Here is a 72,089-nt window from a genome sequence, read left to right on the forward strand (position 1 = left end):
GGCAGAAGAGCTGAAAGGTTTGAAACTGGTTCTGGAGGTGAAGGCTGCATCAGAGAGGGATTCCTGGCCATGATGGTCATGAACTTTGCCCTATAGGACTGGGAGCACTGACAATGGAAATGGATTACATATGTGTGCATGTAGAAGCCAGAGACTGATGGTAGATGCCTTGGTCAATCATTCTTCATTTAAATGTTTTCTTCTGAGACAGAGTATCTCACTGAGCTCAGAACTCACAGATTCAGCTAGCCTGGTTAGCCAGCAAACCACAGGGGTCCTTCTGTCTCCCAACACTGCAATTATAGGTGCAGTCTCTCGAGCCTGACTTTCTATATACACTCTAGGAACCCAAACCCAGTTTACATGTTTGTGCAACAAGCAAGTTACCCACTGAGAAATCTCTTTAACCCCAGTGGAAATCCTAGCAGACAAAGAGAAACATGAAGAGGCACACAGAGATATTCACATCTCTCAAATGGGGCAAAGAATTCTCTTTTGGCAGTTGTACTTCTCTTTTTCCTTTTTTTATTTAAATTAGAAACAAGTTTCTTTTACATGTCAATCCCAGTTCCCTCTCCCTTCGCTCCTCTCCTACACCCCACCAATGCCTATTCCAACCCCTTTCTGCTCCCCAGGGAGGGTGAGGCCTTTGATGGGGGAATCTTAAAAGTCTATCATATCATTTGGAGCAGGGCCTAGGACCTTCCCCCGTGTGTCTAGACTGAAAGAGTATCCCTCTATGTGGAATGGACTCCCAAAATCCATTCGTATACTAGGGATAAATACTGATCCACTGCCAGAGGCCCCATAGATTGCCTTGGCCTCCTAACTGACAACCACGTTCAGAGGGTCTGGATCAGTCCTATGCTGCTTTTCCAGCTATCTGTCTGGGGTCCATGAGCACCCCCTTATTCAGGTCAGCTGTTTCTGTGGGTTTCTCCAGCCTGGCCTTGACCCCTTTGCTCATCACTCCTTATTCTCTGTGACTAGATTCCAGTAGTTCAGCTCAGTGTTTCTGTGGGTGTCTGCTTCTGCTTCCATCAGCTACTGGATGAAGGCTCTAGGATGGCATATAAGGGAGTCAATAATTTCATTATCAGAGAAGGGCATTTAATGTAACCTCTCCACTGTTGCTTAGATTGTTAGTTGGTGTCATCCTTGTAGATGTCTAGACATTTTCCTAGTGCCTGATTTCTGTATAAACCTATAATGGCTAAATCTATTATGTTATCTCTTTTCTTGCTCTCCTCTATTCTTCTCTCGACTCAACCTTCCTGCTCCCTCATGTCCTTCTCTCCCCTCCGCTTCTCCCCTTCTCTTTCTCCTAACTCCCTTTTCCCTTCCCCAGGCTCCCAATTAGTTCAGGAGATCTTGTCCCTTTCCCCTTCTCTGGGGGACCATGTATATCTCTCTTAGGGTCCTACTTTTTCCCTAGCTTCTCTGGAGGTGTGGATTATAGGCTGGTAATCCTTTGCTCTATGTCTAAAATCTATATGTGAGTGAGTCCATACCATGCTTGTCTTTTTGTGACTGGGTTACCTCACTCAGGATGGTTTCTTCTAGTTCCATCCATTTGCCTGCGAATTTCAAGATTCCAAGATTCCATTTTTTTCCCTCTGAGTAGTACTCCATTGTGTAAATGCATCACATTTTCTTTATCCATTCTTCATTTGAGGGGCATCTAGGTTGCTTCCAGGTTCTGGCTATTACAAAAAAAAGTAGCTGAACATAGCTGAACAGATGTCCTTATTGTATGAATGTGTATCTTTTGGGTATGTGCCTAACAGTGGAATTGCTGGATCTTGTGGTAGATTGATTCCCATTTTTCTGAGAAAGATTTCTAAAGGACAGCCAGATAGGAGGAACAGAGAACTCAGATGGGTGTTGTTCTGTGCCACTGAGGCCAAAAAATAGTCACTCCAGCTAGAGCAAGGGTTACATGTTTTAGTTTCAGGGAGGGAGCCTAGGTCTTTGTGGTTGAATGGGGTGGAGTTAGAATAGTACTCATGGCTGGAGACCTGCCTCTCTCCCTCTCTTCTGCCACTCTCCTTTTTTTCCTCGAGATTAAATGCATGCCAAGCAAACACTCTATCAAAAACTTACCCCTCCCAGCCCAATATTTATGTCTTAAATGACTAGGCACAGCTGAGTCTATCAAACAGGAGTGAATTATCTGATGATCCTGGTCAGGTCTAGGAGGAAAGAGCAACTGTGTTGGGCATGGAGCCATTCTGAACCAGGGTAACTGGTTCATAGGTTGGAACTTGAGCTGGACACCCTGCACACCCAGCAGAAGGTTAACTGAGTTTTCTCTCACATCTGCTACAAGAATATTGATTCTTAAATACAAAGTTGTGGGGTTTCTGCAAGAAGATGAAAGAAGGAATCTGGATACAAGGAGTCAGACATTGCTTAATTAGAAGCCACTGACATGGAAGCATCAGAAAATACAGGCTCTTGTTGCAAATGCTCATGCATTTTGATCTTCAAAGTAAATAATTTCCCTCCTGTATTCTAGTTTTTAAGTTTGCTGGAAAGAAGAATTAAGTATATAGTCCTTAGCAAAGCACACCTATTAATTATTCTCTCCTTACTGATATCTAAGCCACTCTTCTACCTCGTATCTGTGATATCACACACCTGATCTTTCTCATTTATGTGCCTTTAATAAATGCAGGCCCTTTATCTAGAATTAGAATTGTCCATGGGGCTAGAGAAATGGTTCAGTGGGTGAAGTGCTTGTTTCATAAGAAGACTGGAGTTAAGATCACCAGCACCCACTTAAAAAGCCAGGCATGGGAGCTTGAACCTGTAATTCTAGTGTGCAGTTACAGACAGATGGATCACTGGGGCTTGCTGGCTAGCCAGTCTGACTGAATCTATGAGCTCCAGGTTCAATAAGATACCCTGTCTCAACCACACACACACACACACACACACACACACACACACACACACACACACACACACACACACCAGAATTATGATGATCAGATTTAACAAGTAAAAATACAGGATTATTTATTATGTTTTTTATTTCGGGTAAACAAGTAAATTTGTGTATATAAGTATGTTTCATGTATTACCTGGGTTAGGTATGTTTCACTGTTTGCATGAAATTCAGACTTGTCTATGCCATCTTTAGCACCCAACCACCTGCTATAGTTCGCATGTGACCTGCACCTGACCACCTGAGGCAATTTGTTTGTGTTCATCAAATATCATATATTGCAAACATGATCCAAAATTCATCTGTTGATTGCAGATGGGGCCTTTGAAAGGTGATTGGGCTTAGTTAAACTCTTCAAGGTGAGACTCCTATAATGGAACTGGTGGCTTTATAAGAAGAAAAAGTAACCCAGCCTAACATGTTTGCTGTCTTTCATCATTTGATACCCTGATCATGTTAGAATGCAGCAATAAGACCCTCACTGGATGCTGGACCTATGCTCTGGGACCTGTTGGCCTCTAGACTGTGTCAACTGCCTGTCTATTTTTTTAATTCTATAAACTATCTGGTACTATGTATTTTGTATAGCAATATAAAACAGCCTAAGACACCCTCTTTACTAGAGTGCTTCATTTTCAGAAAGCTTCCTAGGAAGTCCTATTTTGACCTTGATGTCCTCTTCTTAACATCCCTGTCCTTATGGATGCTATGCTTCTGCAAAATTATCTTTGGAGGCACTATTGAGCACCATTAGCCATTAAGTGTTTCCACAGCCTGATGAACACAGCCTTTGTATTTCCAGCACGAAGGCTGTTCAGTAAATAGTGGCTGATCAGAATTAATATCTGTAGGTGTATACAGTCAGCCTCACCTCTGCCTATACCTAAGTTACATATCCATGGATGCAAACAGCTGTGAAACAAAAATATTTGAGAAAACAATGTGTATGTACCTAGTAAATACAGTTTTTCTTGTCCTTTTCCCTTAAACAATGGCAATATAACAGTCATTTACATAGTGTTTGTCTTGCAGTAGATACTATAAGCAATCTAGAGAAGATTTAAACTTTACTATGGGGATGTGTCTTAGTATGGTATTTTATATAGGAACCTGAACATGGGGATTTTGATGTCCAAGGGGATCCTCAAAGTAATTTCCCATGAACACTGAAGGACAACTATATGTGTAGCCAAATAAATGCTACAACGACCAGCCTCAAAAAACAAATTTGTCAATCATCTTTCTTTTTCTCAGGTAATAACAAAAGCCTTTCTAAGAACTGAGTCTGCACAATATGCTGGCACTGTGGTATGTACAAGGCTGTTTGTAAAGAGTCTTAAGAAATCGTATTACCCTCTGCACAAAGCACCAAAGTTCAGAGGAACAAGTTTGAACTTTGAGTGTAAAGATAGGCTTGTTATGTGACTTTAGGAGAAAAATACATTACACATTGCTCAATACTGTGGGGCTGTTGAAACAATGATAAACTGAAATAGTGCCTTGGAGAAAAACCACTATTGCTAGGCATTAAATATTCTAACAAGGACTGAAAGCACTCGCCTTCTTGTCTTGCATCTTAGCGAACAAGTATCCAGCCAAGAACCAAGAGTGTCCTATATTTGTTCAAAGCTGCTACTTTAAAAAGTAATTTGGACCCAGAGAGCTTGTGTTTCCCAAAGCCATTGAGCTGATGAGTAACCAAGGACTAAAGGTCTCTCATGCCTCAGCCCAGAGCCCTTGCAGTTGTTTACAGAAAGTTCTCAGGGAAGACTCCAAAGTCATTTAAAATCTGTGCAAGTGGTTATCAGAGAATTCTTATTATCCCAAATAAAAGTCCCCCCTTTCTTTCATCTAAACTAAGGTTCTCATTCTGTTAGTGTCCCTGCAATGAAAAGGATTAAAATAACCCTCACTCTCACCAACCTAAACTTAATGTGAAAAATATTACCAAGTTGGAGCCTGGATCTTCTCATTTGCAGATGAAAACTAAAATAAACAATTTCATGCAGTTTATTTTCCTGGATAAGTATAAGTGTATCCTTTAAATTATATCTCCCAAAATGATTAAATGAGCAAACAACTAATTTGGTTTTTAGTTCCTCTATTAGGGAGGTAAGAATAAATATGACATTTTGATATGGACCTTCCCAGTTTGGGAATAAAGGAAGGCCTACTTTATCTCTTCATTTTTATACATTCCCATTAGCCTTATGACTACATGGCCTTATAAAATAAGGTGACTAAAACAGCCTTTTGATACCTAGTCATCATGATCATGCCATTTGTCTCAAATTATGACAACTTCATTATTGTTAATAGCAATATCTCAGTGAGCTCTCAAGACCTTTGTCCTGTAACCAGGCACTGGTGTTTCTTGAGTTCTGCTCCTCAAAGGGCTTCCTTCCCCGTAAGTTGGATTTAAATGCATTCTCTTTGCTGTACTTGTATTTTGCCCTGGTTGTATTTTACTATGATCTCAAAAACTACAAGCATACAGGCCATAGCTCTTACCTGGGTTAAAGTGTATTATATATCAAGGGGTTTAGGTCTAGTGTTCTTTCCTGGACAATTGTCACTGGTTTCTAATATCCATTTTACTTAATCTCCTTCTCAAATATTTATCATGTGTTATCCTTATTTATAATCTACAAAGTCTTTGATTGCCCTATAATAACATAGGCTTATCAACTTTCCTTATAAATTTATTTCACAATTTTAAAGGTATACAATGCCTTTTTGTTTTGCTTTGCTTTTTTTTTTTTTTAGAAATAAGGTCTCACTTTGTAATTCCAGCTGGCCTCGAATTCACTATGTAGACCAGGATGGCCTTGAATTCACAGAGGTCTACTTCAATGACTATTTTCAATTTAAAAAGGGAAGGCAAAAGTATTATTTATAATTTACAAAATTGTGAACTAATATTAAAAATTGATTATAGTCTAATGTGAACCTTTTCTAATGAGCAAAGTGCAATATGTATGCATGGAAATGTCATAATTAAGCATATTTTGTATGCTAACTAATATTCTCATTAAAAATAAACTAAACTTCTGATCATAATAAGAAAGAACAAAGAATATTTTCTATTGATCTCACAGTTCTGTCCACAAAGAAATAGTGAAAAGCTTTGCAAAACACCTTACTCGTGAGTCATTAGCACTATCAAGAAAGGAAACAAAACTTGCCTTGTTTCTTTGGTGAACTCATTCTGTTTCTCAGTGGTTATAACATCCTGAGCCATGTCTCAGATCATGCCTGTTTTATTTACATGAGAATTTGGTTGAGCATTTTCATCAAGCACTTTCTTCTCTGGGTTTCAGAAATTATCATCTTCCATTTTAGAAAGAAAGTGAGAACATTTTTCGAAATCCAAACTAGGTTTTTTCAATTTTATATTCTCTTCACTGAGTGTTTCATAGAAATTCCTTGCTCAATTGACTTTTGCAATTTGCTTAATTTAATGTGGAATTCTTCCAGTGTCTTTGGACTTGATTAGAGCATATTCAGAGCCTTAGTACTCAAATGATCCATTTGCCAAATAATTGAATAACTATCCTGTATTGCGTGCCAATGAATGTGTTAGGTCTTTTACAAGCTTCATTTCCTTTAAGCTATACAAGATTACATTGAGTTGCTTAATGTTCTTATCTCATTTACCGCTGGATAAATAGGGATTTAGAATTACGTGTATTTCATGTTCCGTGGTGACTAAAATAAACAGGAAGAATAATTGCAAAGAGGAAGTAGGGGAGTTAGAGAATGAGAAGCAAGAAGCTACTGGGAGTCATAGAAGCTTTAGTGGGTTTTCCAACTCCTACTTTCAGTCCATTTTGTACACTGATCTTTTTAAACTTCCCACTTAATCAGGTTTTAAATTTTATTGGCTATTTAAAACTAAAGTCCTTGAATCTGAGCATGGTGACATATATCTGTTGTTTTTATGTCATACCAGCTACTCAAGAGGCTGAAGCAGGAACCCCATAGTTCAAGATCAGTTGAGGCCACTGTACTGGATGGTTTTATATGTCAACTTGACACAAGCTAGAGTCATCAGAGAGGAAGGAGCCTCAGTTGAGGAAATGTCTCCATGAGATCAAGCTGTACGGCATTTTCTCAATTAGTGATTGATGTGGACGGTCCCAGCCCATTGTGGGTGGTGCCATCCCTGGACTAGTGGTCCTGGGTTCTATAAGAAAGCAGGTTGAGCAAGCCATTAGAAGCAAGCCAGTAAGAAGCCACTCTCCATGGTCTCTGCAACAGCTCCTGACTCCAGGTTTCTGCCCTGCTTGAGTTCCTATCCTGACTTCTTTCAATAATGAACAGCAATGTGGAAGTGTAAGCCAAATAAACCATTTCCTCCCCAACTTTCTGTTGGTAATGGCATTTTGTCACAGCAACAGAAACCCTAGTAAAACAACTTAACAACGCTGTATGCTTTTTGAAGGGAAAAGAGTTGGAACCTGGGTACAGAGGCTCAAGGATGTTTCAGTGACTCCAATAGAAAAGAAGCCTGAGGAATATGATGAGTGGCAATGTAGAGGAAAGATTATCATGTTGAACTAAGGACCTTTAAGGGAGAGTAAAAAAAAAGCAGTATTGGGTATGGGCTGTGTCTCTTGGAGTGAGCCTTAAGTCAAGTAAGACATTTGTTGGCTACTTCCACAAGGAAAAAGCGGGTTCTTTTCTTCTCGGTGGAACACACAGCTTGTTTATTTGGATTTTCAAGGTAAAAAAAAGAAAAAACTTGGACAACTTCATCATATTATCTTCCATTTCAGCAACAACCACAGAATATCTAATTCTGACTACCACCACAACAAATGTTTTCTAAATGGGCCAGATGTCTGTGTCTGAGACAAAGCAACAGAGGATGTATGGATGTGAACATAGAACAAAGGATGGATTTCATCGCTTCTGGTTCTGCTAGTTTTTGCCAATAAGATCAGAAGTTCTGAACTACATGACCCTGAAAGCCTTCCTAGAGGAGAGCAATACTTCTTTTATTTAGTTTGAATCTCTCAAAACAGAAGACAGCTGTAAGCTTCAACTCCAAATTCAACAGGTTCTTTAAAGATGACTGTGAAGTGTAGAAAGGTTCAATAAAATTACTTTTAATGTGTTTTTCCTCTCATGTGAATATATATAGAGAATTTCATGCACATATATTTTTACTATTTTTTTAGAGAGTCTCACAATGTAGCCCTAGATGAGCAATCTCTCCAGCCCTCAACTTTAATATTTTGAACAATCGTGAATGAGATTCTTATCCCTTGAATTACTGCCTGCAATCGTGCTTTCTTTTGGTAGTTTCATAGGGATGAAGTAAAATCTTACCATTAATTCTATTATAATCTTTGGATATTTACTGGGCCCTTAATTTGATCTTCTGTCAATTGTTTATTTATGGCATTTAACTACTTTTTTGTCCAATTGTAACAATTCTTTGTGATAAATATCGACTGTTGTTTAGTTACATATACTGATTGACTTCAAATTTCACTTGTTAAATGTTGTTTATGTTAATGTTTTCCCCCAAATATATTCAGCACATCTACATTGCGCTTTGTGGTTCTGGATTTTTAAATTTTAGTTAACAATTTCTTTTCATTCCTGGATTTATGTTGTCATCTACATTAACCACTAGTAACATGCAGCTATTGAATACTTGAAAGGTGGCTGGTTATAGCTAATATGTGCTATAAGTATAAAATACCAACCAGAATTTGAAGACTTGATATGAGAAAAGAACTTAGAATTTATAACTGACAACTGTTCTCATTGATTATTTATATAGTGAAACAACTATATTTCAAGTGCAGAAATAAGTCAAATGTATTATGAATTGTACCTTTTTCTTTTTGTGTTTTTAATGTGGATTCCAGGACACATGATTTTTTTAAAATATGACACATTATGATTCCTTTGGACAGCTTTGTTAAATTACCTCAAATTACTTAAATAGGATCTTGTATTATAGGCTTTTGAAAAGTTTTAACCTGTCTTTGTGGTTCACACATTTAATCTCAGCATTTGGGAGACAGAAACAAGCAGGCCTCTACAGCCTACTACATACAGCACAAGTTACAGGCCAGACAGTACTATACAGTAAGACCCTTTCTAAAGAAAATAAAATTAACCTTTTGAGGCTGGAGAGATGGCTCACCTGTGAAGAGCATGTACTGTTCTTTCAGAGGGCCTGCATCCAGCCCCAGTTTGGGTGGTTCATTCACAACATGCTGTAACTCCAGCTCCAGGGGATCTTATGCCTCTACCATGGAAGGAACCTGCAATCGTGTGTGCATAGACATACACATAATTTGAAACAATACATCTCAAAGTAACTTTCTTATTTTAAGTTAATTAAATCTTTATAAGAAGTCTTTTTTTTCAGTAAACAAGGAAACTATTGCCTAGTGGTAATGTTTTGTACAAATAGAGTACAATATTGAGTTGGGGATATTTTTTTTCTAACTGGTGGAACATTTTCTAATATCCTTAAGATGCTGGGTTCTCAATGCAACATCACACAACTAGTAACCATGTCAGTCTCAAAAGCATCTTCAGTTTCTATTTTATGTTTTTGTTTCTCGTTTCCTTTTATCTTTCCTTGGTAAATAAAAATTGAAGTAGCAATAGTGTGTGTGTGTGTGTGTGTGTGTGTGTGTGTGTGTGTGTGTGTGTGTGTGTATGTGTGTGTGTTTACTTCAGTCCCTCTTTCAACTTTCCATGTCAGTAGAAAAATGCCTACACTGACTATGCTTTAGAAGCAGGTAATTTCCTGCTTTCTCAAGTTTGTGGATGGAGATAATTTTGTTCCAGAATGGTCCATACCCATACACTCCGCCTTACCTGACTTGGATGATTTTATCATTTTGCCTTCCAAAATGACAGTGACTGAACTTGTCTTTAATCACTATGTTTGCAGTTATTTGTTATACCAGAAACAGAACTAAAGCAAAGATAAAGAGATGGCAAATATGAAATATTTGAAATAAGGGAGAAATTGGCATTTAAAAAAGATTAGGGATGCAAGATAGAAGGTTCCTTTTACAATGTTCACCTAAGGGTAGAGAAAGGACATAGCCACTAAATTTTTGTCTTCATGAAAGAGGGTCAAAAATATTTGTTTTATCATGTCTCAGCCTTTTGGCTAAGCTCATGTGGAGAATAATTTTCTTAAAAGTATTCCTGAGCCAGCAGGATGACTCAGAGGGTAAAGGTACTTGCTTCAAAGATTGACAAGCTAAATAAATTCCTGGAACCCACATAGTAGAAGGAGAGAACCAACATACCAAAATTGTTCTCTGACCCTCACATGTGCTGAGCATCCCCAACACACATAGACACACACACAGACACACAGACACAGACACAGACACAGACACACACACACACACACACACACACACACACACACACAGAGAGAGAGAGAGAGAGAGAGAGAGAGAGAGAGAGAGAGGAGAGACACTCACACACAAATACTGGAGATGGAGAGATGGATTAATGATTAAGAGCATTTGCGCTCTTGTAGAGGTCCTCTCTCTCTCTCTCTCTAATATATATATATATATATATATATATATATATATATATATATGTAAAATATTCTTACATACAAAATAAAATAGTGAATAAATAAACACTGTTAAAGCAGGCTTCAAACAGAGGGAAAGAAAAAGAAGCTTGCCCAGAACTTCCCATGGTACTTCCCCTTACCTTAAAGATGCTGACACCTTCACAAATTCCTATTCCTCTACTTACGTACTTAAAATAAAAAGTGTATCATGCTTTTATACTTGTGTACATTGCATGTTTAAATCCTGTTGTATACAACTGTCTTCTCAAACACTTGCTGATTGTAGAGTGAAAACATTCAAAGTCCTTTCTTCAAGCTTTTTGATTACTCTCTATAAATTGAAATGTCGTCTTGCTAAATAGCCCAGAGTGGCCTCAAACATGTGATGCTCCTGCATCAACCTTTCTGTGTGCTGAGATTGCAGGCATATGCCATCATGCCCCACTATATTACCTCGTTTTTGTCTATTGCTATAGATGTGATTATAAAAACTGGTCATTAAAGTCTTTGAAAGATAGGGCCCTCAACAGGGCTCCCCAAAGTCCCCCACATCATCCTGGGCCGGGCCTAGGCCCTCCCCCGTGGTCCAGGCCAAGAGTGCATCCCATCAAGTGGGATGGGAGTGGAGGGTGGATGGGTGGGGGGGGCAGGTGGGGGATTTGGGGGAGGATTGTGGGGGAGGGAGAGAAGGGATTGACATGTGAAGCAAGCTTGTTCCGAATTTGAACTAATAAAAAAAATTGAAAAAAAAACAATAAGAAAAAGTCTTTGAAAGATAAAAACAAAAAATACTGAAGTATTTAATGAGATCTTAATTTTTAAGTTTTATTTTATATATTTGGGTGTTTTGCCTACATGGATGTCTATACCTGGTGCCCAAGGAAGGCAGAAAAAGGCATTGGATCTCTTGGGACTGGACTTAAAGATGTTTGTGAGCCATTATGTGGGTGTTAGGATTTGAACCCAGATCCTTTGGAAGAGCAGCTCCAAATCCTTTTTTGCAATTTTAAGGCAGAGTGTTGCTGTGTGGCCCAGACTGGCCTCAAATGTACAGCCATCATCCAGCCTCAGTCTGTGTTGTGTTGGGTTACAGCTGCACACCATTTGACCTCATTTTCCAAGCTTCTGCTCTGCTTTCCAGGTAAAGTATGACTTCTAGATTTTCTGCTCTAGAAAATGCCAAATTTCCAGGATCTTCTGGAGTTTATGACAAACTCACTGTTGGCAGAATACCACAGAATTATTCTCATTTAAGGACATACAGATTCTTCTTCATGGCTCTCCTTATGATCGGTGTGGTTTTCATCTAGTTGTCTCAGTATGCAAAATTCCTAACACCGACAGGATGCAGCTCTAGGGAAGTGCTACTGTGTAGATCATGACTTGAATGTATTAGCTGCAGACATCTGGAAAAGCTAATAAACTCCGAGTCTAGGGATTTTTACCTGCAAAACAGAGATAATAAAATCCACTTCCTGGAATTGCTAGGTGTTATACAGAGTAGCTGTGTAAAGCTGTCATTTAGTAAGTGTTTTATAAATCATAGCAGACAGAAATTATGGAATCAATTAAATTTTTGGAATAATAGTTGTACATTATTATTTGCACACTTCCTCCTCCCACAAGCAACATTATAAGCAGGATGATTGCTCTCATCTTACTATATTGCCTACCCAGGCTAGCCTAGAACTCCTGGGTTCATGGGATACTCCTGCCTCAGTCTCCCCAGCTGCTGGAGCTAAGAATGAATCTCTAAGCCCACAGATTATTGCTGTAACATGGGATCTAGGAAGGGAATTGGGAGCAGCAAATCACTGGAATAACCTGTGATCTTGCCTAAAAGTGCAACATTAAAGTCCTGGAATTTCAGAATTTGATGAGATTTTGGATGCCTTTTCTGTCCACACTCAATCACCCACTTGAAGGAAAGGGAAAAAGGGATCCAGTGATCCAAAAGGAATTCTCTAAGTAAGGCAATATTAGAAACAAGACTAAAAGCTAGATCGGGCCTCTTGGTTCACATCTTACTAACCTTTGGTGATAAAGAGGGAGAAGAGAAGAAGCAGAGAAAGAGTGACGGTGGCAGTAGCACTAAGTGCTGAAGAAGAAATGCTGCAAGGATGAAGGCAGTTCTGCACCCCATCCTGGCAAGACCCATCTCAAAGCCCCCACACAGGCATAAAACCTTAGCTGCAAGATTTACACTTAAGGTCTTTTATTTCATTTCTTAGCTTGCAAAGAATTGTTTCATCATGATGTTTTCCAAACAAAACTTGGTTTTGCTGTTTCTCTGACTTTATTCTTCTCTATCCTCGTCCTCCTATGTACTCCTTTCACCTCAGTGACCTCCTTTCCTTTGGATTATCACATGTGATCATTTATTTTTTATTTTATTTATTTATTTATTTATTTATTTATTTATTTATTTATTTGTTTGTTTGTTTTTTGAGACAGGGTTTCTCTGTGTAGCTTTGGAGCCTATCTTGGCACTCGCTCTGGAGACCAGGCTGGCCTCGAACTCAGAGAGATCCGCCTGCCTCTGCCTCCCAGGTGCTGGGATTAAAGGCGTGCGCCACCAAGCCCGGCGTGATCGTTTATTTTTCCCTTTCACTCAACATCTGTTGCTCTCCTCTCATGACCTCTTATGTAGTTTCATAGTCTATTCCTATTTTCACAACCCAAGCCTCAGATATCCCAGGCTGGCCTAGAATTTGCTATACAGCCAAGACTGGCTTTGCACTCCTAATCCTCCTGCCTCAGTCTTCCAAATTCTGGAATTTCATGTGTGCACCACCGTGCATGGCTCTGGAGATAAAGCCCCTAAATTAGTAAATTAAAGACAAATTATGCCATGAAGTTGTGTCCTCACCCACTATGACTGATGTTCTAATAAGACGAGGCGGTTAGGAAGCAGAGGCATACAAGGTCAGATAGTGTGAACATACAACAAGGAGCTAAGCTGAAGACAAGGACCAACTAAATTGGTAAGAACCAACTCAATTGCTACCTTAATCTTAGACTCCTAGCCTAAAGAACTGTAGGACTGTGACTGAGACTTTTCTTGGGCTTACAAAAGCTTCCTTTTCCTCACAGATATTTCAATGCTGGACTACATGTTTCTCCTGTGTTTAAGCGTTCCACTGCACCATCTTTATAACCCCTGAATTGAATTATGTGATGACTATGCATTTTATGCTGATTTTGCAAATGGAAGGAAAAAAGCTGTTACAATTCACCGAAAATGTGTTTGCCCCCCCCCCCAATCCAAATTAGGGTTTGTAGGTAATAAATCCCATCAACTTTAATATGGAAAGCTGTTTTTTTTTTCTTTACTCTATAATGGCATGGCACATCTAAAACTAAACGTGTGACTTTTGTACTGTCAGCTTCACTTGCCATTGTGAAAGTGGACCACCACCTGACAGTTCCATTTCACTTCCAGCAGACTTCCATCTCATATTTACCGCAAGAAGATTCATGTCTCAGGACCAAATCAAGATAGGTCTAGTTTTTAAATGTTGATGCCCATTTTAGCTTATTTCTTGCTTTGTTATTTACCCTTCCCCACAAAGACAATGATGAAAAGAAGAAAGAAGGACTGTGTACTCAACTAGCCACTTGTTTTTTAGCATGAAAATAATTTACAAGTTGAGTGTTCTCTTTTTATTGTTTGAGAATTTTCTACATGTATACAATGTGTTTTAACAAAATCCAAGGCTACCCCTCCCTTATAACTCTTCCCATTACCCCCACCACTGTTTCTCCTTCCAGATTTCACATACTCTTTTAAAATCCACTGAATCCATTTAGTGCTGCCAGTATGTACCTGGGTGTAAAGCTGCCTACTGGGACATGAACAACCTACCAGGGCTGTTTCCATGAAGAAAATGGACTCTCTGCCATCAGCCATCAACTGCCAGTATATCCTCAACAACGGGTGGATTTTGTGGGCCTCATTCATGCTGGAAATGTGACTGGCATGAACTTGCCCGGATCTTGTGCATTGAATTACAGCCTTTGTGAATTCTTAGGTGCAATGACTGCCATGTCTGGAAAACCTTGCTAGACTTCTGACTACCATAATCTTCCCACCCCCTCTTTCATGATGGTCCTTGAACCTTGCAGGAAAGGATGTGATAGAGATGTTCCATGTAGAGCTGAGTACTCCATAGTCTCTTACTCTCTGCACTAAGCACTGGAATATTCTTTTTAAAAACAAAGTATCTTCAAGCAAACACACCTGAGTCTCTGAAAAAAATCTATAGATATTCATTCCTGTTTACCAGTGTTCTAGAAAGTAATCCTGGGGACCTGCAGGAACAAGATGTATTTATCTGATAGTGTGGATAAATTCTTAAGGTTTTAAATTAGCATGCACACTTTGTCATCAAATCATTTCTTCCTAACTTGCATGCAATGTATATCTCATGATAACTCTTCAAGGACTGATTATATAATTATGAAGTTTCTTTTCTCTTCAGATAGGAAAAAATCTTCTGGGATAAGTCTCTTAAGGCCAAAATATTATACTTCTGGCTTTTTCTTGGAGACAATTTAAATTAAAATTACAGCTGAAAAATAGTATGTGAAATATCGTTTTGTGATTTCAATCACCCTGAGTTCATTAGAACAGCAAAACCCTGGCTAATAATTTATCAGAAACTGAACAAGGCTGTACCTAGTGGATAAAGAAAAGCAAATTTAATCTTCAGTTTAATTAAAGAGCAAAAGGTTACAATGATCATATGAATCATATATTTTCATGGGAAAAGGGTCCATAGAAATCTAGGGCTTAATATTTTTTTTCAATTTTAACTTTTGGAACTTTTATAAGACATTAAGGAGTTGTCATTTGTATGAGCCCTGAATGCCAGAAAATCCTGTGCCCCATACAGTATTCTATGAGATGGCTTTAGTTTCTTCCCAAACTGGAGATCATCACAAATCTTTACTTCCACATGTAAATCTTAATACAGTTTGATTTAGCAAGTGAATTTATCAAACACAAAATTTCACCATTTTGGGCTTTATTTTTGATACACTGAACACTGAATTGAGGGTCTTGCCCATGCCAAGCAAGTGTCCTATCACTGAGTCATAGCTCTAGCCCAGGTTTCTGGCTCTGTGACATTTCCAAACAGACACAATGATTGACAATAAGCAGCTGTATGAAAACCTAATGAAGTAATCTTATCTCCAAAACACCATTCTAGTCTCTAGAATTTAGGGGCCTGGAATTAGGAGGCTGAAAAAAGAGTTCCTTTTATTAAACCAATAATCCTAATTGCTCAAACATAAATATTGTGTTGTTATTTAGGAGTTACATTTTTTTAAAAAATCTATATTTTTTCTTATCATAGGCATAAAAGCCCACCAAATAGCTCTAGGGTTTATATAACCCAGCATTTGGCTAGCATGTGTAAAGCCCTATGTCTGTCTCATCCCCTGTGCTACAAAAACAAACTCCTTTATTTAATTATGGGCTGAGTGCATTCTGATGGGAGACAGACAATTTAATGGCACTGTCAATATTCCTCATTATCAAGAAAAGCAGAGTTTCATTTATTTTAATGGAAGTTTTGTAAAGATTTAATATCCGAGTATCTCTATTTGTAAATTCTCTGCTATCTCTTATGCATACACCATCCCGTTATTTAATGTGGCCACAATCTCCCCCAATAAAGAAGATAGGGGTAGATTGATAAATGTTGACAGGTTGATAGCTGCAGAGCTGTATATATGACTCATGACAAATTGCTTTGTTCAGTTCATAAATGTGTGTAGAGATGTATGAAAATAGATCAATTCTTTCTGACAAGACATTGTCAAAGGCTCAAGACAAAAATACTGTGCTTGTTATTTTGCAATCTTCATTTGACTTCTAGAACTCCACATAGCTTTCTTCTGCTGTGTGATGCCTCATAGTTCATTAAGAAGCCTTTATGAGATTGTACCAGTTAATTTTTGCTCTGTAACAAATGACTCCAAAATGGAGTTGGTAAAAGCAACTTTATAAAATTCTGATTCTGTACCTTGTGAATTTTGGCAGAATCATCTAGAGGTGCTCTTCTGCTAGTCTTGGGTAGAATTACTCATTCATGTAAGGCAAGGACAGACTTGCTCTGTTGAGGGTCAGCTAGGCAATAGTCTAGAATTTGTGGGCTACACAGTCTCTGTCACAAATAATCAGCTTTGCCTAACAGTCATAGATGGTACTAAAAGAATGAGCTTTTCTGTTTCTCAATAAAATTTTATTTACAAAAATAGGAAGTTGTCCAGAGAGCTACATCAAAATCTGGATTATGGTCCAAAGCAAACTTTCCTACAAAGGATACACACACACACACACACACACACACACACACACACACACACACACACACCATGAAGATTTTAGTTATTTACATTATTTAATTTAACTTATTATACTTCTAGAGATTGACCTAGACCCTCAAACATAATGATAGCATAATTTCCCACTGTACTACACTCCCAACCCTTGGTTATTTAACTTTCTAGGTCATTCATTTATTCTGCAATACAGTCCAAATGGGTATTCCACAAAATGATACCTTTACCAAAATAATTAAAATTTGATCATTGATACATTCTTTTTCATTTCTGAAAAATCCCAAATTTTAAAACATTTTGTATTTATTATCAATAAATCTCAGTGAGTCCTGGATCAGAGGAAACATGTTGATTGAAGGGTGCTATTGAGATCATTGATGAAATTAGATTGCTTTGAACACAAAGTGTGTAATTTTAGCTCGATTGTGTAAGAGTAGGGACTCATCCTTAGGAAATGCACGCTTCAACATTTAGGAATGAAAGAATATATAGTGCAATCTACTTTCAAGTGGTTCTGTGATGACTATATATGTACACATATTTATATCAAGACAAAGTTAATGGAGCAAAACATAAAAATTGGGCAACCTATATGAGCATCATGTGGACATTCTTTGTGCTTGAAATTCTTTTGTACTTAGAAATTATTTAAAAATTTTAAGCTGTAAAAATACAGTTGAAATTTCTTTTAAAAATATCTTTTTGTCTCTAATTCTGTCTCTGAAATAATCTTTCTAGGCAATTTTTTCTGTTAAAACAGAATTTCAGAAATGGTACCATGACTCTTCCTTTTTCTCATCATCCCCCTAGGATGAGAATCTAGCCTGCCAGATGCGGTTCCCATTCCCAAGTCTTTGCCTTGTAACGATGCAGTTATACACACATACAAGTATATACCACCATCAACACCACACATCTGTTCTAAGTATGACATCTGGAGTGAGAAACACTCCTTGCCAGCTCCCACATGCACAGAGCCATCCATAGGAGTGGACATGGATTTACATTTCTTTCCTACATAAAAAAAATGCAATTGTGACACAGCTTGTTGCTCATGGTACTGACAGAAAAGGTGGGCAGTAAAACAGTTTTTACTACCCATTATCTCTTCTGTCAAGACTCTGTGATTGATGGAGAATCAGGATGTCACATTATAGAAAAAAGAAGAAATAAGACTTAAAATCCTGGTGCAGAAGGGTTGGCATAATGTGATGTGCCCTTCCCTGGTCCCTTTTCAGAGCCAGATTTTAAAAATTGTGTTCCATTTCATCAGTTCTTTCTTCAGTGAGGGAGTAAGATTTTCCTGCAGACAACTGTCTCACATGGTGAATAGTCCCATCATACAATTGAGCATTATAAACCAGGATCCCCACCTGATCCAGACACAATGCAAATCCCAATGGAAAAGATATACATCTTTGTGTGCTGATCTACAAAGTGGATTGCATGATCTCTCCCTAAAGGGGTCACTTAACATTATCAAAATCTAGTTAGGGCAACCAAAGAGCCAGAATTTATTTGTGATGAGATTCCTCAAGATTTGTCTGCGAATGTGTTCTCCGGGCCTGGCACAAAGGGTTAAAAGATAGTTAGCTCCTTGAGGTCTTATGTACTTCCTTGATTCTGAGCACCAGGCATTCTCAGTCTCCTCCTCCGTTATAGTAGATCATTAGCACCATCTAAAGGCAGCATACCAAATGATTTGCAAGCATGAATATTGCTCAAAATATATTGCTCTCATTATAGGAGTCTTTGGAGGAACAGCAATCTGAAAACCATTCCTTACCTGACATGCAGCAGGAGGCTGCCATGTCATGCTCTGTGCCTGCGATGATGGTTCTGCTCCTGGCAGAAGTGAATGTTATCTGTAATGCTTTCATGGCGTGTGTGACTTTTTAAACGAGGCCAAACAATGGGCTTTGTATATCAAAAGCCGTGTTGGCCTGATTTCTTGTGCAGGTGCCCTATTATTTTCCAGATTGGAAAATTCACTCTGCCAGCGGGTCTAGTCAGAATCTGACCATTAATTGTGAGGCAGGCACCCAAAAGCCATTACCCCAGGACTGAGAGTTTCCAGATCCAATTTGAACTGCTTTGCTGTGTCCTAGGTTTGTGACCTGAACCTCTCAGGCTTCTCTCATCTAGAGTACAATGCCATTTACTGGAATGTCAGTAGGGTCTCCTCCCGTTCTGACATCAGTGTGGTCTGGGAAGGTGATAGAGATGACCTACCTCTTACCTCTATTTCATGTCATTGCATTGAATGGCATAAAAACTCTAGGCCAGTCTCTAATTGTGAAATTCCTAAGCCTGGCCAAGTTTCACCCAAATCCTTTGGAGTCAAAGCCAAGGAAAATTTGGCTTAAAATTTCCTTGGGAAGTTTACAGGGGCCCCTGTGGTTCTCTCTAAGGTCCCTGAAGTTCCTAGAATTTGGAGTGCTCCCAAGGACCATTTGGAAATAAGGTTCATCTTATGAAAGACTTCAATAGTAGAAGATTTTAGAATGCATTGATCCTGACCCAACCTCTCCTTTTAATGTAGACATCTGTTGGAATGTACTCTGTTTGAGGATCAAATCAGCGGACACACGGAAATGGAAGATGGATGGAGTGGGAAAAAAAAAAAAACGATATACAGAGACAGAGATCGGGGCACAAAGCTGCTTTCTGTCCCCTTAGATTCTGGACAAATGATGCCATTTCTCTAAGGGCGTGTATTCCATTTCTGTATATGTGGTTAGCAACAGAGTTGTTGAGAGGATTCAATTTGATATCGTGTCTACTGTATGTAGTACGATACTTGAGGCAGAGTAAAAAGGCTGGGAGTGAAGTCATAGGCTTTTTAATCTTAAAACCAGAGTCTCCTGCTTGAGGCTAAAGGCTTGTATTTATGAGCTCAGGCCATCCAGATTGATCCCAAGGCTCAGGCATAGCCAACAAGATGGCTAGTTTCCTCTGACATGGAGACCAGGGTCTCCCCTTTGTCTTTCCAAATATCCTCCCTGCTCACTGCTTTCTGTCCTGGGCCCTGCAGGATCCTGACTCCATTTTTGGCACTTGGGGGTTTTGTTATCAGGGTATTTGTAGTTTTCCTTTGATGCCACTCAATTATGGATGAGCACTCAACCTAAAAGCCCCTATCTTTCTTTTTCTTCCTCCAACACCCTGCCAAGTTTCCAGGCCTTCAGTAGACAAAAACAAAGGCATGACTGGCCCACCTACTGCTGAGCTACCCCTATTCTATACCCCCTTTCTTTCTTTGGCTTGGGCCCTTTTGAAAGGAAAACTGGGGGAAGACTAAGGTGGAAGGAAAAGAAAGAGAAATACAATATTTTTTCCACTAAAAATACTTAAGGGGCTGAGGATGAATGAGACTTTAGTTCCCATCCTCAGCACCAAATTATTCCTTTCTCAGAATGAATCATACAGTTACTGTATCATAATACAATAAAATTAACTGTGTTCTGACATTGATTTATACCAATACAGATACCTATATGTACACTTTTGTAGTTTTGGTGCTTGAACCTCATGCCTCATGCATAGTAGGCAAGTAATTCCCCACTAAAATATATCCCAGGTCACTTTTCACTTTTTATTTTCAGACACTGTGTTACTGAGTTGCTCAGGCAGGTCTTGTACTTGATTATCCTTTCTCAGTCTCCCAAACAGCTAGGATTTGAGGCCTATGCCACCAGGCCTTATGTTATAGTATTATTTTAATGAGATTACTAGATTACAATCATTTTTAAAAATCTTCTTTTGGGGTATAAATTAATTAAGAAAGTGCCCAATTATTGTAGTTGGGATGGATGCAATATCCATAGAGCTGGTGAAAAACTGAAGAGCAATTGGTGTTGCCTAGCAACTGCCACTTGCAGTCTCCTGCCTCAGGAAGAAGGAATAACAGGCTGGCATAATGATGTTTCAGGATACAAACTTGATTACTCCCATTTCTAATCATGCATATAACGCATCCTTTATGCAGCTCTTTACCTTATTTATTTATTTATTTATTTATTTATTTATTTATTTATGCAATACTGACGGGCACCCAGGCCCTCACACATGCTAAGTGTGTGCTTTCCAATTGAGTTAGAGTCACCTGGCCCCATATAAAATAGAGAAGAATAGGAAGTCTAAGCGATTCACTTGAGATCACAATTGTTTAGTGGCAGTGCCAGGTACAGTAGGGTTCTGACTTTGTGGAGACTTCTAGGCATTGATAATGATCTCTGAAATTCTAAGGAATTATTTTCTTGGCAAGGGCTATGGCGAATTATGGCTCATCAATGATTTGCTGGCCAGGCTCTTTGCTCTTGATCTTTATCTTGTCTACCTTACCTGCTCATTTTTCACAGTGATTTCAGTGTATCCATGAAATCTCACAAATGTGGATAGTGACAGATGCTAAGCCCTGATTGTAAAACACTTACCAAACTTTAGAACATTGGTATAAGAAATACACAATGTCTCATTACTGTGTTTCATGTTGGTTACATATTGAAATATTAATATTTGACATGTTGACTGAGCTATGTTTTAACATTACTATTAATTTTGCCTTTGTGGTTTTGTTGCTGTTTGTTTTGGGGTTTTGTTTTTTGTTTGTTTGTTTTAGTTTTTGAGACAGATCCTTTTTTGTAGCCCAAGATGGCCTGGAGCTCACTATGCATCCTAAGCTTTACTCAAAGTTGGCATCCTCAATGCTGAGATTACAACACTGTATCATCACACCTTCCCTTGTTTTCACCTTTTTAATACTATTTTTAATAATTTCATACAGTATACTTTGATCATATTTACCCCCTCCAAGTCCTCTCACAACCACCCTCTCTACCCTTCCCCCTTCCCACCCAACTTTGAGTTTTCTTTCTCTTCCTTTTCCTCTCCTTTTTTTGGTCCCCATTGGTTTTAGTTTATGTAGCCCAACTAGTCTTGGAATTGTAGCCTTCCCTGGCATGTACTCTACCTACAGGGGTCATGTTATTAGAGAAAACTGACTCTCCAGGCAGCTATCAAAAGCCAATAGCTCCCCAGCTAGTAATGAAATTCCACACCCACTTTCTCCCCTCTAGGCTGAGAGTTTGTCTGGCTTGGATTTGTGCATTTCTTGTGCATGCTGTCACAATCACTCTATGTTCATTTGTGCCACTCCCAGCTGTGTCTGGGAAACCCTATTTTCTTGATGTTTGTTGACCACCCTTGCTCTCACACTCATTCCATCTTCCTCTTCCACAAAAATCTCTGAGCCTTGAGGGGAGGGTTGTGATGTGGGTTCCCCATTTATGGGTAAGAACCCCACAGTCTCTTATTCTTTGCATGTTGAGGGTCTCTGTGATAACTGCCATCTACTGCAAGAGGAAGCTTCTCTGATAAGGGCTGAGAAATGTACTGTTCCTTGAAAATAGCACTAGTGTCATTAGGAGTCATTTTATTTTATGTTTTCATTTAATGGAATTGTAGTATTGGGTGCTCTCCTAGAGCCTACAACCTAACTAGCCACAAGTTCTTGGCCCTTTTATTAGTATCAGGTATGACTTCATCTCATGTAGCAGTTCTTAAATCCAATCAGACAGTGGTTGTTTATTCCCATAACATTCCTGCCATTGTTGTATCAGATAGATCCCCATCTCTCACTCTGCATGAAACTCAACTCCAAATGAATCAAGAACCTCAATGCAAGATACCCTGAGTCTGACAGAAAAGAAAGTAGGGAATGCACTTGAACTTTTTAGTCACAAGAAAGAACTTTCTGAACAGGACCTTGGTAGTACAGGTGCTAAGACTTTATTTTTATTTATAAAAATAAGACAACAAAGAAAATATAAAATTATATATGTAGCCCATGATACATTTCTAATAAGCAGCAGCGACTTATATAATATTAAAATGTATTTTTTCTATTTTAATTTCATATTCTACAGTTTCTGCAAATGAAAGACTTGCTTTAAAAGTTTCTGGCTCTGAACAAATGACTGGTGTTTGGGAGAAATGGATACTAATGGAAGAGATATATGGCTGAGAGATGCTAATATATGGCAACCTGTAATTGGGCTGTTTTTGTAGAAAATGTTTAAGTGATACCACTCAAGAGTTATACTATTTTGAAAAATCAAACAACCAGAAATGAATAGAAGGATGTGCAAACGTGTGCCATTTACTACAAACCTCCCTACCTTGGAATGGAACACATCTTTTTTGACTTTCTGTATTTTTTTGTTTGTTTTTCAAGACAGGGTTTCTCTGTGTAGCTTTGGAGCCTATCCTGGCACTCGCTCTAGAGACCAGGCTGGCCTCGAACTCACAGAGATCCGCCTGCCTCTGCCTCTCGAGTGCTAGGATTAAAGGCATGCGCCACCAATGCCTGGCCGACTTTCTGTATTCTTAAATCTAAAAATGAGGGTAAGAGTGTGGTTCAGGGATAGAAGACCTTCCTAGGATGTGCAAGGCGCTGTATTCTATCCCAAGCACATTGAAAAAAAAAAGTGAATTTTTCTTTTATGACGTTCTTCCATTATCATTTGCAGAGCAAACTTCTGAATATGCTCACGAACTCCCACCTTTAAGAGAAGTCATTAAGGGGTGAGGGCAGCTTCAGAGAATAGTTGGATGATGGGAAGAAATAAAGGTTATGAACTTATTTAATAATAAGAACATTTCCCAGAAGACATATTCAGAAATATGTATATTTCGTTGTTTGAGTTGTGGTTCTGAATGTAGGTAGGCACACAAAGTGATCTCAGGCATTTTCTGTCATTGTATAACTTGAAGGCAGAGTCCACAAGATAAAAATAGTCTGTGGAAAAATAATGAGCTCTAATTTTTCCTATCAGTTCAGTAGAGTAAGAAAATAAGAAGTTTAAGAAATAACACATTAAAAACTTAACATATAATACACTTTTGCTAGAAAAATTCACTAAAAATAGCATTCAGTTTGATCAAAGCTATAACTGAGAAACAATAGCTTACTAAAAATGTGAGAACATAAATAGGAATCATTACTAATGGTTACTCAGGAGTACTCACTGGGTGTCAAGTATGGTTTTAGGTCCTACACATGGCCTATCTTTAATCCTCAAAATAATATCAGAAAACCTATTCACATTTTCTTCATCTCTGTCTTAAAGATGTGGAAGCCAACACACATAAAGGACTAGGAACTTGCTCTAAGCTGTGTGGTTAATAGCAAAGCAGAGGCCTCCTGGTCCAAGAGTTTACAATGAGAGGTGAGTGAACAAAGAACCTGATAAGTTCATACTGTATCAGTCCCAAAACCCGTAAGTACTCATTTAAGTGTCCGTTTAATTATCCATCTTGATTCTTGAGCATGGTGATGTAAGCATGTGTTAGAAGGTAAAATAAATAAATAAATAAATAAATAAACAAAAAACAAAGGATCTAATTCCTTATAGAAATGATAAGCATTGGACTATATGTCTTCTATTTTTGCTCAAACTGAAATCTATATTGGTGTTGTGCTTTTATAGTTTCTTTCAACAATGGCTGTCTGAAGAGCCATGAAGTGTGATTGTAAAATCTAGTAAAGGAAAGAGAAGGAAATGCCTCCAACAAAAAATGGAGGAAAATCACATATAACAGGGTTAAGGGAGAAAATACATGCTTAAAATACATAAAAGATTGAAGAAAATACATCTCCAAAATTTTAGTTATTTGGAACCACAAACAGGGTTTAGAAAGTAAGCTCTCATGTGGTGATAGGACTTCTGGTGATCACTTTCAAAAGAATGAAAATTTCTGGGATTTGGTTCAGTTCTTAGCACTCATATCTGGTGGCTCACAACCCCCTGTAACTCCAGCTCCAGGGTATCTGATATCTTCTTCTGTCCCCTGTGGGAAACTGCACCCACATTCCCAGACACATATGCATACATATAATTTAAAATTTTTAAAGAATAACAAGGTTGTGGCCTTTTCATTTAGAACTCTTACTGACATAGGTATTGGCACACACTTTTAAATCTTGCATTTACAGGATACTGGAAGACTGATTTTTTTGAGACAAGGTTGTGTTATATAGCCCAGGCTAGCTTTGAACTTGTTATGTGGTTCATATTGGCCTTCAACTAAAATCCTCCTACTTTAACCTTCCAAGTCCTGGAATTATGTGTGTGGCACTACACCCAGCTCAAAATACCAATTTGAATATTATGAGTCACCAAATGAGACTTGATGGATTAGATCCAATTATAGGTAAAATTCATGGAGTTTGTGGTGCTGCTACTTATTAGGATGAGCACTAATGTACAGAGAACACATGACTACAAAGGGAAACCTGTGCACAGGTTTGGAGCCAGGACTAGTTATAAGAGTTGGCCTTCATTGGACCAAGGAACCCAGGCCTCTGTTAAGCATTGTATGTAAACCTATTCCTTTTCAAGAGCATACCTGTGGGAAAGCTGTCTCTGACGATGAGGAGGCCCCTGAGAGGTTGATAAGTGAGGTAACAAATCCTTCCTTGAAGGTTAACCTGGTCAGTGCCTTTCCATGTTTACTATAGTTATTCAATTTTAAATGTTCTGTTTCCCACCTAGAAAAACGGAATTGGTCTTTGAGGATACAGAATGATCTTCGCATGAAATTTCAAATCATATTTTCCATGGGATAAAAGAAAATACCTGAGTTCTTGTATACTTACAGAAGAGTAGACTGAAGCATTTAATTCATGTAATGCAACTTGTAGAAAGGCAGGGGGCTCTAGCATAAACATTTTGGCATGTAATATTATCTTTTTAGGAAATTGAAATGCCCTCTTTCACTAAGTGTGGCTGGGTATCTGCTTATAGTATGGATATGGGCATTACTAAGTAAAAAGCTCTCCTTCAAGTGTTTTTATACAATTGGCATGCAAAATTCTTCCCGACTCCAAGGTGCTCCACCGTTCTAAGCCTAAAAGGAGCAAGTGCATCTGTCCACCAGGTTGCATTTGGCTCCAGAGCCACGAAGGGGACACTGGCAGCAGCATATGCTTCCTTCTTTGATCTAATTCTTCACCATCTTCATGTCTTCTGGTGCCAGCACAATTGGCCTTCTGTAGGAGGAAGCTCAGCGGTCATGTCTCAGTGGGCCTGAGGAAGCAACCAAAAGTGAATCCACATTTTAATTCTTCCTAGGCCATAGTGAAGAAATATACTTACTCTAACAGTCCCCTGACCCAAATGCACACACAGCCTGCTCTATCTGATAATAAACAATGTACTGAGTAGATTAGTAAGCACTTGAGTTTAAGAGCAATTAAACCTGTCATTTCACCAGAACAAAGAAAGGTTGGCTTGTCCTCCATTCAAAAGCTTACTATACAGACAGGGCATAAGAAGTAGGTTTGGGAAGCCAGGATGTGAGGAAAACCATGTAAGTTCATAAGGTCATTTCTTTTTCCATTGCAGCAGCAGTAGCTTATTATTATTAAGTGCTCATAAATGATGAGAATTGGGTCAACTTACAGGAATACTGTCCGCCAGTATTATGACTTAACATATAGATTTCTAAGATGTAAGCTGCAAAAATTGTAACACATTTTAATTTCCTTATTCCGTGCATAGTAAATGGAGAAGGCGAGAGAGCATTCCTTAGGCATTCCAGGAATAATGTTCCTAAGTGATCAATGTTTTCATTTGGTTCTTTCTCCATCCTTAGGGGTAAACACTAAAACAGAGCTAAATATGTTTAATTTTTTTTAAAGATTTAGTACAAATTCCATAGTAACTTAATATCCAATAACATCTTAATTCTCTGGGTTCCCAGGGCTATTTTAAAGTCTTTAGGGGAAAATATAATTCTTTTCTTTCTTTCTTTCTCAACTTTGGTATGTTGCCATTAAACTTCACTCAGTCTCCCCATACTCTTTTCCAGCTTCTCCATTTTACTCAGCATGCAAGATCCTAAAGAGAACAGGGTGCTATTGATTGGTGGAGGGAAGAGAAGCATTTGTCTCTGTGGTGAGCCAGGAGTTTGGTCTCCAGTTCCAAATCTAAGTCCTTGGACTTTTGTAGGCTTCTTTTTGTTCACATAATTAAAAGGGATGCTGGATTCTTAGTAAAGGTCCTCAAATGTTCCATGTATCTTCTGGTTATTATGCAGGAAGATTTAATGGTAGGCCATGTAATGGGACATGAATTGGCCCTTTCCCATAGCTTCTGGATATTTTAGAAGATATGAGTGATATAATACCTTTCTGTTACACTCATGCATACTGAAGAAGCAAATCAGGACCGCACCTTGAGGGTTTATATTATAGACTCTCAAAGTCAAATGACATTTCAATGCCAAGAAGAGACATTTTAATGTTAGAAGTATCATTTCTACTTAAAATTCATTTATTTTATTTTTATTTGTCTGTCTTTGTGTCTGTGTGTGTGCATGGATGAACATGGAAGCCAGAAGGGGAGATTGAATCCCTTGGAACTTAAGCATTTGTAAGCCACCTGATGTAGGTGCTGAGATCCAAAATCTAGTCCTCTGAAAGAACAGCAATTGCTGAGCCACCTCTCCAGACCTGTTTCTAGTTTTGATTAGTAACATGAAAGAAGTTCATGAGTCTGGCCAGCAATGAATTCTTTCATTATGTTGTAGGAATTATAACCATCCATCTGGGTGTAGTAGTGAACCCTGGAGGCTGAGACAGGAGGGTTCAGAATTCCAGGCTAGCCTGGGAAACATAGCAAGACTCTGTCTCAGACAAAGGGAGGGACTTGTATAACCACATAACTTTCAGTGTTAAATTTAGTTCTTCGTATGACAATTTTTCTCTTCCTATAATGGTCCACATTGCCAATTTAAATTTGCTTTCAGGATGAGGAATCTTCCAATTCAGTGAACTAGCTGATTCCATCACCATGAAGGTTAAAATCTAGTTCAAGAGTTTTTTTAAAAAAAATTCTGCTTCAAAGCCATGAATACAAATTTAACACTGCTAGCGTTCATAAAAATGTGTTGAAGCAGTACCAAAGAGTGTAGAAAACCATCATCTCTGCAGGAAAAATAATTCACAGGTTAGCTGTGTTAACAGTGGGGAGTGCTGTCATTTCTGGTTAGTCAGGACAGTGTGGTATCAAGGTTGCCCTGGAAACTGAATTTTCATGTTGGAGTTCACACTGAGGTGCCTGTAGTGTACATAATGCTATACCAATGTCACAATTCCTACAGTGCTGAGGAAGATCACAGTAGTATCATTAGGTTTGGAGCACAGACCTTCAATGGCACCGAAACTGTTGTCTGTGAACTCTGTCCTGCTGTCTCTGTTGACCTGACTTACAGATACTTAATCTTTTCTGAGAAAAATGAGATTGAAAGGGATATGCCAACTCTATTTCACACCACAGTAAACAAGGAAGCCAGAACACAACAGATTTTGTACTAAAATTTAAGACCAACAGCCAAACCCACCCACCACAGTATATTGATTTTTTTAAGTTCCTATCATACATTCTGGAACTCAATTTCCCTTTCATTGTCCTTACTTCTAGCATATCCTTGGAGATGTCCAAATAATAGCTACATGGATCTTCTATCCTCAACACAGAAGGATATTAAAGAAGAGAGGAATGAGAGGAGGAAGGGGAGGAGGGGGAGGAGAAGAAAGAAGAAATGACAATACTTATACAGCCAAAATTTCGAAGGTACTCTATTTTTATTTCAAAACATGGGGAAAATTCAAAATTTGAGCTTCAATGACCAAAAATATATTGGAACGAAATTTTCAGAATGTAAGCCAGGCCACCACTATGGCAACAAGCCTCACACAGACAGGTGAATGTTAGAGAATGATGCTCAAGGCATGGCTGAAGCTATTGCACACCCACAAATAGATTCCTACTTGCTTGACTAATTCTCAGTTACGAGTATGGTGCATTCTCCATGCCACTAGTAATTTATGCCTTCTCCAGAGTCAATGCAGTATCCGTGTGTGTGTGTGTGTGTGTGTGTGTGTGTGTGTGTGTGTGTGTGTGTGTGTTTGAAAGTCTACTTCCTCAACAAAGTTTAGCATCATTTACCTGCAAAGGCCTTCAGATTATAAATTCTTTATGCCACCTTGATAGCCCCCATGTCATTTATGAATAACTATAGCTGCAGGAGTTCCACAGTCACATAAAAGAACCCGTGTGTTAATTATTTTAGTATCTGCTAGCTGTGAGTAAACCTCACTAAACATATCCATAGACTTGATGTCCAGAACTTGAAACCAGCAACCGGAACTTGAAACTGGTAACCTTTAAAGGCAAATCTTAGACCAAAACAACAGGGTGAAACAACAACTGAAGAATTGGGCACATTTTTCCCTAATATGCACCAAATAGGGACAGCCTGACACACTCTTGTACAGGGCCCCACATTTTCCCACTAATGCAGAGTTGTCAGAAACCCAAACCACATTCGGAGCCAACAGGGGAAATGCCTGAATCTGAAAAGTAACCAAAAGAAATTCTTTCAGCGGAAGGAGATGGGAATGGAAACCAAGTTCCCAGAGTCGCTCTCTTTTGAAAGCACATTGAGTCTTTAGGACGAGAATATGCACAATCCTGTGGGACTCGCTCCATCTTTATCTGCCTTAACTCTTTTCTTGCCAGTCTTTCTCTGTCTGGTTGAACTTCTCCTGTGGTTGTGTCAGTCAGAAAGCCACTCAACAGCAAGCCTCAGGAGCTGCATTCCTCGCAGTGACAGGAGAGGATGTACCGGTAAGTGGCGGTGAGTCGCATGCCCCCTGAACAGCGCAGACGCAAAGCCTTCAGCTTGGAGGTCTGAGGTCGACAGCAGTGACAGGAGGAACGGAAAGGTTGCTTGAGGACAGTGCTGAAGGACACCAAGGGCTCAGAACGCGATGCCTGACTGCAGTGCCCCTCACATCTGGCCAGGAGCACCATCTGGAGAAATAAGGGGAGGTGGTTACTCTGTGCAGGTGCCAAAACCTCAGGTTCCACAATATCCTTTGAAAAACCCCAACAATTCCTGCCGATTTCTGCTGGGTTGGACCAGTGGCTGCAGTCTTTGGTTACACATCAGAACCTATTGGAAAAACTAAAATATGTGTTTAAGATATTGTGGCTCAGAGGTAGAGGACTTGTTTAGCATGCCTAAGGCTCTAGGTTCAATCCCTGGTACCTGGAGATTGGGAGGAAGCCGTTCAACACTTCCCCATCTGAAACCATTTTGAATTGAACTCCCTTAGTAGGGCCCAGGTTTTCATGATCTTCAAGACTTTTGAGGAGACTGTGAAGTGAAGTGAGAGCTTGGAATCGGTTAACAAGGTGTACCACTGTATTGTGAATAAAAAGATCCAGGAACAGGTCTGGTGATATACTTCAGGTAGTAGAGTGCTTGCTTAGTGCACCCACACATCTGGGTCCAACCTCTAGGAACATATGAACCATGGATGGTGACATATACCTATAATTTTAGCACTTAGTAGAGCTAGAAGGATCGGGAGTTTCAGGTCATCTTCAACTAGCTTGGGTAACCACCTTGCCTCCAAAACCAAAACCAAAAGCAAATAAACATCTGAGTACAAAACGAGTTTATCCTGATGGAGGGAGGTCTACCACTGCCCAAATGTATTGCAATTCTACCACCACCACCAAGCAGAAAGTCATGTCTGATTGAAATCTAGGATCAAGCAGAGATAGGGGTCCAGTGGGAAATAGCTAAACAGAAGGAATGTAGTCTCTGTAGAAGTAAAAGGAGTAAACTAAGTTGTTGCTTTGGAAGAAATCTTCTAGGTAAACTTAGAAGAACAAAGTGAAGCAGAGACAGGGTACATTTGTAGGCCTGAGAAAGAGCTGCCTGCCATTTGTACAATTTATGCCAGCATCTTAGAGTCATTTACACCAAATTTACCCTCTCCATTTCCAAAGGTTTGGGCTGCTGTGTTGGAGCTTGTGTGTTCTGTATAGCCAGACTCCATTAAGACTCTGTTTAAGGGGTTGGACAGATGATTTAGTGCTTAAGACCACTTGCTGGTCTTACCGAGGACTGGGACTTGTTCCCAGAACTGACATCACATGGTTCGCAACAGCCTGCAACTCCAGTTCCAGGGAGGGCCCACACCTGCTCTTCTCAGACACCCGAACCTATGTGATGCACATACAGATAAGCAAGCACACACATACGCATAAAATAAAAATAAATAAATCTAAAAATGAAAGACTGCTTAAAAAGTATCAAATTTATCCTCAGAAAAATGTACATACTCGACATTTTGCATAAATCTTAAGGAGGTTTCCTATGCAATCATATGTGTATTCACACTGGAAAGCACTTCAGATGTGGACATATTCCTGAGCACACTGAGCATAAGGAAGAGATTCCCAAGCAAGTCTGGTTTGAGGTCACGGTTCCAGAAGGAATGATGCTGAACACATATCTTGGTATGCCCAGGTCAAAGCCATCAAGTTCGTGTTCAAGGAGATAAAATGATAAGCAAGAACTCTTCTGGCCATGTTTAGTTTGAATTATAACAGTGGGTAGGTGTTATAGGTAAGGTAAGACTTGCTTGCTCTGTTTTCCCAAAAAGTTAAAACAAAAGTAAAGATGCTTTGAATGTGTGTCAAGGCTGGAGTTTGCCCTCAAAGATAAAGGGCAACTCACATCATTCAATGATCCTGGAATCCGAATGGTGGAAGGCATGAGTGAGGCAGGGCGAGGCAACTTGATTCCTGCTGATATATGACCTTATAGTATTTTGGTAATTAGCAGTTAATATTAAAACTCACTAGAGATGATCTCTGACATCATCCTATGGAGCAAAATTAAACACCCAAAGATAAAGGGATGATTAATGGCCAGCACATCTTTCCAAAATCGGGCAAAGATAACTGCTGATAGTTAAGGATTATTAACATCATTGTCTAAGGAAATACTGGGAGAAATTTCAGCAATTCATTCATACACATGAAGGAAATGTGAGATACTAGCAGAAAAACCTAGCAGGACTGAGGGAGGAATAAGTTGGACTGGTCTAACATTCCTTTCTTTGCAAGGTCACAAAGGCAGAGAGAAAATGGCTGCTATAAGATGTTTTGATTCTTATCAAAGCTTTAATGCTATTCTGTCTGTTCTTCAAACTGATAGGCAAGGTAAACATCATCCCAAACAGGTTTGACAGGTTTGAGGCATAGATAAATAGATAAGCAACACCTGCCCTTTTCTGGCATCTACCCCCACCTAAGAAGAGAGTCCAAGAACTTCCCCAGTTCCTTCTCTCTGTACATGGGAAAGGCTGCTTCACACATTGGAACAGTGTAAAATTTGCTTCCCCCTAATCCAGATATCTATTGGAGACTGAAGCAATCACTCAGCCACTTTCAAAAATGAAGTCTTTAGAGAAAGAGCCATGTGGATAAAACAAACCTGTAATGACAGGAATAACAACAACAATAATAATAACAATAACCATAATAATAATAATTCAGAAGGGTCAAACACAGCATGGGCTATCCCAGTAAAACATGCATGGTGAGTCAAAGATAGCCCCAACTGATCAGGATGTTAGCTGCTGCCCATAAAGTAGCCAAGTCTGCAATACAGGGCAACTTGAAGATAAGCTAACTTAATTGTTATTTCACAAAAAGTTTTCAGCACGTCAAGCTTCACGCCCAGTCCACAGTGAAGGACAAGATCTCTAGAATGGAAGGACCTGGGTCCGCCTCCAGTGGGCTTGTCCTTGTTTCTCACGTACTGTTTCTTCCCAAGAAAAATGAACAGATATGCACAGTCAGCACCTACCATGACTGCCCCAGGTGTCAAGTACTTCCAGTTTTACAGCTGCACTGTTCTAATCATCCTTCTGCTCCAGTAAAAGCCAAGGTTAACTACTGCCTTTGTGTATGTCTTTACTCTCACAGGAATGTGATTTTCATTTGGTTCTGTCTAATGAAATCTTTCCTATATCTTGTCTGTAGGCCTCCTCCTCCAAACACTGAGACAATGAATGGATTTTCATGTTCTCAACACACACACACTCACTCACTCACTCACAGAGAAGAATGGAGGGAGGGAGGGAGAGAGAGAGGGAGAGCAGAGCCACCTTTATAATGGGAACTGAACATGCACAGAAACATTCCTTTCTACTATTTTAACCTTCCAAATATGTTCCATGGCTTTGAACTGAGTTTTTCTTCCAGGTGATCTCTCTATATATGCCATAAACAATGTCCATCCATGCCACTTCCCCACACCTTCCCTCATCAGCAACATCCAGACAGGACTGTTCAGCTCATCTCTCTGAAGCCAGGTCAATATTCAAAGGGTCTGTGCCAGGCTGAGGTCAACAACAAAATCACAACCAGAGGAACAAAGTAGCATAGGGGTGATGAGACTTAAAGATTTGTATGGGAACTCGCATCACGGCAACTGCTTGCTGTCTGTTACTGTCACAAAGGCCACAAATCAAACAGATGTGAAGAGACATCTGTATGCAGAACATTTCCCTTTCCTATATCCTGCTGAAGCGTTATGAGGGGTAAACATTTGTCTTCTCATTTTATTTCTGTCTCTAGCAACTTTCATGATGGCTGCACACAGTAGGCATCAGTATAAATTTGTTCTTATTTTAAAAATCAAGCCACATCTCCCGAGTGATCAATTGTGTTAGAAAGTCTATACCCCTAATGCCCATAATTGTTTCTATGAACCTCTGTGGCAGCAGTGGAAGATGGCCTAGGGATTCTAAAAGCTCTTTCCCAATCCTGCAGCTCAGTTCTTGACACAAGAAACCTTCTCTTTGGGAATTTTTAAGCCTTGTCTCCTCAACTCACTTCCTTGTTTCCTGTTAACCTGCTATCTCGTCTTGCCCATGATAGTTGCTGTTTACCCCACCATTACAAGCAGGTTCTATTCCCTTACCTTGGACTACCATCTCCTACTTCTCAATAGTTTGGGGTTTAAACACCCATGGAGCCAGTTCAAGTTGCCAACCCAGGTTCCTGAAAATCCAAGCCTGGTCAGGAGTCAGAACTCCCCCCTATACCTCCTCCACTCAACTGGTGAAGATAGCCAGCCAGTAATCTTCTCCTGTTTTTTTCCTCACTCTTAGCACCCAGCACAGGGACTTACATTTACTCTGCTCTTCTGCTCTTCCCCACCCCTCCCACATCCAACAGAACCATAGGGAGGTTCACTTTCCTAATCCTTTAAGGCTACAAGGATCCCAGCAGTTATTGAAGTCTTAGTAGTGACCGAAATAGAAAAGTGTGCCGAAACACCTGTCTAGCTTGCAGCTTCATCATCAGGATCATAATAGCATTTAGTAAATGTTATATGGCAGGCACTATGCTAGCTGCTTTCAAATATTACCACTGAGGCCATACATGTCCATGCCCTTGGACAAACAGCTCCATTTGCAGAGGAGGACACTGAGGCATCAAACAATGATTTAGCTTTCCTGGAAAGCTGTGAATCTAAAATTGGATCTAAAGCAAGTCTTGCTGCCTTGCAGCCTGGGGTGCCTTGGTGTCCTGGCAGCCCATTTCCTCTAGTTGCAGAACTTGAGCATGTTTGCTTTATGGCTTTTACACAGAATTACAGGGAAATGTGATTTCTTGGGAAGAGTGGAAATGAACTTGCCACACCTAGGCCCTTGTGGACCCAATCCTATGATTGGGTCCACACTAACAAAGTCACCAGGTATAATTTAAACAGTGGCCACTCTGTCTTTCTTAGCCGGTCAGTCATTTCTGCCTGAGTCTGTCTTAGTTCTTTCCTGAATTGCTAAGATAAAGGTGATGTGACCTAACACTGGCAGGGTGCAAGTTCAAGGCCATGGTGGACAGAGTGTTCCACTACAGGAACACTGTTTTGCTTTATCTATTACTTTTTTCTAGAAAGAAAAATTTGAGGGATGAATCCTTACTGCAGGCAGCTAGGCCTGGAATCTAAATGATAGCTCCTACATTCTTCTTGCATTTCTTCAATATGAGGAGCCAGGATCTGGAAAAATGAACTCTCCAAAGAAGAGATTGCCATTCCCAGGCTATGTGGGCATTCAGAAACTTAGTCTTTCTTTATTTCTGGGTTGTGGGTTTTCTTTGTTGTAGCATGGAAATGATAAAACCTACATGGCAGGTGTCTTGGCATGTATGTATGTATGTATGCATGTATGTATGTATATACACACACATATGTGTATTATGTACATACACACACACACACACACACACACACACACACACACACACACACACACACACACACAAACACTAAAGTGACCAGCACAGGTTAGGTGTTAGAGTCAGTGTCTTCCTTTCTTTCTTTCCTTGGGCCACATGTAGCTTTCATTTGTATTCTGGAGGCCAGTCACACTGTATTTATCTAAGTCAAGAGCATTAACTGGTAGGCAAAGTGTGGTCATGTGTCCAGAAAATAATGGCCTTAAAAGTATTTGTAGAGATATAAAATCTGCCTATTCTCTCCTTTCCAGACATAGGCTAAATGTTTCTATCCTAAGTCTCTGAAGGAAAAACACTTCATCAGATGAGACCCATTGGAGGGAATATCAGCCTGAGTCTGTAAATGTTAAGAACTATAGGATATTTCCAAATGAAAATCATTTTCTTCCTGAATACATAAAGAAAATTTAATCCAGAAAGGGTCTAGTAGCTGAAACTCTGCCAGGCATATTTTTGTGGCCAAGGAAGGAAGGTTAATAATTACAAGCAGCATTTACATAAAACCATTGCTATATTTGGGGTCATTTAGGATGTTTGAAAACAGATTGTTCCCATGAAATGACAAACATTTCTTCTATTATCGCAATTTTACACTGTTATTCACTGTAGCATTCTGGGAGAAACAAAGGTGAACAATGATTAACTAAAACTTGTTTCTAAGAGTCCTGATTAAATTCTGAGAGTTTGAGTTAATGGCATTTCTTCTTTGACCGTTCTTTTCTTAGGTTAACACGCTAAGACAGTATTCCATAATTTTGTCCAATCATTCTAGATTATTTTCAATTTTTCTTTTGGTTCTGGGGATGGAACCTAGGACCTCACACATGCTAGGCAAGTGCTCTACCATTGAATTCCACCCCCAGCCCACTTTCAACTTTTTTCATGAATGTTATTTTCTATAATCCTTCCTTTCATTACAATGATACTTTCTTACATTCAAATTCTTTTTTCTTAAAGAAGCATGTTTATAAAGGACAGTTCAACAAAGGAAGAAATCACCCATGAACTAACAAACACCAAATCTCAGTGCTGTCTATTCTGAAGCAATTTCTGAGCAATCATGGTTATAAAATGTTTCTCTTATCTTTTCCTCACAGTTTGTTTAGTGGTTGTTGCTGCTTTTTGTGCTTCTATGGTACTGAAATGAAGCCAACAGACGAAAGTGTGTCCCCCCCAAGCTCCACCATCTCCACCAGCTCCTACTCTCCATTTCCAAGAGAGAATTTTAGCAAACTGTATGCTTGTCGTCTAATTGCTTCTCTTCAGTTTTGTCCCTCAAGTATAAATAAGATCCAGGATAATTTCTTAAGTGGAAAAACGTCTATTTCTTTTTCTACAGTCCTAGGACAATATTAATACAATGGTGAAATTGATTTAACTAAAATTTTCATTACCCTCAAACTAAAATAAGAAATTTTCCTTGGGCTACAATCTTGTAAGTTATGGAAAATGTAAAACCAGACATGTTTTGAAATGGAGGGTGGAGAGACTGATTTCTATGACCTTAATTCTAGTGGTTTACATTATTTTGAAAATTCTTAATTACGTGGGTAATTTTAAAAATACCTAACATATGAGAATGTTTAAATGGGTTTTGTTGTTGCTGTTCTTTCAATGTCCGGAGTAAAGTGAGAATCCTTTGAGGTTGAGCTAAACAAAGTCTTATTTACTAAGTGTGGACACATTTAGTGCATGTGACTGGGGCAATGATAGTCATGAGGACTCTCATTTGGAATCCATTCCATCCTACATTGTGCCTCCCTTCTGGGTGGTCTGTGTGGCAGCCACTCTAGGTGGTCTTTTAGCATGTTATTACTTTGTACACCTCTCCTCAGCACTGAGACATAGATGACCTGTGCAAGAAGCACTCTACCCACTGCCAATAAGGAAAAGCTCCCAAGCAAGATAAAAATGATTAAAAAATGGAATTGTCATCCTTAGTTCTCGAGTCATTTTAGCATAAATGTGACACGTGGTAGAAGGTTTAGACCACACAGCTGGTTCCGGGATAGTTCAGAAAACTGTTTGAACAGCCTCCAAGAATGTCCCACTGTTAAATCATATTCAACATCTTCCCCTTCTTTTTGTTGTTGATGCAGGTAGAAGGAATTATGGTAACTTGGAGGCCCCATTTTTCTTTTACGCTCGAGTGCTCGCGAGTGCGTGTGTGTGTGTGTGTGTGTGTGTGTGTGTGTGTGTGTGTGTGTGTGCGCGCGCGCGCGTGGTATGTGTGTGTGTGCATGTTTCTGCACATGTGTGCATGTGGATGAAGGTGATGATGGTGGTCAGAGGTTTATAGAGGATTTGGTCCTCAATTGCTCCCTCACTTTTAAGGACAGAATCTCTTACTAAACCTGAAGCTCCTTTATTGGGCTAGATTGGCTAACCGGCACACCCCACTGGTTCTCCTGTCTCTGCTTCCTCAGCCTTGGGATTAGAGATGTGTACCACCATGCCAGGTACTTTTACATGACTGCTGGGGATCCAAACTGTGGCCCTGACTTCACTCACTGAGCTCTATTCCCAGCCCCTGTTTTTATGTATTGAAAAGAAACGTCATTGCTCATAAACCTCCCAGTCAGGGACACAAGACACCCCAACACCAGGATGAGCCATTGCAGATACTGAAATGCGAAGCATACTGGGAAAACTGTAAAGAAAGATTCTCTTAAGAGTTTTGCAGGTCACTCACAGTTCTCCATCTCCTAACAAGGGAATATGGCTTTTCTTCTGTAAATGAGGGAGAGGGGTATCCTCTCAAAGACTTGGGAGTGACCTTCATCTTACCTTTGAGCTACACTTGTACAATGGGTGACTGATAGAATCAACATAATGGTGCCTCATGCAGCGTTGAGAGTCCATCAGGAACGAGCTGTCTGTTTTGCTGTCTGTATCTCCCATTATGGCCAGCAGGGAGAGCATAGAAATGGATGCAGCTAGTACATGATTTCTCATTGTTGTGAGGGGAAACTTCTCCAAAAGAACAGCAGAGGGAGACAGAGGACAATAGATTGGAAATGCTGGCACCTCCTAGGATCCAGTTCCTCTCAAGGGCAGGGCAGGATGGGGCTGTCGCTTTCTGGTTGTCATTGTCCTTTGTATGCTGGAGTTTTGTCTTGCTCCTTTCACTTGTAACTGATCACCACAGTATCTGCTGCACAGCTAGAATGAAAGCAGAAATTATTTTCCCCAGAAATATGGGTGCAACACAAAAGATATGTAGTCCAACATTTCCATGTCATTTGGGGTGAAGAGCACTGGTTTCTAGAGCCTTATTAGCTTGTACTGTCATCCATTTCATGTCCCCTGACCTTGGTGTTTATGCTACATATTTATGTCCATTTGGAAATGAACATGATGTTTGAGTGGAAGCATATGTTAACTTTAATTGCTTTAGTCTATGTGCCTAAGAGCAAGAATAGTTTGAGCCCATGGTTGAGATTCAAAATACATGGTTCTGGCCACAGCATAACTAAATTGTGTGGTCTCATCTTTGTCCTTGGTTGGCAAGGCAGGAAGGCTTATTGAGACTCTCTCAAAGCTTTGCTATCAACATCAGCTTACAGGGCTAGAGAGGAGGAAGGTCAGTGCTAATGAACACAGGTCATGGCCCGAGGGAGTACATTTTCCATTCTATACCCACCCACCTCATTTTCCACTGCTGGGCTCTGGGCTCATCCTGTTTTTGTTTTAAGTCCTTGCCACCCAGTATCAGTGGCCAAGTGCATCTGCAACCCACATTATGATCACTGGCCTCCAGCATGGCTAAGGCAGTGCTTGTACAGTTCCCAATAGAGTCACACATTTCTGCACAACCTTTGTAGCTGAAGCCCACAGGGTAACTTGAAAAAAGTGGCCATTGCAGCAGAGACTTCCCATTAAATTGAGATTATGTTGGACTGATTTCCCTAAAAATTGCTTTGTTCTTTAACCATACCTCCTGGTCAAGGGACCAGAGTTCAGCAATCTACTAAAATTACTTCACTGATGCTTTTCATTATGCCAGAAGACACAGAATAGCAAAAGTATTTTCCAACATGTGGGGAAATTGAGAGAACCTGACTGTGCATACCAAACCAAAGGAATGGAGTAACTAAAGCTTCATAAACACTTTCAAAGGTATTTTCGGTCAAAGTTTGATGGTTTTGTTCACAGCGCAAGTATTTCTTTAACTTCTTATTCATGAAGAGTCTGAATAAGCAAGGTAATGTTTTGATGTGATCAAAATAAGAAGTTCAAGGTGGTATAAATCAGTTCATTTCGACGTAATAGTGTGGCCTCAGAGGCACTTAGCTGCAACTAGACAGCTTACAAATGTGGGGTGGGGTATTCTGAGTGGAAAAGGGTGGGGCAATAGGACCATCTCAGAGCATAGCATCCCTGGCAATAGCAAAGGCTAAGAGCCCGTGTCTCTGGGAAGTTCTATAAATTGCAGGAAGGGCAGGGACCAATAGTGAGAGGAACCACCTGGCCTAAGTCGTGGCACAACCATTAATCAGCTGTGGCACCTTGCACAGCTCACTTAGATTCTTCCAGTCCATTTCCTCACCTGTAGGATAGAAGAATTGACAGAAATAGCATACATTGTTCCCTCTTGTTCTAAAATGCCAGCATCGAATAGCAATAGATTTGGATAGCACCATCTTTGACATGCAGAGGATAATCCCAAAGATGGGAAGAGCCTGTTCTCAGATAGCCTTGCACCACTTTCCTTTATGTACATGCTCATGGTGACCTCTCCTTAAAGTGGATCAACCTGTGCCCAAATATCTCAAGGGGACAAGACTGCAGAAGAACTTTTTTTTTCCTTGCTGAAAATAGATTTTGTTCATACATATATTACAGTCTCCTGTCCTCCAACTCCTGCCAGATCTTGGCCACCTTCCCACCCATACAAAACCATGTGCTTTCTTGCTCTCATTAAAAAACAAACGAGCATCTAAAAAATAATGGCAAAATAAAAACAAAAAACAGACTAGGATAAAACATACAAATGGGGGAAAGAGCCAAAGAAAAATCACAAGAAACACATAGAGATGAGGAGACACCCACATTTACACACAGAGAGATTTCATGAAAACACAAAGCTGGAAATCATAATGGTCAAACAAACAAAAACAAAACAAAAAGCTCAGATAAAGCATTGTAAGTCAAAACACACTTCAAAAAAATGCCATTGAGTTCATTTTGCATTGGTCATCTACTGCTGGCGCCTGCCATTTAAGTGTGGTTTATATACTGAGTGAGACTCCTTTGGAAAATGTACATTTTTCATTTGAGGGAGGGTATCAGTTGGAACTAGCTTCTGAGTTAGGGATGTGTGTACCTGCCATCTTGATGCTGAGCACTAGTGAAGACATGGGCTTTTATGTGGGTGTTGGGGGTCTCCACTCACTAGGGCCCTCATGATAGAGCAGCACACACACTACTGCCTGAAGCATGTATCCTCAGCCCTGTGAACTGGTTTGTTTCCCAGGGCTGATAAACTGAATTCCAAAATAGTTATAAAGAACAAAAGAGGACTGGAGAGATGGCTCAGTGGTTAAGAACACCAGCTGCTCTTCCAGAGGAACCATGCTCCATTTCGGCACCCATACAGGGACTCACAACCTTCTGTAAATCCAGTCTCAGTGGATCTGATGCCTTCTTCTGGCCTCCTTGGGCACCAGGCACACAAGTAGTGCACAGACATACATGCAGGCAAAACACCCATACACACAAAACAAAAAATAGAAAAAATAAAAAATGACAGAAAATTAACAAAGGAAATGCTGCTTTACCTCTAGTTTTAAGATATTTGGTTTCAGTGCATTCATACAGGTCGTGACATTTTTGTTCTGTTTTTCTATTAACTCTGAAATAACAATGCAAGCAATGGTAATAAAGAATTCATCAAACCTTCAAGCCACAAAGATAAGAGCTTTACAGCAGAACACTGGGATTTGGCTTATTATTATTATTATTATTATTATTATTATTAGTAGTAGTAGTAGTAGTAGTAGTAGTAGTAGTAGTCTTTTAGATTTATTTTTAGTTTATTTTATGAATTGGAATGTTTTGCCTACATGTGTACATGTGCATTAAGTGCATGCCTGGTGTTGGAGAAGACCAGAAGATATCATCAAATGCTTTAGAACTGAAGTTATTTATGATTGAGAGCCACAATGTGGGTTCTGGGAATGGAACCCAGGTCCTCTGCAAGAACAAGTGCTCTCAACCACTGAGTCATCTTTCCAACTCTACAATTTTTTGCTTGTTTTTTTTGGTACAGACTCTCATCGTGTAGACCTCTTGAGATCCCAAGGCACCCTGGAATTGCAGGCCTGTATCACAACACAGGCTGAGATTCCTGTTACACTTTGTTTTTGCTTTAACTATGCAAATTGCATGAGCCAGCACTGCTGTGCTGAGGAACAGTTTATGAAAATAAAGCTCAAGAACAGAGAACTACTGAGTCAAGCCGTGTTGTAGACAGACCGGGATCTGCAGTGTGAGAAGGGACTTACACAGAGGAGCATGAGGAATTAAGAATATTCGCACCACCAGAGGATTCCTTGCTTTCTGCCAGGCTAGGATAGCTCTTCTTGCATTTTCTTGAAACCAAATTAATTCATTTGTCTTTTTTATTTTAAGCCATATGTAGCACACCCAAATGGTGATCATCAGGATTTAGGACCTCTGCCAGCCAGGCCCTGATGAACTGAACAACAGAACTCAGGAGTCCGTGTCCTCTTTGTGCTATGTGCTTTGGTCCAGTCTCTGAGACCTGAATTTGGTCAGCCCATGTTCTCATGGCTCCAGTGCAGCAGGAGAAGCACGTAGGCCAGCATGCCTGACTTTGGAGCTACCTTCCAAACACTACCAGTGGAAAAGAACAACTGGTGCCCTGATTTCCCCCACCTGTCATCTTCATTGAAATAATACTGCAGCCTCCTGGGTTAGAGATGGTACTGTGCCCACGGATCAGCTCACTCTTGGGTTGACCTTCTGCCTGGCAGAGAGGAAAGCACTGGCTTTGCACAAGTGATTCCAGCAACAGGCTAAGACAAGTGGCATATGCCAAGAACGGCCTCATTTTCGCCCTGCTTCTAAGGCAAAGGAGGGCAGTGTTTCCATATCTATGTCTCTCCTGAGCTGTTTTCAGTACTGCAATAGGCAGGTGTTCTTTCCCTGGTTTATTTCAATAAACTTGTATTTATTCAATGTACATATTCATTCATTGAGCACCTACTATGGGCCTCCTTTTACTCTAGCAGATCAGGGGTCAGGGGTGTGGCTCACATGCCAAGGCCCAGGGTTAAAAGCCCAACACCAAAAAAAATATATAAAAATGATAAAGGTCAGAGGAAAAATAGATTCACTGCATTTATAAGTAACGAGTATTAGCCTGTTGTTTTCCTGTTTAATTTGGGGCCCATTAATACATCTCATTTGCTAACTAATTTATATCCAGCATGCACAACATGATCTCAGAAGATTAAGTGAAGCAAATAAAATATGATGACTTTGAAATGGACTCTGTGTATCACACAGAAATATTTATTATTTATTGTATTCTTGTTTTGTTTTTTTGAGACTGGGTCTCTATATGTAGCCCTGGTTGTCCTGGAACTCTCTCTGTAGACCATGCTGGCCTTGAATTCACAGACATCCTCCTGTCTCTGTGTGTCCTGGAACTCTTTCTGTAGGCCAGGCTGGAATTGAGCTCACAAAGATCCACCTGTGTCTGCCTCCCAAGTGCTGGGATTAAAGGTGTGCAACACTACTCCAAGATATTTGTTGTAATTAAAAAAAAAAAAAAAACATCTTCTGAGTCAAGAATAAGGCAAAGACTGCAGTACATAGAAGCATAGAGATTATAAAAATAGAGGGGTATTAAAGCTGTAAGGATGGAAAAACTCTTGCTACTAGATAATACTTCATACAAGGATTTGAAAAACAAGAAATTCTGGGTCTCATTCAGAGTACAAAGTGCTCAGTAGACCCCTCCTGGGAACCCAAAGTATTCCAGTGGGATCTAGTCAACAAGATGCCTTGGAGAATAACTCAGATGCCTCTTCCCAAGACAATTTATAGACTGTAAACAGCATGTTGGATTGTAAAAAGCATCTCCTGCACTCAGTGACTGGTTTAAGATCATTTCTATCTGGCAGCACATGAGTAGCATCCAAGAAGCCAAGCCTAAGATGTGGTACTTGATGGAAAAGATGCAAAGTTCCTGGGGAATCTCAAAGGTCAACTGGCCAAGAGCGTGGCTCTTGCTCCTTTCATCTCAGGGTGTCTGTTCTATAGTGGGAGGCAGTGGCCACCTCCATAGTGGTATCTTAGGTGAAAGAAGAAAATATCTTTGCAGTTAAGTAATAGTCTTCCATTCTATGATGAGACACTGTGTTTTTCCCACTGTGTGACTAGCCATCTATGGTAGAACTCCACAGCAGCAAGTAAGTGTATAAGGTGAAGAAGTGGTAGAAGAAGAAGAGGGAAGGGATAACAAAATTTGAGGAGGAATAGAACCAGGGAAGAAGCAATATATCATAGCTCCTGTAGATAAGGGTGCTCCAACAAAGACCTGAGAATAGATATAACTTGGTGGGGAACAACAATGAGTTAACTGTCAAGTGGGCCCTGACTGCGTGTGTGTGTGTGTGTGTGTGTGTGTGTGTGTGTGTGTGTGTGTGTGTGTGTGTGTGTGTGTGTCTTTGGCTTCAATAGTTTCACTGTCTGGGGAGGAACTACAGTGGGAGGACTTGACCTTGAGCTTGACTGTATGTAAAACTCCTGACCTTTGAGACAGTTATGAGGAAAGAAAGCTTTCATTGTTGTTCAGTCTCCCACTTACCTGAGACACCATGCTTCCTTCCCCCAGACCTTTGCTAACCCATGTTATTAGTGTTATTAGTGAATATGCATTCATTTGTCTGAAATAATGAGTAACTATTTCATTGCACTCTGAAACCTACAGAACATTTTGCTGTTGTCTGATCCAGGAGAAGGAAGGCTGATCTGATTATTCTTAAGTTGTATCACACCTTCCCTTGATTGAGTATGAGAGCTTTATTGAGCCATTTGTTTTCTCTAGGACTCAGTTTCTTTCTATATAAAATAAATTAGTTGGTTGTAGTCGTTCACAGCTTTGCCCACTTTTAATCATATCTGTCTTTTCCCAAGCTTCTCAGACTGTACAGCACTGCTCTGGGACTAGATACTCCCCCAAGAAATCTTATAGCAAGACTTCCTTTCTTCTTCAAGGAGTTAATGATCACTCAAGATTCCAAGAACACTCTAATGAAGTGCCCCAGCCATCAGGAGGCCAAGCTATTAGAATGTTCTCTTCCATGAGGCCATTTGGGTGGCCTGAAGTAAAAATAGCCTCCAATATTCAATTGATTTGGTGCTTGTGATTGCTAAATGTAGTTCATAAATTATTAATATCTTTGTTTTATTTGCTTTTGTTTTGCCTTTTTTTAGACAGTGTCTTGCTATGTAGCCCCAGATAGCCTGAAATTCATTGTGTAGACTAAGCCGACATTGAATTCTTGGATGAGCCACCTTACCCAGCACCCACACTGCTGAAATTAAAGGTGTGCACCACTACACCAAGCTCATATCTTTTTTTTGAGATAGGGCTTCTCTGTGCCTTTGGAGGCTGTCCTGGAAGTAACTCTAGTAGACCAGGCTGGTCTCGAACTCACAGAGGTCTGCCTGCCTCTGCGTCCTGAGTGCTGGCATTAAAGGTGCCCCACCACCACCCAACTCAAGCTCATATCTTGTTAATAACAAGAAGCGCTTGGTGAGTGTAGTTAACGAGTTTCTGTCTTTCTTAACAATCTCTTAAAATGTATGTTATTTTGATCCAGTGTCACCCAACACATCTATCAGGAGAAGAGAGCAGTCAAAGGCAGTCACACACACTAGAATTAAACTTCTTCCATGTGATGATGGCAACGATATAGACTGAATTCTACCTGCCAGTTCTGTTCTTAGAATGGCCTGTGGTTCCACACTGGGCTGCAGCCTCTGCTACTAAATGCCTAATGGGCCATGTGCATGGCCCAGGAGAGGAAAGAAAAGAAGGTTGGGTCTGCAAAATCATCCTGAAGCTGTGAATTAATAAGATCTTTGGGATGAAGAATAAGTCCCCCTTTTTGGTAAGGTATCTGCAGAACCTCTGTCCTAAGGGAAGGACAATCTTGAAGTCCCGGGCTGGGACTTGAGTTTAAAAGAATTGACTACTGAATATGGCTGTGGGATCCTGTCCTAGACATTTGTAAACTTCTCTAGTTTCCATGAAGAGACTAACTCACAGTTCTTAGAAGCTGATGTAACTAATTGACTTCTAGACTATAAATTCCCCACAAATTGGAAATGATGACCAGAGTATTGGGAAGCACTCTTGAAATCTTTTTCTCTTGGGGTTTGGATTATTTCTGCAAATCTCGACAGCAGACTATGTAGTGTGACTGATATGGTGATGAGCTGTCAAAAAATGCTCAACAGTAGCCTTTCTATGGTGCCACAAATCACCATTGGCCCTGAACTCTGAGTTCTGTCTTGTCCTTTCATCCACAAGGAATAAGAATAAGCAGAGTGGGGTTGGTCTGGGTATACAGCTCAATTGGTAGTATTTTTAAGTCCTGGGGACAATATAAACTGGGCATGGTGGCGCACATCTGGGGTCCAGCCCTCAGGAGGAGTGGGTAGAAGGATGAGAAGTTGAAATCATCCTCAGCTACATAGTGAGTTATAGGCCATCCTGGGCTACATGATATCCTGCCTTAAAAAGAAACACCCCCCCCCCGCAAAAAACTAAAAGAAACAACAAAATGCAGAGTAAACTCTTCAGCAGTAACAGAAGAAAAGGGAAAATTATTCTGGATGCCCCAAATCTGCCACAGCTTTTTCAATTTTTTCAAATAGCATGATTTCAAGAATGGAAGGTTTCACTTTATGCTACCTATTTCCTCCTAAAGAAGTGAGATCCAAGCCAGAATACAAGCGAGTAGTGAGATCCAAGCTACTGCTCTCCTTACTAAGATGCAGAATTCCAGAAACCCAACCCAGAGGACATAGTCTTGCTACAGATGCACCCTTCCTGTAGAAAAAATGAAGTGTTCTGGGACCCACGTACTGATAGAATGCAATGTTTGCCCTTCTTTGACTGCTGGCTCTGATGAGGTCTTAGGAGAAGAGAGATGATCAGTCCTAACTCAGTCCTGGCTCCTTTTCACCCTGAAGCCAAATGAGTGTCTTGGCTTTTCTTCAAAGTGTCTAGTAGAGTGTTTCTAAAGCTGCATTTCCCGGAAACCACGTTCTGGAATGGTGGACAGTGATCTCACCTAACAGCTGGAGGGTCCTCAGTACGGAGTGGGCCCTCAACAATATGAGCAGCTCAACCCTTCTATTGCTCATGCAATTTGCCTTTTCTGCTCTATGATGGGACTGAATCTGGAATTCAAATCAGAACCCCCATGGATACATTCCTGCAGGAAAAGGGTCAAGGCTAGTTAGCACAAGCACCTGAAAAGAAGGGACCACTGTGCTGCTAATCACCCTGCAGTTGTTGGGCTATGGGTTTTCTTTTTGTTTCTTTTTTTGATTCAACACTACCAGTTTTCCTGTCACAATTCCACTCCACTGCCGTTGGACCCCAAATCTCGAAAGAAACACTTAAATTTTCAAAAGGAGCCCATTTTCAGAACTGAGGTTGGGAAAGAGATCACAGATATCAAGTCCTTATGTATCCTCGAGTTTTAAAGATAAATTGGAAATTGATTAAGGATTTGGTGGAAATTGATTAAGTATTTGGTTTCTTTGATTCATCATGTCCCTGTCAGGAATGTGGGTACCTACAGTTTTACCTAAAGATGAGCTTGGGAATTTTTTTTTTAACCTGAGGCTTGACCACTTTTCAAATAAGGAAGGAAGGCAATTTCAAACCCATTTCTAGGGGAGTGGGAGAAACGAAACTTTCCCTTTCTGAAACTGAGCTATTTGATAAATAAATAAATAAATAAATAAATAAATAAATAAATAAATCTCTGAAAGGGCAGTGGTCAAGTTTAACATCAAAAACAATCTTTTATACTTTTTTGTTGCTTCTTATTGTTATTACCCTTGAATGAAAGGACTGAAAGAGACCCCAGGTTTCAGCCTAGTGTAGCTTTATGGTACGAAAGAAGGATAACTCCTTAGCATTTTCTGACAGTTGGTCCACTGTTGGTGTTAACCTGTTGCCCTCTCATTTTTAAGGGATACTGCAATCGATTGGATCATGGCTTAAAAGAAAAAGTTGGGAGACAGCCAGCCCCTGGAATAGAGCAAATTGTCTGAATAAGTCTTAGCTTTTGTGGAAAAAAGCAAATCTTATACCACGCTACCAGTCAGCACTCGTGTCCAGATTTTGACACGAGGATGAAATGGGCCTCAATTGGATCAAGTCCTGATTGTAAGTACTCAGGATGCCTGGCCAACTGAACAACCCATTCTTTGAATCTTCTGAGTCAGCACTCTTTCTAACAGGAAAGTGATTGTTCCAGATTGTAAACTTCTAGGCAGCTAGGTCTAACAGCTAAAAATGCTCCAGGGAATGGGATACTTAGTAATATACACCTAAGTACTAGGCTCACAGAGACTCTGATGAAGGAGACCGAGTGAATGGCACCAAGCAAAGTATTGCCAGAGACATGAGAGGCAGCTTTGAAAATGTGAGGGCAGACAATGCCACCGGTGCAATGGCACAATCTTCCTCAAAGACTGAAAACGTGTGGGGGCGGGGAGTGAATGTCACCAGACAACCTGTATAGCCTAGCCAGCATGCACTCATTTCAGCCCCAGCCTACCCTGCACATTGCCCACACATGGGACTTTCTAAAGAATTCCTCGGCCTTTGCTTTCTCCTGGAATCAGAAAAGTTCATGGTTGTTGACCTGATGGGTGAGGAGTGGGTACTACCAGCTGGAATGCTGCCACTGGCAGGGGCAGACAGGAAAACAGAAATGCTCTTAATGTCCTCCCAAAGAAAACCTTTGATAGGACAAAAGAGTGGTTGTATTTTTACCCTCTCTCTTCATGCTGCCAGGCTTCTTTAAATAGATCCTCTAGCCTAGGGACTTGTATGGAATAATTCATATTAAAACCCAAGAACTGGCAGTGAAGGGTAGATGGCTCTCTCTCTCTCTCTCTCTCTCTCTCTCTCTCTCTCTCTCTCTCCCTCTCTCTCCTTGTCAAGCTAACAGGAGAAGGCTCATTTTAATGCAACTATGTTAGTTTTTCCCTTTGAGTCTTTTAATGAAGTTTTAGTTAATTGGGAAAAGATATCTGAAGCTCCCAGGAAATGCAAAAGAATAGGAAACCACCTTGTGGATTTCTCTTTACCTCTTGCTCCCACATACATTAGCAGCATCGTTTTGGTCATGTTGCACAATTCAGGTCTTAAATGGGAATCTCTAATTGAACAGTCCAGTACCTTCTGCTTGAAACTCTTGAATCAAACTGCTCTTCTGAGGAAAAGAGAAAGGAAAGAAACAGGGGACTTGTGAGAGAAGGGGTGAAAGAAGATAAGGAGGGAGGAAGGGAGGGAGGGAGGCAGGCAGGCAGGCAGGCAGGCAGGCAGGAAAGAAGGAAGGAAGGAAGGAAGGAAGGAAGGAAGGAAGGAAGGAAGGAAGGAAGGAAGGAAGGAAGGAAGAAATCCTTTCTCACCTCAATCCTCTCACATTTTCAGTGCACTCAACTCAGGAGGGATTTCTCAGTTCTCCCTCTGGGCAATGGTTTTGACAAGGCATCAAGCCTATGCTGGCCAAATTGAAAGTCCTGTTTGTCCTTCTTTCTGTCTGAGGAGGAGAGACAGTAGAGAAACTTGAGGAACCCGGGAGCAGGGCAGGGCCTAAAAGATCCAGGGATCTTTGTTCCAAGTCACTTGTCTCTCAGTCTGAAACAGTATAACCACATTTCTCTTAATGTGGGCCGAAGTGCATCCAGGCATTCCCATAGCACTCCCACCCCCAGGCCTTCGCCAGAGATGTCCGGGTCACTGTGATGGTATGCTTGTCTCTGCCAACCCGGGTCACTCCAGCCCTACTCTTGGAGAGCCACGTGGCTGCTCCTCTCTGTGAGTGGGTTCAGGCTCAGGGCTACAAAAAGCCCCCATATCCTATCAGCCCAGCAGAACCTGTGCCAAGAATGACATCCTGGGAATACTATGGAGATGAGGAGACCTCATGGGCTGTTCTCCCCAGTGGAACAAGACCCAGGCTGTCTGGAAAACAGACTGAGCAAACGGCAGCTCACAATGGAAGGAGATCAGGCATAGGGAAAAAGGGGGCAGACCGAGATCCATCCGTGGTGAACAAAAGAAAAGAAGCCACTTGCCACCCAGGAAGATTCTGCGGTGTGCAGGAGGAGGTAGTGCAGGAAGCGCTTGAGGGGAAACAAGTACCCAGACATGGCAGTGCCAGTCTAACAGGATTCTTTTCTGTATTAGATTATGGGAAAGAAAGAGGGGAAATATATAGCCAGCCAGCTGTTCAATGGCTTACAACCTCGCTTTTATTGTCCGGGTAAGTTGGTGAGGTGGGGCATCAGAGGAATTCCAAACATACCATCCCAGAGAAATTTTAATATGTTCCACAGTGTCATACACGAAGAGGAAATGACAGCTGATCACAACCAGGATGAGCCACAGCAATTTGGGCCCTGGAGCTCACCCACCCTCCCATGGCCCTTCTTCCCTTTCATTATTCTTCCACCTGCCTCTCCATCCCCTCTGTCCCTGCTGCCCTGGCAGGAACGTCATTAACGGTCAGTCATGAAAAGAGATGAACATGGGCACAAAGGCCAATGGCCAAGAAGATGTGGCTTTCCTAGGCACCCCAGAGGGTCAGAGGTAATCCAACACTTTCTGCTAATGTGCACCAAAATCAAGGACACTGTTGATGCTGTCTTCAGAATTTCTCCCAAGGAACCTAAACATCCCCCAAGGATGAAACACTGTGGCTTATTTGAAAGCAGCACTGTGTGTGGCTCTGACTGAGACCTACATTTGGGGAACAGCTTCCAGCCACTTATCCCAGGGCCCTCTTAAATTTAGGCCAAGCCCAGAGGTCACTGATTTCCTCAGTCTAGGGAATGGGACAAGTAAGTGATGGGAGGGAGTGATGGCATCTTACTCTCTGCGTGTTTCCAATACAGTGATTCATCAAGTAGGCCTGATGTCAGCTGCTGGGGAGGTGACTCACTCCCATCTCCTGATAGAGATAGCATACAGTTCCCTTCCAGAGAGTGCTCAACAGAACTGAGGAAGGACATGCTACTCTTTTTCCAGACTGCTACTATCCCCACCCTGAGAAAAATCTGATCATATTAGCTGTCCAAACAGGCAAAGGGGAGGAGAACCCGTCATTATAAATAGAAAACCTGTTGATAAGTATTTCAAGTAATCTAGAACACTAGCGTCTATATGACATGGTTCCAAATAAGCAGGAAGTTCTTATCCAATTACTCATTGGCAAAGCTGTTTCTTTTCCCAGATTCAATATAGGAAAGAGCACACAGAACAAAAATAAAAGTGTGGGATAACGTCCCATTCACCTTTGTACCCACTGCAAATGCTTAATAAATGTGTGCAAAAAGAAGATGGGATGAATTATTACCCAGGAAGAACAATGGTACTGAAATTGTGAGTTCTCAAGACAGTAACAGTCTCTGGCCACCATTGGTGCTTATAATTCTGAGAAAGTCATTTTTTAAAGGCCCAGGAAAATAAATGAGTTGGAAATTGTTAAATGTATTGAAAAATGATTTATTTTTCCCTTGACAGTGCCATTGGAACTCAAATTAAGATTGAGAACTCCACAGGCATATTTCCATCTGTGGGTGTCAGCTGTTTGATACACAGCAATAATAAGAAGGCCTTAGCCACTTCTCCCATTACCTGAACCAAATGTATTTTAAAAGAAATGATGCATGGCGTTGCATTTGTGTTTAAACACTCTCATATAATGGTCTGAATAACAGTTGAGAAAATTGCTTTCAGTCACTTAAATGCTTTGATAACAGCAGTAGTTTTTTTTAATTGTCATAAAATATTACAATAATCCAATCCATATAATTTTTTACCACCTTTCTTGATTAGTGAAGCAGTTACGAATTCACTCCTCTAAATGTCTGATTTTTATACAACAATGCTCCTCAGGTTAGTTATTTGTGAAAATCAGGGAGGGGGGATCCTCATAAATTGTGCTCCCTGTTCCACAATGAAAGGCGGCCAACAGAACCCTCAAAGTTCACTTTCAGGAATAAAATGAATGAAAAAAAAAGTGAGCAGATATTTGCATAAAGTTTAAATGCCATTTTGAGACTGCCTACAGTTCTTGATGCAGTTAGCTGACACCCACAGCCACCAGAGCATTTGCAGCATCTCTGTGTTCCACATGCACCCGGTAGCTAATATTGTGTTGAAGCTATTTGCCATGTTGTATCTCGTAATTAAAACCCACTAATATTAGAACTGGAGAGAAGCTTACTCTACACCAACCATGTGTGCTAGGAATGACAGTTACAAAATATAACTCATCTGGCCAAATAGATCGCTCTTCACACTTGAATCTCAGGGGGAAAGGTAGTCAGGGAGGAAGGAGAGAGGGAGGGAGACACACACACACACACACACACACACACACACACACATACAAAAGAGAGAGAGAGAGAGAGAGAGAGAGAGAGAGAGAGAGAGAGAGAGAGGAAGGGTGCTCTTTCACAGAGGCTTATCTGGGCTTGTCCATTACAATGAGCCTCAGTTACTGTGCTTTCTGAGTCATTAACATTCTGTACACAATCAAACTTCCCGTCCCTCAAGAGAGTTATGCCCGGGGCCTCCTACAGCTCAATTGTTCATTTAATGAGAGAACTTGCATTCAGGAATTGGAAAAACCCTCTGAATATTCCTCAGGTGTCTGTGGGTGTCATTCCTTCAGGTCCTGGTCCCTGTGCTGTCAGGAGCATCCTTTCCTGGTCACTTCTTGGACATTGGATCCTTGGTCGTGCTGCAGGGACAAACCGACTACTAAAAATAACCCCTTGCAATAAGGCCAAGGCAAACAGCATGCATTTCCTCAGACTTTTCACCCAATCAAAATCATACAGCAAACTCATCCTCATCTCTCCCGACACTCTTGAATGTATCCATGGAAGCAAAGTCCCAACGCGCGATGGGAGAAGAGTGCAAAGGAGCAGTGTGACACTGAAAGCTAGGCATAAATGTTGCCTATTGTTTGAAGTCATTCTGAGCACTCCGGCACTCCCTGGCAGGAGATCAGCCGCATACATAAGGAGTAATAAAAGTAAACAGTGCACGTTTAACCTCGCAGACTCGCCTGCATTAATAGTGCCCCCATTGTAAGTGGGATGAAGGCGGTGGGAACATACGGGACTCCACAAATGCGAGTCGGCAACTGCTGCTTCTCTATCCCCCTTCATGGTGTCACATAGAAGAACCATTTAAAAGTTACATCTAACTACGCAGAGTTTGAAAAGAAATCAATCTCAAAGATATTTTCCAGCTTCTCTGGGGCACTTCCTGCTCTGTCACAGACTTCAAAGACCCGTTCATTTAAAACAAACAAACAAACAAACAAACAAAAACCCCACAAGGCTAGCAAGCTACAGCTTAATGCAAATTAAAGGGATGCAAATTTAAGTGGTATTTAAAGGTTGTCTCTTTGTCTGCAAGAAGGATGAAAGGCTGAGTTTGGAAAGAAGTAATTTCCTAGGCAAGCCGGCAGCGCTTGTTTTCCTGCTTACCTTGGGGGAAACGCAGGGCTCCTTTCTTCTCAGACTTTTCTGAGAGCTAGAAAGAGGTCCTGTTACTTCCAAATGCTTTTGTTCTTCTGTCCCTCTGTCACATGGCTTGCCTTTTATATTTGCAACACACAAAAGTTAGGACTGTTGTTTAAGCGACCCAGGGAGAGAGAGAGAGAGAGAGGGAGAGAGAGGGAGAGAGAGAGGGAGAGGGAGAGAGAGGGAGAGTGTCAAATGGAAAAGTGCCATTGCAGGCATATATCAATCAGGCGTGTGGCCACAGCAGCGCGCTAGCAAATGGGAATACCACGGAAATGTTAGGCGCTCTCGTTATCGGGGACTCACAGCCTCTGCCCACCGCTCGGGCTCCTTTCCATGGAGCATCTTATGATGAGAACAACAGCATAGAACACGGAAGTTTTCTTTCCCTCTCTCCCCATTTTGTTTTTGTATTTTTACAATAATAAAAGGCCAAATGAATATTCTGCATTTAATTCTTTTGCAAGCATGTGGCTGCCATAAAGATGTGCAGTTGGCAATAGAGACACATGGTTTTGGAACTACAAAGACAGGCAGGCATTCTGCTTAAGGATTCAGCAGCTGGCCAGGACGAAGCTGAAATGCTAAGGGAGGGAAAGATGGACATCAGCAATCTTTCTCAGGCTGAGCAGGAAAGCAAGTGCAAAAAACGCTACCCTGTTTTAGCACGATGTGCGTGGGTGGTGAGAGTTCTTTTTTCCCAAGTTGTTCATCCATTAAATGATTTTTAGCAGCATAAATGCGATTCGGTTCTCAGTGGCACTTTAATAAGTGCCTTCGCTGACATCATTTAGAACAAAACTTTGTAATAGATTTAGAAACAAAGGGCAAAGCGTTTGGTCCATGACTCCTTGAGACATGTGAGGGTGTGACTAACAGGTAAGACCAACCCACCACGTCACATTTAGCAGAAAAGTGACAAAGATAAACGGTGTGTGTGGGGGGGTGGGTTAAGCACCTGCTGCTGAAAAATGCCATTATGAGCTTTGGAACCAAAAAGGGGAAACATTTCATAAACCTGGCTCTTAAAATGCTTAAAGACAAAATTATCAGCAATTTTGGAAAACTGAGAACAATATAAAAAGAACCATTTATAATTGTTTTAATGTCAGACCCAGAATAATTTATTTTATTAATACTGATGAACACTCAAACCAAGGAAATGGAACAAACTCTAAGATATCTTATTAAAATGTAAATATATCATAAACCTTAAGAAAAATTTCTCTTGAGAGCTCTAACCAGCCAACTGCTGATGTCCAAACCATCATATTTTTCGATATCTGAAAATTTATTTCTCATCAATAAATTGATAACCAAATTGTGATCCCCCCCCAGAACCTCTACTTCAAACAGTCACTGATGTTTTACTAACTTCATAGAAATTTGTTCAGCTTCACCTCAGCCTTTTAATAAGAAGTACTTTCCTTTTGCTCTACCAGGAAAGCCCTGTTTACCTTGGACCAGTCACAGGTTTTACTTCCGAGGGTTAAGGATAAATGACAAGTTCAAAGCCTTGAAGAAAAGAGATTTGGCTAAATATCTTGAAAGCAAAAGCTCAACAAGCAAATGGGAACTGGACCTTGAAAATGGATATAGCCTTCAAGAGGATATGACTTGTCCCTGAGTAAGAGCCTTGGAAACAGTCATGAGTGCCTTTCTGTCTTAGTTGGGTGGATCAGATTCAGAGGAAGAATAAAGTCTTACATCACCAACATTTTCAAGTATCAGAGTTTGACAGCCACCCACCTCTTCATTTTCCTAAGAAACAATTAGTGGCTTTTGCTGGAGGTTCTTACTGCTCCACCTTGCCATCTTTTGCCTGGAGGTTCTCAGGGTTACCCTACCTGCTCAGAAGCAACCTGAAACTGTGTGGTTCTTCCTGAATGGACTTTTCTAGCCTTCTATAGTCTGCCCTTCTGAAAGAACACCACAGAAATTGTAAAGACTGCAAACACATTGACTGCTTGGCCTCAGAAGACAGGCTCTTTCCCAGATGGAGCCCCACAGCTTCCTCCTGCTTTACCCTGTCAGGGATGGCAAAGTCGACCATCTGCTGCTCCTTTCAAAAGGGAGGTTTTGCCTCTGCCCATCAGACTCCAGGGGACCTGTTTCTAAACCTGCCAGTAGGTATCTGGCAACAGAGACTGTTTTCAGCACGTTTTTTTATAAATGTCAGTATGCCATGCAGTTACTTTACTAGCCATGATAAATGTTACTGAGGGAGAAGGATTTTCTTTAAATTTCTATCTATGCAAAAGAATAGAGGTTCTTTTGCTGCTGTTTCATATGTATTTAAAGTGGGAAACATCTACAGAAGATCTATCTCAGTTGCACAGGGTATAATACTTCAAAGGCATCTCTACCCCATGGTTGGAGATCAAGCAGAAGAAAACAAACATGCTAGGAAAGTAATCAGCTCCAATGGACTGTTTCTGAATCTTTTGTTTCTGCTCCTGATTTCCACTTGTTTCTAGGTGTTTTAGTGGACAGTGAGAAGTTACACGTAATCTAAACACACCTAATGGATGACTAAGCCCCAGGCAAGTGGGAGACATGACCTACCTCCTCACTGCAGGCCTAAAGGGTTAGGCCATTCCTCTCCCTTCCTCAGAGCAGATGGAGGAAGCCAGTGTGATCAAGTCTGGTTCACTAGGCAGGATGAGGAAGAATGAACAGTACTTAGAGACATTCAGGAATTGTTCTCTGTGGTCACACTGGAATGGAAAACCTGGAGGCTGCAGCAGGCCAATGTTAGGGAAAACAGAGCCCATTAATGTGAAGTGGGTGGCCTTGGGGACACAAATCCCATGGGTAGGCGAGGTATACAGCTTGATCTATTTTTGGTTGTATCTGTGTTCACCACCAGTTATGAACCTGAGAATTGGAGACACTTCCTGAAGACTCCATGAACTACAACCAAACCCTGGCCTTTCCATGATCTTGACATCTTCTAGTTTAATTAGCTAGAGTCAGTTTTGGAGGCTTGTAAACAGAAGTCCCTTGCTTCATATTATTTTTCCAAATGTACAGAAACAAAAATCATTAATATACACATAGAAATATGGTCACCATATATTCTTAGTTAATTTTCAGAAAAAGATAGATTCAGACTCATTGCCATCTCTGCTGTAGTTTCTGTTATGACACTGTAGATACAAAAAAAATTCTTATATGGGTACACAACAAAGTGCATGGTTGTTGTGTGTATTTGTGTGTGTGTGTGTGTGTGTGTGTGTGTGTGATCTCAACCCACCAATGCAATGTATAATATTTATCTATAAAAGTACTAATGCTGAGCGTTGGTGGCGCAGGCCTTTAATCCCAGCACTCGGGAGGCAGAGGCAGGCGGATCTCTGTGAGTTCAAGGCCAGCCTGGTCTCCAGAGCAAGTGGCAGGATAGGCTCCAAAGCTACACAGAGAAACCCTGTCTCGAAAAACCAAATAAAAGAGTACTAATATTTTTTGCCCTGCCAGATATAATTTTCATTCATTTATTTAAAAATATGTTAATAATAATAGCAATCACCTAATGGGTGCTTACTCTCTGCTACTTATGTGCTAAATATTCCATAAATATTCTTTCTTTCAGAATGATACCTAACTTTCCATACACTATTGTTGTCTCCATTTTATCAATGAAGAAAACAAGGTTCTAAGAGATTAAGTGATTTGCTTGTGGTTGGCACAGCAAACAGATAGCAGGTATAACTTCTGGTTTTCCTGTTTTCAAATGCTGAGGCATAGCTACTCACTATGCCATGTTGCTCCCATACAACAACCATTCTCTGAGCATCCTTGCTATTAGTGAAGGAGAAAAATAAAGGAAAGATATGGGTCCAGTTTGTAAGATGTTTATGATATGACATGAAAAAGAGGAATGTTTACTTATGAAGATACTGCCTTATGGTATATTGTGATCAGGTCCATGAGAAAACCAAAAGACGTGTTACATCCAATGGATGGGCATTCCCCATACCCACAATGGGTCTGAGCTTTTAAGGCACACAGTGTGAAGCAGAGGTGCAAGATCTGCTTGTCGGGTAATACACAGTCATTTTATTTTTTGCTTGCCCTAAATTTATGCCATGATGAGTCAGGAAAATGTGATAAACAGCACATAGCCAAGCTCAGAAGCTGAGGCCAGATGGGGTTCACCAGGAGAACAGAGCAGCTGCAGTAAGGCTTAGTAGCAGAGTTGTTGCTACTAAGACCTTATCCATGTATAAGGTCTGCTTATCAGTCTCATATGCCGCAAAACAAACAGAAAAGCAAAGCAAAAGGAGAAGGTGGAGTGAAAAGCGAATCTGAGACCAGGGAAGGGCTTGGGCCTGTGCCAGACTTTGTTGACTTCCCAAGGAAGGACTTAAACCTCCCTATGAGGAGTGGATGGGGGTTGGTAAGGGGGGAGTGGGGAGAGGAGAAGGAGGGGAACTGGGGTTGGTATGTAAAATGAAAAATAAATTTTAAATAAAAAAGCTATTCATAACAATGCTTTATCAGGAACTATGCAGTTTTATTGAGGTTAGAGGGCTCCCCAAAAACCCAAGTTTTTTGCTGTCCTATCAATGTTAATTGGTGGCTTCTGTTTTCCTTTGACAAGTCAATTCATGGGCACAAGATGACTGCTAGAACTCTCGAAATCATACTGAAATGTGGGTGTCAATGGGAAACATAAGAGTTTGTTCTTTGAATGCTTTAAGAAGGAGAATTTTCCAGAAACATCAGTCTTTCTTTTAAATCCCGGTCTATCAACAATTTCTGCAAAGGGAAACACATGTGCCATCATTGGCCTGATCCTATCTCAGTCCATGGCTTGGTGGTTGGTTATGTAGTCAGATTCTTAGCCATGAGACAGAATAAATGACAGCTGGGCAGATAACTAGTAGCATCTGCCACAGCGGGCATGATAATATTTGCACAGGGTGACTTCAGATTGTGGCAAATGCTAACTAGAAAAATGAAGCAGTAATGAGATAGAGATGAAGGTGAGTCAATAGGATGATCTGAGTGGGTCTCTGTGGAACTGACATCTGTATTTCAATGCTAAATGCAAGCTGGATTAGAAGAAATGCCAGGGTAGTTGAACAGAATGGGGGGAGCAATTGATTGGGCAGTGTCAGAAATGAAGGCAGGAGCTATATATAGTGGGCCTTCAGTAAATATAGGGTAGTGAAATCAATTGATACTAACTAAAATCCCTAGATAAAATGACTCAGTGCTGGCACAGAAGCCATGCATATCATCTTATATATTTCAGATAACTCTACATTATTTATAATACCCCATACAATGTAATGTTATGTAAATAACTGTTATACTGTATTGTTTGGGAAATAAAGTCAAAAATAGACTACACATATTCAGTATGGATGCTAAGTTTATTTTTTCAAATGTCTTTGATCCAGCATTAGTTGAATGCATGGATGTGGAACCTGTTCATAGGGAAGCCGACATAAAGCTATGTATGTAAGACAAAATGGTCAGTTTGGGGCTTTGTCATGGGCTGTGTTTTCCAACAAGAAGATACACTAAAGTCCTAACCCTTACACCTCAGAGTGTGGCCTTATTTTTTATTTTATTTAAATAACATTTTTTCATTTATTTTACATACTGATCATAGTTTCCCCCCTCTCCTCCCATCCCCCCCCATCTACTCACCTCCCCTTCTACTCCTCCTCCACCCCCATTAAAAAATGGGGCAGGCCTCCTATGGGCTTAAACAAAGCATGACACATCAAGTTGAGGCAGGACAGACCAAACTCCTCCCCTTGTGTAAAGGCTAGGCAAGGTAATTCAGGATGGGGAACAGGTTCCCAAAGGCCAGCAAAAGCACCAGGGACAGGTATTGATCTCACTACTAGGAACCTTACAAAGAGAGCAAGCTACACAACTAGAGTGCGACCTTATTTGAAAGTAGGGAATTTGCAAAGCTAATCAAATTAAAATGAGATATTGGCACATTATGACTAATGTCTATTATTTAAAAGAAGAAGAACACATAGATCAAGAGACAGAAATGCACAGAGGGGAGGTGATGTGAAGACACACAGGGACACTTACATGGTCATGTAAGAGGGGTGTTGTATTCACAAGCCAAGGAATGCCAAAGATTGCCAGAAATCATCAGAAATTGGAATGGACTGGGGACGATCTTTCTTAGATTTGCCAAAGTCAACATGGCTCTGTTGGCACAGTGACTTCCAGAAGTGCAATTGAAGCCACCTATTTGGAGGGACTTTGATATAGCAACCCTAAGAAATGAATACATTTTTGTTTGTTTGTTTGCAATTGGATGAGCATCATTTTGTGGGATGAAAACAATAATTTGTGTCTCCAGAAGTTCAACATTGCTCCTGGAGGGGAGATGAATCATGGGCAGATGGAATGGTGGGGAGAGGGAGGGAATGACAGGACGGAGGTCACTGAAGCCTCCTAGTCAAAATAAGGTAGTGGCTTTCATTAAAGCTGAAGTAGTAAAGACAGAGTGAAGTGCATGTATTTCAAAGATGTTTGGGGAGTAGAATGCAGAAAACTAGTTTCTGCTTTGGATGTTTGAGTGAATTTTTTTAAAGAAGCTTCAAGGGTGATTGATTGATGCCTCACAGTGTAGTAAAAGAAGTACAGCGTTAGTGAGTATAGAGTTGAAATCAATATTCAGTTCAGAACAGGCGCACTGTCACTTTCTTCAAGGGCATTGAAATGAAAATGTAGAGAAGGTGGTTTGATATTCAAGGCTGGTTTTTCAGGAACTACTTCAGAGCTGGAGGCATGCCTTTGCAGGCTGTAAAGCTAGAAAAGGCAGTTAAAGCAATATGGCTGATGGAGGTCACCTTGATAAAGAAAACATCCCACCAAGGGAAGGGTGAGATCAGGAGAGAACACTGGAGTCCATTCCATGATACTGAAAGGAAGAGGTCAAATGGAGAGAAGGAGAGGGAAGGGGATGGGTTGTCATCAGAAAAGTGAGGTGTTGGTGTGCGTGCGTGTGCGTGCGTGCGTGCGTGCGTGCGTGCGTGCCGTGCGTGCGTGCGTGCGTGTGTGTGTGTGTGTGTGTGTGTGTGTAAGTACAGGTGCCTGAGGAATCCAGAAAAGAATAAATGAATATCAGAGGACCTCCAGCCAGAGTTACAGGTGGCTGTGAGCCATCTGAAGTGTATTCTTGGAATTGAGTTCAAGTCCTTTGCAGCAGCCCCATGCATATTTAACTTCTTAGCCACCTTTCCGGGTCTATTTTTGCTTTTTAATCTTAGAAATCTGTTGTCTGAAACTAGATAAAAGATTCTGTGGATTTAGATCTGTGCTTCCTAACTTCCGAGTTGCATGGGGAGATTTGACAATGCTGATGTTCAGACTTCATCCAGAATAATTAAAACAGTTTTTAGAGGGTAAGAACTGGATATATTGTTCTTTCTTTCTTTCTTTCTTTCTTTCTTTCTTTCTTTCTTTCTTTCTTTCTCTCTCTCTTTCTCTTTCTTTCCCTCCCTTCCTTCCTTCCTTTCTTTCTTTCTTTCTTTCTTTCTTTCTTTCTTTCTTTCTTTCTTTCTTTCTATCTTTCTTTCCTGTGTGTTTTTAATTATATTTCTAGCTAGCTTATAAATGAGTGAGTTTTCATATTTTTTTTCATACGTCCTTATGCTTGGTTAACATTCACACTGCCCCTCACTCTATTTTTACTTTGAGACAGGGTCAAGCTACATAACACAGGCTGGCCTCTAACTCATGACAAACCTCCAGTAATCCCTTCATTGCACTGCAATTACAGGCATATACAACAGTGCTCATCAGTATTGGCTTTTTTTAAATACCTCTTGTCATAATACTAATAACATGACTAATTATTAAGTTGGGTTTCATTAAAATTTAAAAGCTTTGCTCAGAGAAAGACTATGTTAAGAGAATTGAGAAGAAAAGCTATATCCTAGGAAGAAATACTTGTAAAAGGCACAGCTGATGGATGTATGTATAGCATTTAAATTAAGCAACAAAAAACTAACAATAACTTGGTAGTAAAACTTATCTAACTACCTGAATAGACATTACAGAAAAGCAAATATATAGACAGCAGATAATAACTAGAAGACGATCTATATATGTTGTTAGAGGATTACCAATGAAAATGGCAATGAAAGGGCTAGGGAATACAGCTCAGGGGTAGAACAGTTGCCAGGTAAGCCAAAAGTTCCAAGTTATATAACTATCACTAAATAAAAAGGAAGAAAAAGAAAGAGATAATAAGATTATTATATATAATATAGTAATATTATATAATATTAAATGACCAAAAATATAAGTCATTGACAACAATGCAACACCAAATACTAAAGCAGATGTGGAGCAACATGTGCTTCTTCATTGGTACAGGTCTTTTAAAGATAGTCTGGTAATTTCATACAAAACTAAACATAGTTTTACTGGGTGAATTAACAGTCATACTCTGATATTCATCACCTGAATTAAAAGCTTAGGGCACAAAACCTATTCAAAAATGCTCATAACAGCTTTATTTGTAATTGTCAAAATTTGAATGCTATCAAAAGTCCCACAGTGGTTAAATGGGTAAACTATAGTATATCCATATGCTATTTGTCAGCACTAAAAAGAAATAAGCAGTTGTAAGGTGCATTTTCCCATGTTATGATCGTAGCAAATATAAATAAATTGGGACTGTAATTGTAACAAATATGACTCTTCTTTAATAGCACTCCATTCTGAGTTTTCTTTTGTGAAACAAATTGTAACTTAGTCAAGTGACTGGCTGATAGTCACCTTGACTATTGGCTGACAACTATGTACCAGTGTGCAAATGAGATTGCTGGAACCAAAATTGACATGCTAAAACACTTTCTGGGAATATAAACCCCAGTGCCTTTTGAATACTTCTCACTTATCTGAGTATTGGCTCTGACATTGGCCACTAGAGCCTCTGTGGAAATGAAGAAGTACTTTACTTAGTTGGTGCTATCAACTGGTATACATCATAGTTATTATAGTGTTGCTTTGACCTGGACCATGAACAATTGCTTCCATGCCTTGATGGTGCTTGATTCACCAACTAGTACTCTGTGTGTATGTGGTTTTCATGTACATACTTTTGCCTGTATATTCATGTATATCATTTGGTTGTTCTTCTTTCTCATGCCTTACGGTAAACCAATTAATTCTCGACCTATTTTTGTTTCATTTGACTTTTTAATCAAACAATAAAACATTTTCACCTCCCCTTGGGGAAATATAGTGTTTGAGGTTAAATCTGTTAATGGGTATCAGGAACAGGATCACACATGATAGTTTACAATGGCAGCTATCAAACCTTTGAAAGACATGGAAAACCTGGAATGAATCTTAATATGTGAAAGATATCTACCTGAAAAACTATACAGTGTGTTCTTCTAATTCCATGCCATTCTAGAGAAGGCAAAACTGTGGAGGCACTAAAAAACAACTGTGGCTTCCAGGCATTGTAGGGAGGAAGGGCTGAAGAGATGAAGTCCAGAGGAGATTCAGATCAGAAAATCTACTCTGTGTGATACTCTAGAGATAGATATCCAACATTGTATACCTTAGTGTAGTAGTAAGTATATTTGTGTTGCCCAGTGGGATGGATAATATCATGAACAAATATTAATGTAAACTGTGGACTTTGGGTGATGATATATCACGGTTGTCACAATAGTACTGATTGTGGGTAGCTTATGAGAATTCTCTATTTGCCACTCAATTTTTCTGTAAATAATTCTAAAATAATATCCCTATGAAAAACAATAACAATCACCCCAAAGCATGTACATTTCCCATTTCTCCTAAGGTTACTGAACTATGGAGTCTGCCTCAAGAAAACAAAACAGCAATTCAGGTTATTCCAAAGAGCAGGCATTAGACATTATACATGTACTCAGTCCGTCAATTCAGTAAACAACTTCAGAGCACTCATTTGAGCTAAGAAATTACTAGGTATGCACAAATTTTAATGAATAATCTCTCTTGGCATCTTCTCTACCATTTTACGAGCTTCTTCAAAGTTCCGAGAAGACATTTTTTCTTTCAACATGCTGCACATCTCATCAAAGGCATAAATCAGTATTTTGATAAAAAAGATACTGAAAGGAAAACGACTCTGGGCTCTAAATTTACGCACCCTTTGACCTTTGTAGAAATTGCTTAGAGAGAAACATTGCTGGTATAATAGAAAAATCAAGATTTTATCTAGTCTTTCTAAACAGATTCTCTGAGAAGTATTACCAAAAGATAATAAATAACTTTATACAAAGAATTAAAATGCTAGGATTCAAGGCAGTCCAAAGAACATTTGGGGGGAGGAAGGACATATTTAAGAAGGAAGCAGGTCTGCCAACAATGCGTGCCATCTTGCTTTATTACAATTATAAAATTACTCCTGATTTATTTACATGAGAAATAATGCCACAGCATAGTATTCTGCTCTACTTCTAGGGGTTCCATGCTAGCATTTAAAAACTGCCATATCTATTTTATTTCAGTTGTGTTATTCCTCAACCTATGAGATTTCTCAATAGTACCTGACATGCATGAGCTACTCTTCTAGAAAATTTTTTCTTCTCTCAGTCATCATGTCCTTATAGAATCCATTCTAATCCTGAAATCTTTTTTCAGAACCTTTGTTCTCTTCTCTACTAGTACTCAAATGAATGATTTTTCTAGTTTGTGTTTCAAGTATCAGTCAGCTCAATGGAAGTTCATAATATTTTTTGCTTATTCTCCAGCAATCTCTATTTAAATATCCTATTGGCAACTTTCACTGGTGTATCCAGTTCAACTGATCATCTGTTTCTCTTGCATAGCTACACGTACTGCATCCTTAATTCAAACACACCACGATTGCCCTAGACTGAGAATGCCAGTGGAGCTCTGGAATTTAGGAAAGGGAAACTTAATGCAGAATGTCTTGTGGATAAGGAAAACTGATTTAAGAAGTTGGTGTGCGGGTTATTTGAGATACTGAAGTGCCACTGCTTTAGATCTCAGGTGATATTGCTCTGTGCTTACCTCATGGGATCTGATGCCCATAAGACTGGGGAAAAATGACATCCTCCATAGAACAAGACAAAGCTATTATAGTCAAATATGAAATTTCACCCCATATCATTCTTTCTTTGCTTGTTTTCTTTTTGAGGCAGGGTTTCATGTAGCTCAGATTGGCTTCACATTGACTCTATAGCCAAGTCTGGCCTTGCTCTCCTGATCTTCCTGCCTCCATTTCCTAAGTGCTGTGATTGCAGGCATATGCTATCACACCTAGCCTGTTTGTTCAAAGCAGTAGAGTCCACTTTCAAGCCTTAGTTTTCAAAATCTTAAGGACTATCCACTTCCTTTTGCATAAAATGTGACATTCACTTGGAAATATACTGTAATTAACTTTTGTATCTCAAGATCACTACAATACTCGAAACAACAAATTCATAAGTTCAGCATGACTAGTCTCAAGTACAGAAATCGTTTTTAGTGTTTATCCTGACAGCTTATATTTAATATACACTTTTGAAATGATGGTTAGCCATTGACTATGCAAATGGACATTTTATTTCTTGACCTTCCCTCAGCAAAAGAATAAAAAGATAGTATTAATTGTATTTGACACGTCTTTACTTTTCTCTAAAGAAAATGTTCATATATTGAAATTTTTCTGCCCCAAAATTATTATTTTTCAATTAAAGGACTTTTTAAAATTGGTCACTTTAGTAAAGAAAACTAATAGATATAAAGATAGTCTATAGTTTTTCTACGTGCTGCACAAAGGCAGTTTTAATTTATGCATTATTTATTTATTCAATTAGAATCATTAAGAATCTACTAATTATTGAATTAATGGATAGTTATATTTTACCATTTGCTCCTGATTTTTTCCTGGTATCTAAGGTATGTCTTTCTTTTTAACCCTTTTTATTCAGATATTCAACAAATGACTTTTGAGCAGTGTGAAGCTCTGTTTTAGACCTTAGAGATGATTGAGTTACAAAGAAGGCAATGGTACCTGCTTTTACGACACTCACATTCCACTAGAGGGACCGATCACAAACCCACAAACAATGTTCCCTATGCGTCTACATCTACATGACAATAAGTTCAAGGAGAGAAAAATAAAAAAGGCTAAGAACATACAAAGCAAAGTGAATGCTATTTCAGATGAAATGATCAGTACATGAACTTGGCCAGAAGGAAGCAGTGTTTGAATGGAGACATGGGTGACACAAAATAGGTCTTGTAGGGGCTAGGAGACCATCCCAGGCAGAGGAAGCTATCTTAGAAGGCCAGGAAGCTAAACGGATTCAAGATCACGAATGCAGACTAACATGACTAAAGCAAAGTGAACAAAAGCCATAGAAAAAAAGTGTCAAGGGGCAGATAAGCCTATGGTCATTTGGGTAATTAGAGTATATTGTAGTGTGATTTGAAACCCTTGGGGAGAAGTGAACTAGAGGATGACATGATTCATATTGACAATTACCTTAGGCGCTTTGTGTAAATAGGCCTATGCTTTGAAAGCCAATGCAGTGAAATGTGGTAGAATTCTGACTATATATTGAAGGTGGGATCTATGTAGAAATTGCTGGTTAATTGAATTAACAGTTTGGGAGAAGAGATAGTGGAGATGGCAGTTAGCTTTTTAGTATGAACAAATAGTGTTTCCATTTAATCAAAGTAAGAACAATTAAAATATAATTATAATGAATTTAATGTAGGGGCAAAACCAAGAGCTCTGATTTGGACATAATAGAACATCTATTGCACAATGAAGACAGACGTTCAGAAGGCTAGTAGAGCACATCTGCTGAAACAGTGTTCACAGTATTCCATGTGAGCTCTCCATTGTTCCTTACACATGGAGAAAGCTTTGCATCAGATGCCAGATATTAAAGGGGACTGGAAATTTGGTGATATGAGGCTTTTGTGTTGAATAACATTAGGGGAAACACAGGGATCTTTCCTGATGTGATAAGGGGTCAGGATGTTATAGGAATATGACTCAGAGAGCAAGGAGACTCAGTGGCAGAATGCTTGCATAGCATGCCCTGAGGCACTAAGTTCCATTTCCATAATTACAGGGAAAAATAAGGAATATGATTCAGCGATAGCAGACGCCATTCCTATTTTCTTAATCTCTACCCTGGTTTAATGAAGGAATCAAATATAGTAACACTATGATATATCAGAATCTTATATGATATATCAGAACCCCAGTCACAACAGAGGAGAGGAGCTGACAGCAGGATTTACTACATCAGTGATTAGCACTGGAGAAGCACCAACCCCTATCCAAGCTGCTGTGCTTGGAAGGCTGGGATCCAAGCCTCAGGGTTGACCAAGATTGATTGCATTAAGTACTGGCCTGGGCCAGTTTCTATGGAGATTAGCAGGAGGCCAATTCCATCTCTGCATGGGATAATTCATGGACAAATTAACACTTACCTCTTAGTGAAAACTTGGATTAGGTTAGTAGTCATGGAGTGGTGAAATGTTGTTGGATTTTGGAAAGACTCTGAATGAAACTTTCCTGAAGAACTTGCTAATGGGTTAGCTCTGTGATACATGAGGAGTAAAGGGGGATTCAAGAATGTATAGGCTTTTATCCTAAACAACTGACTGAATCATGTTTTTATCTAGAGAAATAAGAAAAAATAAAAACATTTGTCATAATGGTAGAGGTAAAATCAAGAATCCTGTTAGAACAGGCACTCTAGTGTACACCTGTTATCCCAGCAATTGGGAGGTGGAAGCAGGAGAATTACAGATTCGTAGCCCATGCAGCTAAGGATAGAAAGTTCAAGACCAGCCAGGACTCATAGAAGACCTAACTCAAACAAAAAACAAAAAAGAATTATAAATGGAAAATATCTACCACATACTCAAGAAAAGTCATGACTGGAACTCAGGGGTTCAGGGGAAAGATTAGGCTGCAGATCTGATCTGTGTGGGAGCTGGGACAGTAGATCATTTCAAGAGCAAATGTAAAAGGGAAAGGAGACACAAGTTGGCTTCAGCCCAGATTGTGTCAGTTAATATTTAAAAGTCTTGAGCAACTCTAGGGTGTACATCCATTCCAGGCAGAAAAGAAGAAACATGAAAGCACAATGTAACCTCATAATAATGCCAATGATTTACTGAATGAGGCATGCCTACAAAAGACTAAAGGGTCATGTACCAAGACAATGGTGAAATATTTCTGCACTCTAATATATCAGTGATGATGACTACATAAATATTAAAAGCACAAGTTTTTTCCCCTCCTCCAGGAAATTGAAGGCCCATACTTTGCTTACTGTTTTAGACATTCCAAATAAAATTACATAATCATTCTGATGCTTTTTTGAGTGAAGATACTTATTTAATGCAGTATTTTATCTTATCTTTCACAGAGCTATCTTTTACTCTTCTAAAGCCAAAGAACTCTTAAATTATTGGGACCTTCCCATTATATACTCTATTTTCTGCTTCAAATTGAAGTTTCTCAGACTAGTACTTCAGTGAGGGAGCAAGGACTGGGAGAGAAGAACCCTTAAAGAAATTTGAAAACATTAGTTTTTGGATATATGCCTAGGAATTGATTATAGACTAAGATAAATGAAGTAAATATTAAGTAATGCTTCATGATACCTCCTCAAGAGTTACAAATTATTAATCAGTAGGAATCATAACACAACAAATAAAAACTTCTAACTGTATAAAATAAAAACTTGTGGGTTTGGGAGAACAGCTCAGTAGTAGAGTTTACTCTTTTTTAAATTTATTCATTTATCGTACACCCTGACCACAGTTACCCCTCCCTTCTCTCCTCCTATTTCCTTCCCCACTGCCCCTTTGCGCCCCCATCCACTCCTCTTCTGTTTCTGTCCAGGAAGGAGCAGGGCTCCCATGGGTGTCAACAAAGCATGTCATATCAAGTTGCAGTAGGACAAAGCACCTGCCCTTATATTAAGGCTGGGCAAGGCAACCCAGCATGAGGAATAGAATCCCAAAAGCCAGCCAAAGCATTAGGGATAGGCCCTGCCCCCATTGTTAGGATTCCTGCAAGTAGACCAAGCTACATAACTCATACATATGTGAAGTGCCTATGTCAGTCACATGCAGGCTCCCTAGCTGTCAGTCCAGACTCTGTGATTTCCTATGAGCCCAGGTTAGGTGTTTCTGGGTTCCCTTGTGATGTCCTTGATCTCCCTTGATCTTACAATCCTTCCTCCTCCTCTTCAGCAGGATTACCTGACCAGTAGCGCTCATTCTTAGTACGTGCAAGGCCCAAGCTCCAAAATAAATAAATAGCTAGAAAAAGTAATTAATTAAGTAGGGGACCATTTAGGTCTCTCCATGTTTTAGCTTATTTCCTGCACCTGCACCAATGAAAAATACTCTGTTTTGATTTGATTTTAGAGACAAGGTCTCATGTATCTCAGGTTGACTCAACTCCCTCTGTAGACAATGATGACGAACTTCTTATCCTCCTGCCTCCTTTTCTCAAGTGCTAAGATTACGGGAATGAACTTCCATGGCCAGCTGAAACTCCTTTTTTTAAAAGTAAAAATAAAAGAACCTAAAATTCAATATATTAGATCCCAAGATTTGGCAGGAGCAATGTATAGATGAGAATATCTATGACATTTCTGGAAAAAATGAATAATGCTGCTCACTCAATATCCATATGCTCTTCTACGTTGCTCAGTCACTTCATTGTTAATCAGACAATATAACTAATTCTTGCCATTGGGCAGAAAAGTTGTCACTTCCAGATGAAACTGAATAAGATCCCAAGCACAAACTCTCTAGCTGTCTCTATCAAATTTGGGTCATTTGGAGGCCATATATGAGGATTATGGCATCACAACATGGAAGCAGTCTAAATCATTGAATCTCTCAGTGGAATATGATTATCTGGAGAGATGAGTGACCCACAGTGGAGTTGGTGTGTATGCAAAATAAGTTGTGTAAAGCAACATAGATGGGACTTCTTTTTTTTTTTACTATAGTATTGGCTCTGTATATATTATCACAGTATTGGAGTGCTTAACAATGGAGATATAGTATGAGAATTGTTTCATTGGGTGATTTGGTCTTTGTGCAACATGTAATTACAACAAACTATGACAACTACATTGTCATGATGCGATATTATTTCATGGAACAACTGTCATATATTTGGTCCATCTTTGACTGGTTATCTTGGAGGTTCATGGGTATGCTCAACAGAATATATAACAATACGAGGAGAAGTTTTCATTACTCAATAGATACTATTAAACAGAATGATAAATATAAATGGGTTCATAAATAGACCTGTGTGTATTTGGAAGTCTAATATATGACAATCATGTCTTAAATCAATAAGGAACAATGGATGTTAACCACAAACCTAGTGTGCAAAATGACAACAATAATTTAGTGTATCTTGTGGACTCTGTGGGTCAGGAACTAACAAGGACACACTATAAACAGGTAGTATCCATACAATGATGCCTAGGACAGAACAAAGGCTGCAGGCTGGATTTCTCAGGTTTGTCCATTCACATATCAGCTAGGGATCCCTTCCATGAAACATCAACCAGAATATATCTGTCTTCCTCACATTCTTGACACTGTCACAACATGGTAGCTAGGTTTTAAGTATGAATGCATTAAGAGAGAGAGAGAGAGAGAGAGAGAGAGAGAGAGAGAGAGAGAGAGAGAGAGAGAGAGAGTTCTAGGGAGCCATTTGTGACCTTAGAAGTCATACGGTAACACTTTAGGCATCTTCTATCCATTAAGGCAGTTACAAAAGTCCACCTAGCTTTAATAGAAGGAAACAGATGCTACCTCTCAATGGAGAACTGTCAACGTCATACTGTAAGAAAATCATGAAGGTTGAACAGGTTGGCTTATGTCTATATTCCTGATACTTGGGAGGTGGAGGCAAGAAGTTCAGAAAGCCAAATTCATCCTCAGCTATATAGCACTTTGAGGCCACCTTGGCTTACATGAGACCTCATCTCAAAGGGGGTGGGACAATATATGCAGTCAAGTTTGAAAATTTCAATCTGCTACATTAGAAATAGGGAAATTTTCTTTTTAAGGTTATGATACTGTGTTTGGACAAGAAAAATGAATCCTCCCTTACTATGGAGATGATAATACAAAATACTTTAGCATGTATTTATAGTATGTTTTGAGCATATTACTGCAACTCTAGTTAAAATTGAATGAAACAGGAAGCATTGGTAAGCTTTGTTAGAATTAAAGCCTTTTTTGGAAGGCTTTTTCCAAATTACATTTTTGTATATAGATAATTTTCCACATATATTATTTTATTGCATTACCTGTTACTGTTGGAGATAACTTACTTTGGGAGCTTTACTGGGTTATTTTTAGTGTATATTTTAGTGTATAGATAATATATATAATTTCCACATACATTATTTTACTGCATTATCTGTTATTGCTGAAAATAACTTACTTTGTGTTCTTAACTGAGTTGGTTTTAGTGATCAAAACTTTGTAAATCCCTAGGTATTCCTAATCTGTTACATAAAGAAAAATTCCAGGTTTTCATTACTTTCATGTGTATACAATGCGAATGAAAATAATTTTCAGCGAAACTTCATCTTACCCATTATTTTTCCAGGCTTCAACTCAAAGCAGAGATAGTGTGGCTGTTTGTGTTCAGACATGCACCTTGTTAGGTGGCTTCCTGCTTTTCAAAAAAAAAAAAAAAAAGGATGACAACCCTATCTCTAAGTCACTGCTTTTTTTTTTTTTTATCAAAGCATTCTAACATAGGTGAACTAATTGTTATAAGTCATCAGAGGGAGGAATTTCAAAAATTCCTGGATAATGTGCTTGTTTTTCTTTTTAATATAGTGTCTACCTGAAATAAACACCATTAGAGATTACTTAACCAGTAGAGATCCACCTTTAGTATTGTCATTGCTCTGCTCAGAGTCCCTTAGATATGCTTTATCAGCCTAAATCCCTACCCCAACTTCTGCAGCTGTTTTAGGGAGAGCTGATTAAAGGCTACAAGAGCCAGAAGGTACTCTCCTCTACCATACTGCTAGAGTTTGCAGTTCTTTAGACAACAATGGATGAGTATAGGACAATAAAACCCAGCTTCTCACCCCAAGTCAGGAGAAAACCAAGTTGTAATTTATCCTTCTTAAAAGACAAGCAACAAATTTAGCTATAGTTTCAACTGGCTTTTAACTGCAATTCATAAAACAAGATAACTTCCAATTCTACAAAATATCTAGAGGCTCTCACTGGATGATAACACAGTTGTGGGTTTTTCTATAGTTGAAACTAAAGAAATGGAACAATATGGGAGACAAAGCTCAATCATATGAAGTGTGTCATGGTTCTTTTCAGAAGGGTCAAAGAAGAGGGGTTTTCCTTATCATCCTGCTAAAACTAATTCATTTGAGAACTTTGTTACCCCCACCCCCATAGAAGCACTTGCTGTGCAAGCTTGAACACCCAAGTTAGATCCCTGGAACCAATGTGTATAAATCAGGATTCACTAAAGAAACAGAACTCACAGAATGAATGCATGTATTGAAAGTGTATTTGTTAAGTTGGTTTTAAGTTGTTGATACTTCAACAATGTCTGTCTTATACTGGAGAGGCAAAAGATCCTATAGTTGTTCAGTGCACCAGGATGGATATCTCATCAGTCCCATTCTGACCCTGAAGATCTGGAGGATTCCTAGAGAGCTGGTGGTATTCAGTCTGCATTGGAACCCCAGAGAAACTGGTACTAATATCAGTGAAGGAATCCAGCAACAATAGGATAGATGAACTCACCAGCAAAAATGAAAGCAGGTAGGCAAAAAGATATTTAGGATAGGTCTTTGTACTTCAAACAATCTGATCAAGGAAGTTCCTAAGACACAACAGTTAAGAGCATGTATCACTCATGTAGAGGTCCTGAATTTAGTTCCCAGAACTCATGTTGGCTCACAGCTACCTGTAACTTAATGTACACAGACTCACACACACACAATTAAATTTCAAAATTCCATGTGTAATAGGGTACTCAGGAGATGTAGTCAGGTAGATTCCCCTGAATTCAGGGCCAGCCTAGTCTACATAGGGAGTTACAGTCTAACCAGTGCTATGTAGTGAGACCTTGTCTGAAACAAACAAAGGAAAGTCTTTCATGGGAAGGCTCAGCACATTGCAGTTTTAGTTAATTCTAAAACTAGTT

General features: G+C 39.9%; 1 protein-coding gene across 7 annotated transcripts; it reads right to left on the bottom strand.

Annotated features, from left to right (window-relative positions):
- Positions 1 to 28,508: 28,508 nt before the first annotated feature.
- Ndp (norrin cystine knot growth factor NDP) lies at positions 28,509 to 55,476 on the bottom strand. Of its 7 annotated transcripts, XM_035450014.1 has the most exons (6): positions 53,545 to 53,737; positions 52,853 to 52,962; positions 48,755 to 48,885; positions 48,431 to 48,555; positions 37,844 to 38,218; positions 28,509 to 29,758 (listed from the first exon to the last, which is right to left on the bottom strand). In XM_035450014.1, the coding sequence occupies exons 5-6, from the start codon at positions 38,009 to 38,011 to the stop codon at positions 29,531 to 29,533; spliced, it is 396 nt and encodes a 131-aa protein (XP_035305905.1). In that variant the 5' UTR covers positions 38,012 to 38,218; positions 48,431 to 48,555; positions 48,755 to 48,885; positions 52,853 to 52,962; positions 53,545 to 53,737; the 3' UTR covers positions 28,509 to 29,530. The 7 variants fall into 7 exon arrangements, with proteins under 7 accessions (XP_035305905.1, XP_027289063.1, XP_027289062.1 ...); XM_027433262.2 differs by lacking the exon at positions 53,545 to 53,737 and having other exon boundaries at positions 52,853 to 53,516; XM_027433261.2 differs by lacking the exons at positions 48,431 to 48,555; positions 48,755 to 48,885; positions 53,545 to 53,737 and adding an exon at positions 54,346 to 54,475.
- Positions 55,477 to 72,089: the final 16,613 nt, after the last annotated feature.

This window comes from Cricetulus griseus, chromosome X, assembly GCF_003668045.3.
Source record: "Cricetulus griseus strain 17A/GY chromosome X, alternate assembly CriGri-PICRH-1.0, whole genome shotgun sequence".
Lineage (NCBI taxonomy): Eukaryota > Metazoa > Chordata > Mammalia > Rodentia > Cricetidae > Cricetulus > Cricetulus griseus.

Excerpts from the sequence above, each read along its gene's own strand:
- Ndp (XM_035450017.1), bottom strand. The coding sequence starts at position 38,011 with ATGAGAAATCATGTACTAGCTGCATCCATTTCTATGCTCTCCCTGCTG. Across the intron at positions 29,759-37,843 it reads TGTACAAGTGTAGCTCAAAG|ATGGTGCTCCTGGCCAGATG; the intron begins GTAAGATGAAGG and ends TTATTTCTCCAG.